The sequence below is a fragment of the Lathyrus oleraceus genome, chromosome 5, assembly GCF_024323335.1.
Source record: "Lathyrus oleraceus cultivar Zhongwan6 chromosome 5, CAAS_Psat_ZW6_1.0, whole genome shotgun sequence".
NCBI classification, from domain to species: Eukaryota; Viridiplantae; Streptophyta; class Magnoliopsida; order Fabales; family Fabaceae; genus Lathyrus; species Lathyrus oleraceus.
Window position 1 is genome coordinate 582,907,255 of NC_066583.1, and position 72,089 is coordinate 582,979,343.

Sequence of the window (72,089 nt, forward strand, 5' to 3'; positions counted from 1 at the left end):
ATTTTTGGAAAGAGGAGGAAAAATGTGGTTTGTAGGAAAAAACCCCACCAAATTTGGCCTTATGGTTTGAGAGATATGGCTCTTTGAAGTTCACAAATTTCTGAAATTGAATTGATCATATCTTGACAACCACACATGGGATTTGAGAGTTCTTGGACTTTTTGAAAATGGGAGAACAAGATCTTCAACTTTTATGTTGGGCAAAAATTCATTTGAAGCTTGTATCATGATGTAAGTTGAGGATCAAGAAGTTTCCATTTTTGGCAGTTGAAATTACAGGTCCACTTTCTATTTTGGGAAATTTCTGATTTTACTTCAAATTCTTCCATGATGAGGTTTGACATGATAGATGAGGCTTATACAATCATGAATGAGCTCCTTCAAATCAATTCTATCCATCAAATCACTGATTAAATCAACAGTTGACCAGGTTTGACTTTTCTAGGGTTTTGGATGGCTGAAGCATTTCTGATGAATTCCAAACCCTAATTCCTTGAGAACTTGACTTCCAATGATGTCCTAAGTCATATGAATTCTTGATTATTGATCATGATGCCCAAATTCCACAAGAATGGCCATCATCCATTGCTTTGACTGACTGTTGACCATCTTTGACCTAATTGCTGATGATTACTTTAACTGCAAGCAAAAAGGTTAGACTGACAATATTTTTGTACTTTTTGAATGATAAACATATGAAAGCAAAGATATACAAATGCAAGGCATGCTTGGTGATCAAGAAACAAACCACAAGGCAACCACCCACTAGGAGGGGACAAAGGTATGCAATGATCCTTGAGGTTATGATATGATATGATATGGGCCATGAGGGATCTTAGGGCCCAAAATTGGGGTCTTACAATATAAACCTACAGTTGGAAGAAGAACAGACACCTCAAACATGATGACTTTTGATGTTCGAGTGTTGATGAATGTCAACTGTTGGAAGAGTTTTTCTTGAGAGTTACGATGAAAACCACATAAGGTTTTTGTAAAGAGAATGACAATATGAAGTTAGAGCTTTGATAGTGTAATACCCCAAAATTTGCCCCCCCTCATTCATACATTCATTTTTAGGTCATTTAACATTTCATATTGCATTTCATCATATCAATCAGAATCAGATCCAAGAAGCTTGAATGTCATCCAAGACACTTTGTGGGTCCTATCTGGGTGATCAGTCAACACAAGGGAATGGCTTGAGATACTTTCAACATGTTCAAATGAGGTCTATTCATCAGTCAAAATGTTAATCTTGAAGGAGAAAAAGTTTGTTCATGAGCTGTCATGCTCGCTAGGCGAGCAGAATGGGTCGCCTAGCGAGTCCCAAGAAAAGCCACCAGAATCACCTACGCTCAGAGGAATTTCTTGAACTGTCATGCTCGCTAGGCGAAGCCCATGCATTTTGAAAAAAAAAACGAAAAAAAAACGAAAAACGAAAAACGAAAAAAAAAAAAAAAAAAATATATATATATATATATATATATATATATATATATATATATATATATATATATATATATATATATATATATATATATATATATATATATATATATATATATATATATATATATATATATATATAAATAAATAAATAAATAAATAAAATCTTGGACTTGGACCTCTCTCTTTTGAGCCCACAAAGTCACAAAAATCAGGTTATAAATTCTAGACTTCCATCTCCCAAAAAACATTGGGAAAAAGATAGTGAGAGAAGAGCTAACAGAATTCAGAGCAACCTCCAGAGACTGAAAGGAACTCATCTGCAAAGAGCCAATTCCATCTCATATAAACCCTCAGATTGCTTTGCAAACCCAATCGGGCAATTCAATTTCATTTGATCTCTCCAATCAGGTTTTCCCTATTTCCATTACTCTATGCTTTCAATTTGAATGCTCTGAATGTATGAGGTATTATGGGTGAATTTGGAAGAGTGGGTATCGTTAGGTTTTGCATGTGGGCACATGTTTTAGTATGTATATCATGTCTTGATGTGTGGATCCTTACCGCCTGACTTTGAATTTTGATACCCTTTTGATGCATGTGTTTGACAAGAGGTTTAGGCCTCCTACACTTGGTTGCTTTTTGTGAGCTCTTTTTGTGAATTTTAATGGCATGATTCATGTGGTTACATTTTGATTTGGGGCAACTCTTGATTGCGCCCCATCTTGTCACTCTAACCTGTTTGTTGAGCTTTTTGTGAGGGCTCACATGACTCTTGAAAGGATAGCTTGCTTGGCATTCCACTTTATTTGTGGGATACCATTTGGAGATTTATTCCGATTACCTGTATTGACTTGCTTTCTTTGATGGTGCCAGCTCGAGAGATATCTGGGTTTCTTATTTCTTTAGTTGTTATTACTTTGGATCTTTATCTGTGTGGTAGATCTCTTGATCCTTTATCTTTCCCGCATTTTACCGCTTTCTTAGCTGGAAGACCTCAATAGGAGGCAATGTTTTCTTTTGTTTGTTTACTTTTGTGCCCAAAGACCTCCAAGAAGAGGCATCAGTGCTAAAGACCTCCCTGAAGAGGCAATTGACGGATAAAAGGGATTGGTAGTCAATCCCCCGTTATTCAGTGCGTCGTTCTTTAAGATCACACTACGTGTCGATGCTTCCGAATAAAAGCCCAAGATCTTTTGTCCGGTCAGTCAGTGGAGAGGGTTCCACCTTTCTGAATCCCCACTTTTTGTCATGAGCTCACCCTGTCCAGGGTTAAGAGCCATGAGGTCATATCCTCATTACCCTTTTGATCTGCTCACCCTGACGTTCAATGTCAGTGGTTAAGAGCCCATTTGATTACCTTTTTCATGGCTTGTTTGTCGAGGTGGATATGACCCCTCTTGACTAAAGCCCTACCCATGTATGTTTGAGCCCCCTTGGTGGCATTTTACTTTATGCATGTTTGTTTTGTATGGTGTGATCGTCTCCCCATAGGATTGCTAGGCTTCGTATAGTCTCCCGTTTGCATGTCAATTAAGGTACCACTGTTCCTTCGTCTAGGACTTCCTTTTTGCATGAGCATTCCTAAAACACAACAAACTCATTGATTTTTCTTCTCCTAAGAACACGTTAACTCCTTCTACTACAGGCGAGTAAGTCTCCAAAGGTCGAGCATCCGGTAGATTGTGTAGTAACGTCATTCATCCAAACCCTTAACCCGTAGTTAGCCGAACTACGACTTGCTGTGATTCTCATTCCAGATGAGATACGTAGGCATAAGACGCGATGTCTTAGCGAGCACACTCCTTTTTAACCCCATAGGTAGCCGAGCTACGAAGACTCTTATTCTCATATTCAGATGAGATACGTATGCAGTGGATGCGACATCCATGCGAGTCATTTTATTTTGACCCTTTTTTAGTAAATAGTACATTAAATATACACACACCCTTTAGACAAGAACAACAAAAGTGGATCCCGTAGAGTACTACGGATGCGTAGGGGTGCTAATACCTTCCCTTCGTATAATCGGCTCTCGAACCCAAGATTTGGTTGCGAGACCTTGTCTTTTCCTTTCCCTTTTCCAGGTTTACTTCGAGCGTTTCCTTTCCCTTCTTTGGGATAAATAACGCACGGTGGCGACTCTTCTGTCATTTCTTTCTCGCCGGTTGTTTTTTCGCATCTCCTTTTTTCAGGTTGCGACAGCTGGCGACTCTGTTGGGGACGCATTTTCCCTAGTGGGCCTTTCCTAGCGTCTGTTTGGTTATTGTCTATGGTGTGTTATTTATTTATTGCTTTGCATACTTATCTGCTTGCATTGCATCCTATGTGCGCTTTACTGTTTCATGCATACTGTGTTGGCTGTGTATCTGTTTCACTGTTGGGTGGGAGTCACAAGAGGTAAAAGGCCCAATACACAGGCTATGAGTGAACTTTAGGACACCTAGGAATAGAGTGATTCATGGGAAGCGGGTGGTATGGCACTACGCCAAAAACTAGAATAGACAGCGCACCTTAGAGGGCGCTTTATTACAAAAGCGCACTCTAAAGTGAAGCGAAAAAATAAGGAGCGAACAACTGGAATAGACAGCTCACTTTAGAGGACGCTTTTGTAATAAAGCGCCCTCTAAGGTGAAGCGAAAAAATAAGGAGGAGATAGAGGGACAACAATACAGGGCGCTTTTTAGAAAGCGCCCTCTAAGGTTACCCTTAGAGGGCGCTTTTAAAAAAGCGCTCTATAAGTCCATGTGCATTTCCAGTTTATAAAGCGCTTTTGGAAAGCCTTAGAGAGCGCTTTCATAAGCTCCCTCTTAGGCCCCCTTTAGAGGGCGCTTTTTTTCCACAAGCGCCCTCTAAGATCCCCTTTAGTAAACATTAAAATTATAACATACTGCGCGTTTTGTTATTTCACTCTCTGTTATTTTCGTTCTTTTTCACGTTAGGGTTCTCAGTGCTACGATTTTCGCTACTTCTAAGGCGTTCTCCTTCCACCTCTGTTAGATCTACGACGTTTCCTCCTTCTATTAATTCGTTGTTAGCTGTTCGATTTTGACACCATAGGTATTTTTCTAATCTTCATATTACTTGGTTTCTCTTCTGACGTTCGCTATTATTCATTTTTGGTTTCATTTTTCTTGGTTCATACATTTATTGAGTATTCTCAACAATAGTTATTGTGTTGAAATGCTAGCAATGGAGACTAGGCATTATGGGTTAAATTTCACCAACTGTTCCATTTGTTTCTCGATGTAGAAAAAGGAGGCAGCAATATCTAAAACACCTTCTACCAATCAAAGGTACACTATGCAGCTTATGAGTGTATTTATTCTAGCATACATAGCGTAGCTAGTAACTTAAGAAGTTTAGGTATGGATGTTATTTGATAGAGTAAATTAGAGTCGACTATTCTTCTGTTAGCTTTCAGTTAGACCATTATACAATTCTACATATATATTTTCTAGTCAATGTTTATCTTTTGTAAAAACTATATGATGATATATAACTATGCTACAAATTAGTGCATACCACTAATGCTTAATGCATGGTTCATATATTCTCATGCTATTGAAGTCAGAGATATCTGAAAATGTTGAGAAACTAACTCAATAAACCAAAATTGTTTTGATTTTGGGTTGTTGTTGGAGACATGAATGCCCTGCACAGAGACTAACTCAATAAAGCGAAATTGTTTTGTCTCATCCCATTTTTGGTTTCTCTTCTGAAATTGTTTTTTGTTTATTCTAATTAGTAATGGATAATACATGGATGTCTTCCAATCGATTGTCGAGAGAGTACGAGAATGGGGTATCAGAATTCGTTAAGTTTGCCGTTGCGCACGCCGAAGACCCCAGTAGAATGATATGTCCTTGCTTGGGTTGTTGTTATGGGAAACGGGTTGACGCAGTTCAGTTGACATCGCATCTAATGAGGCATGGAATTGATCGAAGTTATACATGTTGGAATTTGCATGGTGAGAAAAATAATGAGAATGTTGAACCGGGGGATAGTACGACCTATGCCTCAAACTATAGTGGCGCAGATACATACGATTGTGATCGAGTTGAAGAGATTGTAGAAGCACTTGAAGGAGATCTTAAGGATTGTCCCGAAATGTTTGAGAGGTTGGTAAGTGATGCAGAGAAACCTTTGTATGATGGTTGCACTAAATTCACAAGATTGTCTGTGGTATTAAAGTTGTACAACTTAAAGGCGGGCAATGGATGGTCGGATAAAAGTTTCACAGAGTTATTAGCCCTTTTGAAAGATATGCTTCCTGAGGATAATGTTCTTCCCAATCGAACATATGAGACCAAAAAGATGTTGTGCTCTATTGGCATGAGCTATGATAAGATACATGCATGTCCAAACGATTGCGTTTTGTTTCGAAATGAGTATGCATCGTTAAATGAGTGTCCTAAATACGGTGTCTCGCGATATAAGAACAAGTTGTCTCCAGCAAAAGTCTTGTGGTATTTTCCTGTTATTCCGAGATTTAGACGCATGTTTCGTAGTGAAACCGATTCAAGACACTTGACCTGGCATGCAGATGAAAGAATTATAGATTGAAAGTATTGACATCCGGCAGATTCACCACAGTGGTTGAAAATTGATAATGATTATCCTGAATTTGGAGAAGAATCAAGAAACCTTCGCTTGGCATTATATACTGATGGAATGAACCCACACGGTATCCAGAGTATCTCACATAGTACATGGCCTGTGATTATTATGATTTATAACCTACCTCCATGGCTATGTATGAAGCGTAAGTACATGATGTTGTCTATGTTGATTTCTGGACCTAAACAACCAGGGAATGACATAGACGTGTACTTGAAGCCCTTAATCGAAGATTTAAAGATTTTGTGGGAGACCGGTGTGGAGGTTTATGATGGATATAGGAAAGAAAGTTTCAACTTGAGGGCGATGTTGTTTGGCACAATTAATGATTTTCCAGCATACGGAAATCTATCAGGGTATAGCATAAAAGGTCAATGTGCGTGTCCTATTTGTGAAGATAAAACAGATTGGAAGCGCTTGGAGTTTGGTCAGAAGAATGTCTTTCTCGGTCATCGGAGATTCTTAAATTCAAATCATCACTACCGTGGATGGAGAAAGGCGTTCAATGGAGAGACAGAACAAGGCAGAGCTCCACCTATATTGACGGGTGATCAAATTTTTGAAAAGGTGAAAGATTTGGATACTCAGTTTGGCAAGCCTTTTGCCCACACACTTGTCAAAAGTGGGTGGAAGAAGAGGTCAGTTTTTTTTGAACTGCCGTATTGGAAGTCCTTGTATGTGAGACATTTTCTTGATGTTATGCATATTGAAAAAAATGTATTTGAAAGTGTTATTGGCACGTTACTCAATATACAAGGAAAGTCTAAGGATGGCCTTAAGGCAAGAAAGGACTTGATAGCGATGGGAATAAGAACTGAATTAGGACCCTTGAAGAAAGGAAAACGAACATATCTACCGCCTGCTGCTTATACTCTATCTAGAAAGGAGAAAAAAACATTGTGTAAGTTTCTAAGTGAAGTTAAAGTTCCAGAAGGGTACTCTTCGGATATTAGAAGACTTGTGTCTATGAAAGACCTCAGGTTAAAGAGTTTAAAGACCCATGATTGCCATGTTATAATGGAACATTTTCTCCCAATAGGTATACGTTCTATTCTTCCAGAAAAAGTAAGAAGCTCTATAACTAAGTTGTGTTCTTTCTTCAAGTCAATTTGCAGTAAGGTGATCGATCCTGCGATCTTACCAATGTTGCAAAAAGAAATCGTTATTACTTTGTGTGAGCTTGAAATGTTTTTTCCTCCATCATTTTTTGACATAATGGTACATCTAGTTGTTCATCTTGTGAAAGAGACACAATTGTGTGGACCAGCTTATATGAGATGGATGTACCCTGTTGAACGTTATATGAAAATATTAAAAGGGTACGTGAAGAACCGAAGTCGACCAGAAGGTTGTATGGTTGAAAGATACATTGTTGAAGAAGCGATTGAGTTTTGTACTGAATATTTGTCTAATGTTCAGTCAATCGGACTCCCCAAGTCTCAGCTTGTCGAAAAGAAAGAAGGAAAAAATCTAATTGGAAATAAAATCGTGGCAGTATCAAGGGTCGAACGGGATCAAGTGCATTTGTATGTTCTGCACAATGAGAATGAGGTTGACCCGTATGTTGAAATTCACAAGGATGTTCTCCGAGGTTTAAATCCCAATAGAAATGAAAATTGGATAGTACGAGAGCACAATCGATGTTTTATACCTTGGTTTAAGGATCATATTTATTCAAAGTATTATTCAGATCCCGCTTTAATAACAGAAAGGTTGAGATGCTTAGCATATGGTCCAAGTTTCCATGTTTTTTCTTATAGCGCATACGCGATTAATGGATACACATTTTATACCAAAGAACAAGATGATAAAAGTACTATGCAGAATAGTGGTGTCACCGTGGTAGCTGAAGCAATGCACATATCAAGTGTGAAGGACTTAAACCCCAAATTTGCAAATCTGTCGTATTTTGGTGTTATCGAGCGCATTTGGGTGTTTGATTATGAGAAGTTTCAGATTCCTATATTTGGTTGCAAGTGGGTTGAAAATAATAACGGCATTCGAATGGATAAGTCAGGATTTTTGCAAGTGGATCTTAATAGGGTGGGATACAAAGATGAGTCTTTTATTCTAGCCTCTCAAGGTAGACAAGTGTTCTATGTCAATGATCCGAAAAGTACGAAATGGTCTATAGTTCTTTTTTCCAACAAAGTAATTGATGAAAACACTGGAGATCAAGGTGATATTGATGTTGAGATTGAATCGTTTACCAGAAATGATCAAGATGAGAATATTATATCAAATGATTCATATATTAGAAATGATCATAATGAGGGTATTTGGATCAATCCAACCGTCTGTGTTGTTAAGAGACATGTAGAACATATTCCAACCAAGAAAAGAAAGAGAACTTAGTGAAAAAGGTACAGGTCAAATGATTTTAATTGTTTGCTTTATTACAGGTAAAATGGCTTTTATTACAGCAAATCGAGTCAGTTGCATCAAAAAAAAAAGGTATAAACACAATTATATGATATTTATGCATAGAAAATGTTAATTCTTGATCTTATACTTCACCTAACTAATTTTATGATATTTTAGGTTCATGCTATTGATATTGAACAAAAAGAGGTTGTTGCTAAGAAGACTGCGGCTAGCAAAAAAAACATACATCTCAGAGATGCTTTTGCTACTTAGTTTTATTTCTTTTTAAGTTATGAATTGGTTGTATATTTAGAATCTTTAGAAGTTAAACGATTATATATCAGTGGATTGTTGTATATGTATGGATTGTTGTATATAAGGCTTGTTGAATGCAATGTGTGAAAAAGGGCTTCAAATTATACAGTTTTAGGTGTACTGCTTCAATATACAGGTTGTCTAAAATAAATAAAAAAATATAGCGCTTTTAAAAAAAATAAAAAATAACCACCCACTTTAGAGGGCGCTTTCCAAAATAAGCGCCCTCTAAACCCTTTAAATTTCCACTTTAGAGGGCGCTTTCCAGTAAAAGCGCCCTCTAAACCCTTAAAAGTTTCCACTTTAGAGGGCGCTTTCCAGTAAAAGCGTCCACTAAACCCTTAAAAGTTTCCACTTTAGAGGGCGCTTTCTTTAAAAAGCTCCCTCTAAAGTGGCCCTTAAAGGGCTTAATGAGCCACTTTAGAGAGCGCTTTCACCAGGAAAAAAAGCGCTGTCTTTACCTATGCCAGCGCCAGATTAGAGGGCGCTTTAAAGCGCTGTTATAGGCCAAAAAAAGCGCCCTCTTTTCCCTTATTTGGCGTAGTGTGGCGCCACTTAGCGGAACATGGTATCACGAGCAGTTCAGATTCTGATGGGGTATTATCGTTGCATACACCTGGTGTGCATATGATGATATTCTTGAAAGGATTGTTTATCCTACGTTTCTCTTGACCTTACCCTGGCCTAGATTACACCCGTGAGTGGGGCGGGAATGATCATTTACAGGTACTGATGGTGACTTGTTCTATTGGTGACCATGTCCTGTTGGTGACTTTTGTTTGGTTCTTGTTGGTGACCGTTGGTTCTGAAGTATGGGTTCTAAGTTGATGATTGTGTTCTATGGTTCCCGGTTCCGAATTCATGCTGAAGTTCTGATCCTGTGCCTCGTGATATACGACCAACCCGGTTTTCTGGAGCAGAGTTTTGATCTCGTATTACATTCCTCAGTGGGTTTCTCTTCAGACAATGCAACCCAACAGATATTCAAGCGGATACAGCAACCCTGATTCCCATGTCACTGCACTGCATCACATCGTTTTGCATTCACATCATTGCATCACATCATTTTTCATTCATATCATTTAATACATGTTCATCTATTCCCAGGGGTTTATATCTTCTTCTTGATCCTAGTCGGGGTTTTCTTCTTACACTGTTTATCAAATGTGAGACTGGAATCAAGGGGTTAGAATACCCTTTGGAATTGATAAACATGTCATTGCATTTGCATATCATGTCTTGCATAACAGGTACCGCCGCAGTGTCCTCACTTTGTTTGGTGCTCCACTAGGATAGATGACTCAGGAATTCACCGATATGGTACCCGAAGGAATCAATAAAGAAGATGGAGATAGTGATTGCGACATCGACAATTGGGTGCGTCCGAGGATCCCGGGTGAAGTCATCAACAATTGGTCTTCTGAGGAGATTGTCCAAGCCACTTTTCTGGAGGAGTAATTTTCTTTGTTTATTCATGCATATCCAAGTCTTACGTTCCGCCCAGGGCGTAATGACTCATTGTAGGGCTCGTCTATGTGGATACTTGCATTTTTTATCATCAATAAAGGACGTCTTTTTGCATTCAAATATTTCGTTCACTGTCTTTCTATTTTTGCAGTTTTCAAAAATTAAAAAATATTTGGCAATGTTTTGTTTAGTTTTCACTTCTTGTTCACACTCATAAGTGTAACACCTCAAAAGTTGCCCTCCTCTTCTTGAGACTAGTTTGGCACATTGCATTTCATATTTTTGAGCATTAGGCATTGCATTTTGCATCTCATATGAAAATAAGAAGGTCATCCTCCAAAGTCTTTTCTAAAGATGGAGAAGTTACATGATTCAAGCCTGAGGGTCTCTATGAATTGATCATCAACCATCTGAGGGTTTGCATTTCATTAGGGTTTATTGATTCTTCAAAGGTTTTGAGCACCATCTCATCTGCAAATATATGTCACCATCATCATGGTTCTATCATCATCAAGGGTTTCATAGTTCATTCTCAAGTTCCTTTGGATTAGGGCTGTGACCTCTGGTCAACCCTAATCAATGCCATTCTTCCAACTAGGGTTTCTCAAAGAGATGAGGTATTTTCTTGGGATGAGGATCACATGGTTATCATAAGGGGCTTACATGAGCTAGGGTTTCATTTTTGAGAAATTTCCCCATGTGGTAGAGGCTCAAGTGGATCGAGGCTTTTCAAGGTCATCTGAGGACCAAAAAGTCAACTGTGCAGTCAACTGAGGGCTATGAGGTGGGGAAATGAGTTGAGACACCTCAATCATGTTAAAATGGGGTTCATTCATCATTCTAAACATCCATCTTGAAGATTCAAAGGTCATGGCAAAAGTTAGCAAAAATGGAAAGTGACATATAATTCAAAGTTTCCAAATTTGGCAAGTTTTTGGTCCATATTCAACTTGACTTTGAAATATCAAAGATATTTCAAATGGATTTTTGGTGAACATGAAAGTTGTAGATCTTTGTCTCCCCTTTCCAAAAAGTCTTAATTCATGTCCATATGATGAATGGTTAAGGAGTTATGATCATTTGATCACAAGGTGTGCATGGAAATTCAAAATGGCATAACTTTTGATACAATGCTCCAAATTGGTTCATTCTTTTGGCAAAATGTTTCTCATGTTCAAGACATCTCAAATGTGCTTTTTCCATGCATGGGAAAAGTTTGTATGCTCATTATTTCACACATGTTCAAATTAAAGTGAATCTTCACCATTTATATTTGGCTTAAGATACAAGCAAAATAACACTTCAATCTTGACCCTTGGATGTCCATAAGTGAATTAGAAGCCTTGCATGAGAGAGTGTACGTGGATTATGGCCATAATAGCTCACTTTTCATTTTTTGCAAATGGTTTAATAATTCACTAATCATGTTTAGTAAAGGTCTAAATTGGTTTTCAGTGTAATTAGCATGAGATATAAATAATGAAACCCTAGCCATAACCACCATAACTAACTTTTCAGATCTAGAAATCAAGAACTGTCTCAATTTTCTCTCTCTTCGAATTTCCATTTTTTTTCCACATAACTCTCAAAATATTTTTGCATATTCATGATCCTCATGCTTCACTGATCAAGAATCATCATTGGTTTGGTGCAATTCATCAAGATTTCAAGCAGTTCAAGAGCTTTCTCATGAAGATGGAAGTTGGAAATTGAGGTAGATCCAAGGAGTTTCATCCAATTCTTTTTGCACAAAGCTTCAAGAGAAGTTCAAAGGAGTAGATCTGGAGCATATGAGCTTGAGAGGACGCGAATTCAGAGATCTCCATTTCAGGTGAGTTGAAATTCACTTCCTCCTTTTGCTGATTTTAAGTTATAGATTGGTAGATCGTTAGTGTAGGTCATGTACATATGCTTAGATTTGAATTTGGTTGAGTATTGAGGTTGTATGATGAACTAGAAGTTTGGATCTAGGAAATGTTTCTCTTCGATTTGAAAAATATAGGAAGAATTAGGAGAAATGGATTACATATTTGGAATCCTCGTGGAGAGACGGTTCGATTGGTATAGGCCTTGTAAAATTCTGGAAAAAGTTGTGGTGGCGCCGCCGTGGCAGCCACCGCGTGCTCATCGGAGAAGACGACCGGAGCATGGCTCCGGCGTCTGTAAGTTGTTAGGGTTTGGCCACGTGAGCGCCATGTGGAGTGAAGCATGGAACATTGATTGGTGGAGATGCGTTTGACCACATCCACGCGTGCGTTGAATGCTTACTAGGCATGATGACGCATTAATGAAACGTAACGTTTCATGATTTTGAACCTGAGCCATTGATCTCCAAGCGCGCCATATCTGATGGCTCAGGATTTTCTGGATTTAATTCAAATTATTATTTCCCTCCATTTCCATTTGTTAATCCAATTATTTTAGTCACTTTAGAAAATTCATAACAAATGCAAAAATAGTCCAATTTAATCCCAATTTTTTTTCATAGTTTTGTTTTGATCTCTACTATTTTTTGATGTTAATTTCATGAATTGTTGATGCCTGAATTTTTATGTGTGAATTTTTTAATCAACATTGTGCCAAATTGACCTATTGCATTCAATGCATTATAAAATTCTCTATGTTGAGCCATTTGATCTAATTTTTTGCATACATGATCTTCACACATGATATGAAGTTTTGGTCACTGGTTTGGAATTTTTCTCATATGCTATCATCATTTTTGACACATGGAAATAGATGTGACAATTTGTGTCACATTTTTGACATTGAATTGGTGCATTTTTATTCACATAGCATTTGTATCATTCTGGATTTGATTTTTTGCATGTTGAACATTCATGACATGATGAACTTATACAAAAATCTCAAAGTCATTGCATGCGTTTCTGATTTGATGTGAATTTTCTAATTTGGAAGTTCATTTTGTGCCTATTTTTGGTCATTGCATGGCATAGGCCATTTAAGGCATTTGATTATTTATTTGATACTGGTCCTTTGGAGGACATTTAGTGGAGTGTTTGAAGGTGTAATGTGCAAAAGGATAGGTTCTGTTTTGGCCATTTGATTTGGTTTTGAATCTAGTCTTTGCACTAGTGTTTTTATACATAAACTAACTGTGTCCTGTGTTTCAGGTTTGGACACTTATCAATGATGGTTGGATTTGTTCTCACTTGTGAGATGCAAAATGAATTGAGTACTAACCTATTTTGTGTTGTAGGGTTTTGATTGATGTGGAGATCTCATGGGTTCATTTGAGTGCTTGGGCATTATGCATTGAATTGTGTAACTGTTGGATAGTTTCACTGCTTGTTTTCTGGTTTTATGACTGAAGTACTGACTGTTTAGTCTTTGTACAGGTACCTTAGTTGCTCACTTGCTTTAGCTCTTGCTTGAGCTTTGGATTATGGTTGACACACCACTCAGGTAGTTAGCTTCTTACTTCATGTAGTCTGGAAGTCCTGTCACCTTTTTGGTAGGCATTTTGCTGGCAAGTCCTCCTTCAGAGGCTCTGTTTGTGTTTGTTTACAATTGTGCCCAAAGACCTCCAAGGAGAGGCATGTGATATTTGATAAGACCTCCAAGAGTAGAGGCAATTAACGGATAAAAGGGATTAGCAGCCAATCCCCCGTTATTCAGTGAGTCGTTCTTTATGCTCGCACTACGTGCTGATGCTTCTGAACATGTACCCCAGATCTTTGTTCAGAGTCTGTCAAGTGGAATAGGATCCCACTTTCTGGATCCCCACGCTTTCTTTGTCATGAGCTCACCCTGACCAAGGTTAAGAGCATGAGGTCTCACCCTCATTACCATTTTGATCAGCTTCACCCTGACGTTCAATGTCAGTGGTTAAGAGCTACTGATTACCCTTACAGTTTGGCTTGTTTGTCGAGGTTGATATGACCCCTCTTGACTAAAGCCCACACATTGTTTGAGCCTCTTGTATGGATATAGAGTGTGATGTTTGTTTATTTGTGGTGATGTGTTTATCTGCTCTCCTCTTCTCATCTCCATTTCTGTAGGAGTTGTATGATTGATTTCTGAGGAAGTTGAATGCATGATTAGAAACCTCAACTTAGGGATATTGATTGCATGACAACTATTAGGCTCGAGTCTTAGTCTCCCTATTAGTTTGTTGCTTCCCCGGTCTCTGGTTAGGAGAGTGTTTTACCCCTGTTAAGAGGAACTACGTCGCCCTGATTCTCATACCAGATGAGATACGTAGGTAGGAGGTTGTGAGCAGTCTCTCCGGGCACCCTTTTGTTTTTTTTTGTGTGTTCACCCTTTTCTTTGAGTCTTTGTTAGTTCACCCTTCTATTTGTTTGGTGTGAGTACTTGTTTGTCCAGTGTGAGCGTGTGTTGTATGTTCATACTTTTGGGGATTTCTTCTGATATCACTTGGGGTTCATATTGGGGTTCATATTCGGGGTTCACCTATATTCACTTCGGGGTTCATATTGGGGTTCATTTATGACGATTGTTACCTATTTGGGGTTCATATTGGGGTTCATTTATGACGATTGTCACTCATTCGGGGTTCATCTTTTGGGGTTCATTCTGATAACCTTTTTCTTTGGTGTTCGCTGGTTAGCGATTGTTATTATTGGGAGTCGGATGTAAGTCCATGTATTGGCATTATGTTTCCTTTTGTTTGGTTATTGTCAGGAGTCGGGTGTAAGTCCATGTATTGGCATTCTGTTTCCTTTTGTTTGGTTATTGTCAGGAGTCGGGTGTAAGTCCATGTATTGGCATTCTGTTTCCTTTTGTTTGGTTATTGTCAGGAGTCGGGTGTAAGTCCATGTATTGGCATTCTGTTTCCTGTTGAGTGTTTCTTTTAACGTCTCAGCGTCTCCTTTTTGGTGTCTTGTTTCGGCGTGCGTTAGCCGAGCTACGAGTGCTCTGATTCTCCTCTGGATAGAGAAGATACGTAGGCATACGATGCGATGTCCTAGCGAGCATGCCTCCTTTCCCCGAACTACGTCGACTCTGATGTCTGTTTCTGACAAACTACGTAGGCCCAGGATGCGACATCCTGCCGAGTCCTCTTCCTCCATTTTCTTTCCAGTTGGTGCAGTTTCTTTGAGCAATTTATTAGCAACCCTTTTCCTATTCTTTGAGCTACCTTTTGAGCGTGGATCCCATCGAGTACGACGGACGTGAGGGGTGCTAACACCTTCCCCTTGCGTAACCGACTCCCATACCTTGTAATCTCTGGTCGTAAGACCGTTCCTTTCCCTTTCTTAGGTTAGTCCTGCGCTCCCTTTCCGTCATAGGATGAATAACATCGGTGGCGGCTCTGTATTTTTTCCGCCGGTTGTTTTTCGCGTTGCGACAATAAGCACATACCATCTGCTATGGCTCGCTTCGACTTTGAAAATCCAATCTTTCAAGCTGAAGAAGAGGGTGATGAAGACTGTGAACTCCCGGAAGAACTTACCAGGTTATTAAAATAGGAGGAAAGGGTCATTCAACCGCATCAAGAGTCTGTTGAAGTGATTAATCTCGACACCGAGGATATCAAGAGAGAAATCAAGATAGGGGTTGCTTTGGAAGATAATGTGAAGAAAGGGCTGATTGAATTGCTGCAAGAATATGTTGACATCTTCGCTTGGTCTTATCAGGACATGCCAGGACTTGACACAGATATTGTGGTACACCATTTTCCTCTCAAAGAAAGTTGTCCTCCGGTCAAGCGGAAGCTCAGAAGAACAGGACCAGAGATGGCTGTCAAGATATAGGAAGAAGTGCAAAAACAGTTGGATGCAGGGTTTCTAGCAGTCACAAATTATCCGCCATGGGTTACAAATATCGTTCCAGTACCTAAGAAGGATGGAAAGGTACGGATGTGTGTTGACTACCGGGATCTGAACAGAGCTAGTCCTAAAGATGATTTCCCATTACCTCACACCGACGTTTTGGTGGATAACACAGCTCAGTTCTCGGTATTCTCCTTCATGGATGGCTTTTCTGGCTATAATCAAATCAAGATGGCACCAGAAGACATGGAGAAGACAGCATTCATAACCCCATGGGGCACCTTCTGCTACAAGGTGATGTCGTTTGGTCTGAAAAATGCTGGGGCAACATATCAACGAGCGATGGTGACTCTTTTCCATGATATGATTCATCATGAAATCGAGGTTTATGTTGATGATATGATTGCCAAATCTCAGACAGAAGAAGAACATCTGGTGAGTTTGCAGAAACTGTTTGAGCGTTTGAGAAAATTCAAGTTGAGGCTTAATCCGAACAAGTGTACTTTCGGGGTGGGATCTGGAAAACTGTTGGGTTTTATTGTTAGTGAAAAAGGGATTGAGGTGGATCCGGCCAAAGTGAAAGCGATACAGGAAATGCTTGAGCCAAGAACAGAGAAACAAGTCCGTGGTTTCTTAGGGAGGTTGAACTACATTGCAAGGTTCATCTCTCACCTAACAGCCACGTGTGAGCCAATATTCAAGTTGTTGAGGAAAAATCAGGCTATCAGGTGGAATGAAGATTGTCAAAAGGCTTTTGAGAAGATAAAGGAGTATTTGCAGAATCCTCCAATCCTTATGCCTCCAGTCCCAGGGAGACCGCTGATTATGTACTTGACAGTACTTGATAATTCCATGGGTTGTGTTCTCGGTCAACACGACGAGACAGGTAGGAAAGAGCATGCCATCTACTACCTGAGTAAGAAATTCACAGATTGCGAGTCGAGATACTCGATGCTTGAAAAGACATGTTGTGCACTTGCATGGGCTGCTAAGCGTTTGAGACAATACATGCTGACTCACACAACCTTATTGATCTCCAAAATGGATCCAGTCAAATACATATTTGAGAAGCCAACTCTCACCGGAAGGGTTTCTCGTTGGCAAATGGTACTGACAGAGTACGATATCCAGTATACATCCCAGAAAGCCATCAAAGGGAGTATTCTGTCAGACTATCTTGCTCAGCAGCCGATTGATGATTATGAGCCGATGAAATTTGATTTTCCAGATGAAGACATCATGTTCCTCAAGATGAAAGACTGTGAAGAGCCAGTTGTTGAGGAGGGACCTGATCCAGATGAAAAGTGGACTTTGTTGTTTGATGGGGCCGTCAATGCCAGAGGAAGTGGAATTGGTGCTGTCATCACTACTCCGAAAGGTGCCCACATGCCTTTCACCGCTCGTCTGACTTTTGAGTGCACCAATAATGAAGCTGAGTATGAGGCCTGTATCTTGGGTATTGAGCAAGCCATTGATTTGAGAATCAAGACTTTGGACATCTTCGGAGATTCAACTCTAGTGATCAATCAAGTGAATGGTGATTGGAACACTCTCCAGCCCAATCTGGTCCCTTACAGAGATTACACGAGAAGACTGTTGACTTTCTTCACAACAATAAAGTTGTATCATATACCTCGCGACGAGAACCAGATGGCAGATGCTCTTGCCACTCTATCCTCCATGATCAAGGTGATTCGGTGGAACCACGCTCCCAGGATTGATGTTATGCGCCTCGACAGGGTTGCGTATGTGTTTACTACTGAACTGGTAGTTGACGACAATCCCTGGTATCACGACATCAAATGTTTTCTAAAGAAGCAAGAGTACCCTGCAGGGGCATCCAACAATGATAGAAAGACTTTGAGAAGATTGGCAGGCAGTTTCTTCTTGAACATAGACGATGTTTTGTATAAGAGGAACTTCGACATGGTTTTGCTCAGATGCATGGATAGACACGAAGCAGACATGTTAATGCAGGAAGTTCATGAAGGCTCCTTCGGTACTCATGCCGGCAGACATGCAATGGCTAAGAAATTGTTGAGAGCGGGTTATTACTGGATGACCATGGGATCTGATTGTTTCAATTACGCTCGGAAGTGTCATAAATGCCAGATTTATGCTGATAAGGTACATGTGCTGCCAAATCCTTTGAATGTGATGTCTTTGCCGTGGCCTTTTGCTATGTGGGGCATTGATATGATTGGAAAGATTGAGCCGACCGCCTCCAATGGGCATCGCTTCATCCTTGTTGCCATCGACTATTTCACCAAGTGGGTCGAAGCAGCATCGTTCGCGAATGTCACCATACATGTGGTTGCCCGTTTCATCAAGAAAGAAATCATTTGTCGCTATGGGATTCCCGAAAGAATCATTACTGATAATGGTTGTAATCTCAACAACAAAATGATGAAGGAGTTGTGTCAGAACTTCAACATTCAGCATCACAATTCTTCCCCTTATCGTCCTAAGATGAACGGTGCTGTTGAGGCGGCAAATAAGAACATAAAGAAGATTGTGCAGAAGATGGTCGTTACGTACAGAGATTGGCATGAAATGCTACCCTTTGACTTGCATGGGTACCGTACTTCAGTACGTACATCGACCGGGGCAACCCCTTACTCCCTTGTGTATGGTATGGAAGCAGTCCTACCTGTTGAAGTGGAGATTCCTTCTCTAAGAGTCCTGTTGGATGTCAAGTTAGACGAAGTTGAATGGATTCGGACAAGGTTCAATGAGTTGAGTCTTATCGAAGAGAAGCGAATGGCAACCATTTATCATGGGAAGTTGTATCAGAGTCGGATGAAGAGAGCCTTTGATCAGAAAGTGCGTCCTCGATGCTTCCAGGTCAGAGATTTGGTGTTGAAAAGGATCCTTCCTCCTCAGACAGATCACAGGGGCAAGTGGACTCCTAACTATGATGGACCGTATATTGTCACCAAGGTTTTTGATGGTGGGGCCTTAATGCTTGAAACTATGGATGGTGAAAACTTCACTTCCCCTGTGAACTCAGACGCAGTTAAAAAATACTTCGCATAAAATAGACCCGCTGGACAGTAAAAAGAATAATCCAGGCAAAAATGGGCATCCCGACGAACCAAGAAAATGAAAAGGTTCGGGCAAAAATTAGGGATTAAAAATGAAAAGATCGTACACCCGGTAAGTTGAAAACCTGAAAAGGCAACTTAGGCAAAAATGGGTATCCCGGTGGATTGAAAACCCGAAAAGGGCGATCCAGGCAAAAGTTAGGGATTAAGCGAATGATTGCGTTCTGAGTAGTTCTGAATCTCATCTCGTGTCAATGACTGGAAACTTTTGAAGGATAGGAAACATTCCAATCACTCTTTTCAGAAAGTTGATCATCTGGAGGATCTTGAAGACGAGCGAGTCATAGCAGAGTTGGAACCCGATAGGAATCCATTTCACATTGCCATTAGATTAATTTCCGTTTTTATCTTTTGTACGATTCCCTCTTTCCAGGGATTGCTTCCTGATGTAAATGCCTATTCAGAGGCCATTTAATCAATAAAACCATGTTATTCAGTACATCTCTGTTTTCATTTTCATTTTACTGTTTTGTTTGCAAAAATGACGTCCGAATTTTTGATAAACATTGCATCATGAAACATAAGAGCTTTACAGGTACATGCTTAATAAACATTTAAAATTGCTGTAAATGTTAAGTGCTTTAGATCGTCTATTCAGAACAGGTACCCTCGGGGCATTTCCCTAAGGTTCCTAGCCGATGATCGTGAATGTTTTCCCCCAACAGTCGAAGTTGGTATCTTATCCCTACAGAGCTGATCAGAGCATTGGATTCTTCGATCCCTAACAGGCTCTCACTGCTGTACCTGCCCCAAGCGGTTATTTTAGAATATACACTCCCTAGTAGAGTTGACAGTGTCAGACTATATATCCCCAGCGGAGTTGACAGTGCCAGACTGTATCTTCCCAGCAGAAGCGGATGCTCCTCAGGGTTCGATGCCAGATCGATGATCTCGACGCCAGATCCATGGTCTCTTTCCTTGAAGCAGAATCTCGATACCGTATCGGTGTTAGCTTCCCCTGCTGAGTCGTCTCTCTCGCAGATTATGGTTGCCAAAACCACTATCGCTTTCCCCAACAACAGGTTTTTAGTGCCGTTCTCTCCCCAGTCAGAGTCTCGGTATTTCGTCATTGCTAGAACACCGTGTGACGGGTCATTTCCCCACAGAGTTCTTTGCGCTGTGCATCTCCAACAGCCTTGTCAGGGTCCAGAAGATGGTGATCATTTCCCCAGCAGATTCCCTTGCCTCGGCTTGGCATTCTACCCAGCATTTCGCATCCCTGCATGTAGAATCATATTGCATTGCATCCTCCCAAATCGCGTAGCATTTCCATTTTCATGGAGCATTACGCCATTGAAAAATTCAAACATACGCATGTAAGCATAAAACATTCTCGGTATCCCAAGTGATAAGTCAGAAGTTGTTTCCAGTACTCAGACTGAAGATTGTTCATGACTTACCTTTATTATCCCCAGCAAGTGTCATTGGCTCATGCGCCGCCTCTATTATCTTTCCCTATTTCTGCCGATGCTGACAGGCATGAAGTTTTTCCGATATTCAGACCGAAGTGGCATTCAGGCCAGTTTTCCGATGTTCAAATCGAAGAAGTTTCCGACATTCAGGTCGATGCAACTTGTGGCATTCAGGCCAGTTTCCGGTATTCAGCCCGAAGTGGCATTCAGGCCAATTTTCCGATGTTCAGATCGAAGAAGTTTTCGACGTTCAAGTCGATGCAACTTGTGGCATTCAGGTCAAGTTTCCGACGTTTAGGTCGATGCAACTTGTGGCATTCAGGCCAATTTTCCGATATTCAGATCGAAGTGGCATTCAGGCCAATTTTCCGATATTCAGATCGAAGTGGCATTCAGGCCAGTTTTCTGATGTTCAGATCGAAGAAGTTTCCGACATTCAGGTCGACGCAACTTGTGGCATTTAGGCCAGCCTCTCGGTGTTCAGACCGATATTAATAATCTCATATCTTCCGATGTTCATATCGAAGTCATTTCCAGTATTCAGAGTGATGAGCGGCATTCAGGCCATGGTTATTTCTGCGTTACCATTTATTTTGGTATCTAGGTTAACATTCTTTTTCCGTATTCAGACTAACTCTCACCGTACCAGACGGATTCTTCTTTCAAGACCATCTCTTTGCCGATTCTGACAGGCATTGTTACTTCGCTTCACTTCAGTGCACATTTTCAGGCTTTTATTGTATTCAATCCCTTGATACCCCGAAAGTGCGAAAGCCGCTGCTATCTTTTTTTCGGGTCTCCAGTTGATTGAATAGGGGCAGCTGTAATACCCCAAAATTTGCCCCCCTCATTCATACATTCATTTTTAGGTCATTTAACATTTCATATTGCATTTCATCATATCAATCAGAATCAGATCCAAGAAGCTTGAATGTCATCCAAGACACTTTGTGGGTCCTATCTGGGTGATCAGTCAACACAAGGGAATGGCTTGAGATACTTCCAACATGTTCAAATAAGGTCTATTCATCAGTCAAAACGTTAATCTTGAAGGAGCAAAAGTTTGTTCATGAGCTGTCATGCTCGCTAGGCGAGCAGAATGGGTCGCCTAGCGAGTCCCAAGAAAAGCCACCAGAATCACCTACGCTCAGAGGAATTTCTTGAACTGTCATGCTCGCTAGGCGAAGCCCACGCGTTTTGAAAAAAAAACGAAAAAAAAATATAAATAAATAAATAAATAAAATCTTGGACTTGGACCTCTCTCTTTTGAGCCCACAAAGTCAGAAAAATCAGGTTATAAATTCTAGACTTCCATCTCCCAAAAAACACTGGGAAAAAGATAGTGAGAGAAGAGCTAACAGAGTTCAGAGCAACCTCCAGAGACTGAAAGGAACTCATCTGCAAAGAGTCAATTCCATGTCATATAAACCCTCAGATTGCTTTGCTAACCCAACCGGGCAATTCAATTTCATTCGATCTCTCCAATCAGGTTTGCCATATTTCCATTACTCTATACATTCAATTTGAATGCTCTGAATGTATGAGGTATTATGGGTGAATTTGGAAGAGTGGGTATCGTTAGGTTTTGCATGTGGGCACATGTTTTAGTATGTATGTCATGTCTTGATGTGTGGATCCTTTCCCCCTGACTTTGAATTTTGATATCCTTTTGATGCATGTGTTTGACAAGAGGTTTAGGCCTCCTACACTTGGTTGCTTTTTGTAAGCTCTTTTTGTGAATTTTAATGGCATGATTCATGTGGTTACATTTTGATTTGGGGCAACTCTTGATTGCGCCCCATCTTGTCACTCTAACCTGTTTGTTGAGTTTTTTGTGAGGGCTCACATGACTCTTGAAAGGATAGCTTGCTTGGCATTCCACTTTATTTGTGGGATACCATTTGGAGATTTATTCCGATTACCTGTATTGACTTGCTTTCTTTGATGGTGCCAGCTCGAGAGATCTCTGGGTTTCTTATTTCTTTAGCTGTTATTACTTCGGATCTTTATCCGTGTGGTAGATCTCTTGATCCTTTATCTTTCCCGCATTTTACCGCTTTCTTAGCTGGAAGACCTCAATAGGAGGCAATGTTTTCTTTTGTTTGTTTACTTTTGTGCCCAAAGACCTCCAAGAAGAGGCATCAGTGCTAAAGACCTCCCTGAAGAGGCAATTGACGGATAAAAGGGATTAGTAGTCAATCCCCCATTATTCAGTGCGTCGTTCTTTAAGATCACACTACGTGTCGATGCTTCCGAACAAAAGCCCAATGTCTTTTGTCCGGTCAGTCAGTGGAGAGGGTTCCACCTTTCTGAATCCCCACTTTTTGTCATGAGCTCACCCTGTCCAGGGTTAAGATCTATGAGGTCGTATCCTCATTACCCTTTTGATCTGCTCACCCTGACGTTCAATGTCAGTGGTTAAGAGCCCATTTGATTACCTTTTTCATGGCTTGTTTGTCGAGGTTGATATGACCCCACTTGACTAAAGCCCTACCCATGTATGTTTGAGCCCCCTTGGTGGCATTTTACTTTATGCATGTTTGTTTTGTATGGTGTGATCGTCTTCCCATAGGATTGCTAGGCTTCGTATAGTCTCCCGTTTGCATGTCAATTAAGGTAGCATTGTTCCTTCGTCTAGGACTTCCTTTTTGCATGAACATTCCTAAAACACAACAAACTCATTGGTTTTTCTTCTCCTAAGAACACGTTAATTCCTTCTACTACAGGCGAGTAAGTCTCCAAAGGTCGAGCATCCGGTAGATTGCGTAGTAACGTCGTTCATCCAAACCCTTAACCCGTAGTTAGCCGAACTACGGCTTGCTCTGATTCTCATTCCAGATGAGATACGTAGGCATAAGACGCGATGTCTTAGTGAGCACACTCCTTTTTAACCCTATAGGTAGCCGAGCTACGAAGACTCTGATTCTCATATTCAGATGAGATACGTATGCAGTGGATGCGACATCCGTGCGAGTCATTTTCTTTTGACCCTTTTTTAGTAAATAGTACATTAAATATACACACACCCTTTAGACAAGAACAACAAAAGTGGATCCCGTAGAGTACTACGGATGCGTAGGGGTGCTAATACCTTCCCTTCGCATAATCGGCTCCCGAACCCAAGATTTGGTTGCGAGACCTTGTCTTTTCCTTTCCCTTTTCCAGGTTTACTTTGAGCTTTTCCTTTCCCTCCTTTGGGATAAATAACGCACGGTGGCGACTCTTCTGTCATTTCTTTCTCCCCGGTTGTTTTTTCGCATCTCCTTTTTCAGGTTGCAGCAGATAGGTAATAAAAAGTTAGAGTCTAGTTCTTTGAAGTATCACATGAAAAAGAAGAAATCACGTCAGTTTCCCAAAAAAATCGACGTGTATGTTTTAATTAAAAATATAAAATATAAAAAAAACCATAGCGTCATATTTTAGGAATACATTTGAAATATCTATTACGTCAGTTTTTTAGAAAAACAGAGGGATTTGAATATATAAAATTAAAAATTAAAAAGAGCTTTTGAAAAAATTGATTTGAAAATATTAATGCAAAATATATTACCTCTCAATTGGACCATGTAACCAATATTAATACTAATAAAAAATGAAGAAAAAAAAAGATTAACAAAGAAAAAAAATGAAGCTGGAAAGGCACTAACTGAAAAAAAGATTAAACCATTGAAAAAACATAAAATGTAATAACTGAGATTCGAAGCAAGCTCCCTTATAGCTATATTCCCTTGATTTTTAAAAAAACAGAGGGAATAAGTTGTATATATATATATTTAAATAGAACATGGCGCTCCTATGATATATCCCATCAATTTTTAAATGTTTTAGGTGAAAGTTTCGTCGTAAAATGTCTTATTTGTTGTAGTATCCGCTGTGCAATTTGGATTAGAGAAAATTGATGGAATAATTTTTTTGACTTGTGAAAAGTTAAAGTCAAAGATGTGTTGATACAATCAAGATTACACAAGGTTCAAGATTATGTCGGTGGTTGAAGAGCTTTCTGCCAACAAGGAAGTTGTACCACAAGTTTTCAACTTAGTTTTTGACATGTGAAGTCACTACGCCAAATAAGGGAAAAGAGAGCGCTTATTTTGGCCTATAACAGCGCTTTTAAGCGCCCTCTAATCTGGCGCTGGCATAGGTAAAGACAGCGCTTTGTTCTCCTGGAGAAAGCGCTGTCTAAAGTGGCCACATTATAGTGCGCTTTAAGAAAAAAGCGCCCTCTGGAGTGGTCCATACAGGGACACCTCCAGAGGGCGCTTTCTGGAAAAAGCGCCCTCTAAAGTTGTCAGTGTAAAGTGTTTAGAGGGCGCTTTCAGGAAAAAGCGCCCTCTAAAGTTGTCATTGTAAAGTGTTTAGAGGGCGCTTTCAGGAAAAAGCGCCCTCTAAAGTTGTCAATGTAAAGTGTTTAGAGGGCGCTTTCAGGAAAAAGCGCCCTCTAAAGTTGTCAATGTAAAGTGTTTAGAGGGCGCTTTCTGGACAAAGCGCTCTCTAAAGTGTTAGTTATTTTAAAAAAAATTGTTTGAAAAACAGTGGATATATATATTTAATTGGTAACCTGTTCGCATGCTGCAAAAGTGTAAAATTCATATTGATTTCATCCTTTAATCCAATGTTATACACCATTAATCCATTGATATATACAACATGAATCCATTTATATACAACATTAATCCTCCATATATACAACATTAATATATGATTCTTTGATCAACAATATACAACAACATATTCTCAAAGTACTACAATTAAGAGAATAAAACATAGCAACCAACACCCAGTGACCACTGTATCCAAAAGCTGTCTAGTAGTTCTAACCAATACTAAACAAAAACGTCCATCCACCCATGGTGGCAAACATGTTCTGTATATCCAAAAGCTGTCTAGTAGTTCTATCGCACATCCATACAAAATAAGGCTCAACCAAAACAACAGATGGCAGCATAAGTAGTCCCCTGCAAAAAGAACACGTCCAAATGCAAATAACACAGAACTGTCAAAAGGCGATTGAGCAACAAATAGTAAACAATGGCATAAAGTTAAATGACATAGCTAATATTACCTGAATTCCTGCATGGCTGTTAAGGTAAAAATCAAATTCCCTAGGGTGACAAATGTCGGTGTCTACCACGGTTCCTTTAACAATTTAGAACAACAAAATCAGCAAAAAGTGATAAATTCAAATGATAATATATACCAGCTGCGTTGAGAAATATATTGAAAAAACCTGGCATAATTTTTCCACTTCTATCGGTCTCTTTGGGGTTGACAGGAAAGAGACGGGTGTGATGTCTCTTTTGGACCACTACAAAAGTAACTTTAGGTAGATACCCATCCTCTATTGAGACACAAGCCTGATGAAAAAAAATTAAAAATTAAACGCAGAGAATTTAGTGGTGTATTTTATGAACGACAAAGTAACAAGAAATCAACTTTGAGAAGTCCTAAATTCTGCCTACAATACAGGGCTGCAAAGTTGATGCAACAAAAAACATATAACAATATATGGTAAGTACCTGTATCTCCGACCATATTTTTTCTTTTCCAACCTTCAAGTCCGGACTTCTCCAATTATCACATGTAATCGGAATATGTTGTCGAACAAGGAAACCAATGTAACTTGCCAACATTGAACCCTTATCTTTTGAAGATAGAATTGATATATGTTTAGATGGACATGTTCCATTGTCGTAGAGGGATACTTTCAAATATCCAGCATCATCATCTACGCGAATGAGGCTTGACGATAATAGAGCATCTCCATCTAAACAAATATCAATTGATACTTTCGAGCATCCCTTGCCCCTTGCACGAATGATTGACTTCATAATAGCCATTTTACCTGTAAAAAAGAAAACAATTAAAATCAGATGACAAATGTAAAAATAATTAAAATCATAAAAGTCATTTTACCTGTAATAAAGAAAACAATTAAAATCATTTGACCTGTACCTTTTTCACTAAGTTCTCTTTCTTTTCTTGGTTGGAATATGTTCTACATGTCTCTTAACAACACGGACGGTTGGATTGATCCAAATACCCTCATTATGATCATTTCTAATATATGAATCATTTGATATATTATTCTCATCTTGATCATTTCTGGTAAACGATTCAATCTCAACATCAATATCACCTTGATCTCCAGTGTTCTCAACATCAATATCACCTTGATCATTTCTGCATAGTACTTTTATCATCTTGTTCTTTGGTATAAAATGTGTATCCATTAATCGCGTATGCGCTATAAGAAAAAACATGGAAACTTGGACCATATGCTAAGCATCTCAACCTTTCTGTTATTGAAGCGGGATCTGAATAATACTTTGAATAAATATGATCCTTAAACCAAGGTATAAAACATCGATTGTGCTCTCGTACTATCCAATTTTCATTTCTATTGGGATTTAAACCTCGGAGAACATCCTTGTGAATTTCAACATACGGCTCAACCTCATTCTCATTGTGCAGAACATACAAATGCACTTGACCCCGCTCGACCCTTGATACTGCCACGATTTTATTTCCAATTAGATTTTTTCCTTCTTTCTTTTCGACAAGCTGAGACTTGGGGAGTCTGATTGACTGAACATTAGACAAATATTCAGTACAAAACTCAATCGCTTCTTCAACAATGTATCTTTCAACCATACAACCTTCTGGTCGACTTCGGTTCTTCACGTACCCTTTTAATATTTTCATATAACGTTCAACAGGGTACATCCATCTCATATAAGCTGGTCCACACAATTGTGTCTCTTTCACAAGATGAACAACTATATGTACCATTATGTCAAAAAATGATGGAGGAAAAAACATTTCAAGCTCACACAAAGTAATAACGATTTCTTTTTGCAACATTGGTAAGATCGCAGGATTGATCACCTTACTGCAAATTGACTTGAAGAAAGAACACAACTTAGTTATAGAGCTTCTTACTTTTTCTGGAAGAATAGAACGTATACCTATTGGGAGAAAATGTTCCATTATAACATGGCAATCATGGGTCTTTAAACTCTTTAACTTGAGGTCTTTCATAGACACAAGTCTTCTAATATCTGAAGAGTACCCTTCTGGAACTTTAACTTCACTTAGAAACTTACACAATGTTTTTTTCTCCTTTCTAGATAGAGTATAAGCAGCAGGCGGTAGATATGTTCGTTTTCCTTTCTTCAAGGGTCCTAATTCAGTTCTTATTCCCATCGCTATCAAGTCCTTTCTTGCCTTAAGGCCATCCTTAGACTTTCCTTGTATATTGAGTAACGTGCCAATAACACTTTCAAATACATTTTTTTCAATATGCATAACATCAAGAAAATGTCTCACATACAAGGACTTCCAATACGGCAATTCAAAAAAAACTGACCTCTTCTTCCACCCACTTTTGACAAGTGTGTGGGCAAAAGGCTTGCCAAACTGAGTATCCAAATCTTTCACCTTTTCAAAAATTTGATCACCCGTCAATATAGGTGGAGCTCTGCCTTGTTCTGTCTCTCCATTGAACCCCTTTCTCCATCCACGGTAGTGATGATTTGAATTTAAGAATCTCCGATGACCGAGAAAGACATTCATCTGACCAAACTCCAAGCGCTTCCAATCTGTTTTATCTTCACAAATAGGACACGCACATTGACCTTTTATGCTATACCCTGATAGATTTCCGTATGCTGGAAAATCATTAATTGTGCCAAACAACATCGCCCTCAAGTTGAAACTTTCTTTCCTATATCCATCATAAACCTCCACACCGGTCTCCCACAAAATCTTTAAATCTTCGATTAAGGGCTTCAAGTACACGTCTATGTCATTCCCTGGTTGTTTAGGTCCAGAAATCAACATAGACAACATCATGTACTTACGCTTCATACATAGCCATGGAGGTAGGTTATAAATCATAATAATCACAGGCCATGTACTGTGTGAGATACTCTGGATACCGTGTGGGTTCATTCCATCAGTAGATAATGCCAAGCGAAGGTTTCTTGATTCTTCTCCAAATTCAGGATAATCATTATCAATTTTCAACCACTGTGGTGAATCTGCCGGATGTCGATACTTTCCATCTATAATTCTTTCATCTGCATGCCAGGTCAAGTGTCTTGAATCGGTTTCACTACGAAACATGCGTCTAAATCTCGGAATAACAGGAAAATACCACAAGACCTTTGCTGGAGACAACTTGTTCTTATATCGCGAGACACCGCATTTAGGACACTCATTTAACGATGCATACTCATTTCGAAACAAAACGCAATCGTTTGGACATGCATGTATCTTATCATAGCTCATGCCAATAGAGCACAACATCTTTTTGGTCTCATATGTTCGATTGGGAAGAACATTATCCTCAGGAAGCATATCTTTCAAAAGGGCTAATAACTCTGTGAAACTTTTATCCGACCACCCATTGCCCGCCTTTAAGTTGTACAACTTTAATACCGCAGACAATCTTGTGAATTTAGTGCAACCATCATACAAAGGTTTCTCTGCATCACTTACCAACCTCTCAAACATTTCGGGACAATCCTTAAGATCTCCTTCAAGTGCTTCTACAATCTCTTCAACTCGATCACAATCGTATGTATCTGCGCCACTATAGTTTGAGGCATAGGTCGTACTATCCCCCGGTTCAACATTCTCGTTACTTTTCTCACCATGCAAATTCCAACATGTATAACTTCGATCAATTCCATGCCTCATTAGATGCGATGTCAACTGAACTGCGTCAACCCGTTTCCCATAACAACAACCCAAGCAAGGACATATCATTCTACTGGGGTCTTCGGCGTGCGCAACGGCAAACTTAACGAATTCTAATACCCCATTCTCGTACTCTCTCGACAATCGATTGGAAGACATCCATGTATTATCCATTACTAATTAGAATAAACAAAAAACAATTTCAGAAGAGTTCAAACACATTCGGACCTAGGTTTCTAATGATACTGGTGTTGACACAAAATCAGATATTCATAGGTCGTATAACCCTAACTACTGGGTAATGTAGTCCCATTGCATGCGCTATCATGGTCACTAAAAACCAACCGTCAATTGCCTAATAAACCCAAACAAACGTAGGGCTTGAAATTTAACGCATGCGCTATCAAATTTAAAATGACTATGAATATTGAAACTTTACAGGTTGAAACAAACGTAGCATAGACAACAATAACATAAAACTGAAATGGGGCAAAGCTAAAACAAAGCAAGAAATAGGGCAAAGCTAAAACGAAACAAACGTACCTTTGGTGCCAGAAGGAGGAAACGCCGTAGATCTAACAGAGGTGGAAGGAGAACGCCTTAGAACCCTAACGTGAAAAAGAACGAAAACAACAGAGAGTGAAATAACAAAACGCGCAGTATGTTATAATTTTAATGTTTACTAAAGGGGACCTTAGAGGGCGCTTGTGGAAAAAAAGCGCCCTCTAAGGTGCGCTGTCTATTGCTCATTATTTTTTCGCTTCATTTTAGAGGGCGCTTTTGTAATAAAGCGCCCTCTAAAGTGCGCTGTTGTACATGGACTTAGAGAGCGCTTTCTTAGAAGCGCCCTTTAAGGGTATCCTTAGAGGGCGCTTTCATAAACGCGCCCTCTATTGTTGTCCCTCCATTTCCTCATTATTTTTTTGCTTCACTTTAGAGGGCGCTTTGTTACAAAAGCGCTCTCTAAAGTGCGCTGTTGTACATGGACTTAGAGAGCGCTTTCTTAGAAGCGCCCTCTAAGGGTATCCTTAGAGGGCGCTTTCATAAACGCGCCCTCTATTGGTGTCCCTCCATTTCCTCATTATTTTTTTGCTTCACTTTAGAGGGCGCTTTGTTTCAAAAGCGCCCTCTAAAGTGCGCTGTCTATTCCTCCTTATTTTTCTCTTCACTTTAGAGTGCGCTTCTTTAAGAAAGCGCCCTCTAAGGTGCGCTGTCTATTCCAGTTTTTGGCGTAGTGAGTTCTTGGAGTGGTTTAACTTCAAGTGAAATTTATTCTTTATGATAAAGTATATGATTTTCGGTGATGACAATGTGAAATTCTTGAATTGGTTTATCTTCAAATAAATTATATTCTTCATGAGAGAGTATGATAGTTTTTAAAACTATGATTGTCGGTGAATACAATGTGAAAATTCTTGGACTGATGTAGCTTCAAGTGACTATACTTTTTATGGTGGAGTATGATTATCAATGAAGATAGTGAAAGCTAATATATTATTTCAAGATGAAGATTGTTGAGATTGGTTGAAAATATATATGTTGACACTCTTTATGGTGGAGTATGATTGTCAATGAAGACAACAAAAACTTATGTATTATTTTCAATCAAGGTGAAGATTGTTTGGATTGGTTGAAAATATATATATATGTTGAAGAAGTCTCACATCACTTAATTTTGTGAATGAAGAGAGAGTCAGAGGTTATATATATGATATAAGTTCTTTGAAGTTTCACATCGCTTAGTTTTGTGAAGGAAGAGAGAGTTCAAGACTATATATAGAATTCAGTTCTTCATTCCAAGATGCATAACTCAAAAACCCTTTAAACTTGTATTTGACTTTCTTTTTTCTCTTATACTCTTATATTAAAGTATTGTGAGATGTGATTAAATAATTGTTTTTGCAGGGTGTGAGGGTCTTGGTTAGTTAAAGGTATATTATATGTTATAATAATTTTCACATAGTATTATTCTCTGATTGTTTATTGACAACAATCGTAATTTTTTCCTCCAATTTTAAAATTTTCACATAATATTCTTTTGTTGTGATTATGTTACTTTTTTCCTCTATGCTTTTTTGTTTTATTTTTTTCAACATAGAAAAAATGTGTCAAAAAGTCTTACTTTTTGTGAAGTGCGGAAGTGTGTGCATTTTAGATAGATTTGAAAATGCTTTTTTTAGAATTAGAAAATAGTTTAAATTTTTTATAGTGGTAAACTAGCACTCTTAGGTACATATATTATTTTACCTACTCATAACCTAAACTATTATTATTTTTTAAATATTCTCACTAAAACACTAGAATTTTTCATATGAATTTTTATTTTTTTTCTTATTAGCATACTCGTATTACTTTTAAAAATATATTTCTTCTTTTTCTTTATATTCGATCATCTTTAAAATTGATGCCACCTTCTCCACTTTAAACGCACCACTAGATTACACTACCATCTAGAGATCTCTTATAAATTTCAATATTTTGGATTATTTAAGTCAATATTTAAATAATAAAAATAGAGTAACCATACATGTATTTTCAATAAAAACATAAAACAGTCTGATTCATCTCAATTATTGCTATCAATCTTCATCTCCGAAAAGATCAAGAAATACAGTAGTCTTACACTTGGGGCACTGTGGTTCATCCTCTGAGGACATAACATACATGTAGCATTTAGGACAACCAACAAGAACCATCTCTTTTGTAACTGCCTTTGCATACTCCTCCTCATTATCTTCTTCTTTAGTCGCCATTGAAGTTACCTCAGGAACAATCATCTTCGATGAATATGATTTTGAAGACGAAGATGAAGACGACGACAATAACTCCGGTAAATTGGGTGACGATGATTTGCCACTTTCTGGTGATGGAGGACTCCATTCCGAACCTCGACTCTTTCGCTTGCTCATTGTGTATTTATAGATGTTAATAAAACCCTTCACTTTCAAGCAAAGTATATGTTAAAAATTTGAATCTAATTAAAACAAAAGAAAAATTAAAGTTGGGTATACAGAATCAATTTTTCACACATATTTTCTTTACACAAAAACATTTATTTTTTAAAAAAGATTTATATTTTTTCAAACAAATATTTATTATTTTTTCAATTTTCAAATAAAATAAAAAAATTTAAATTATATATTTCCTAAATTTTTAATAGAAAAATCAATTCAGAGAAGAGAAATCTAAATATTTCAATCTGTTTTGATTCTAAAATAAAAATCTCAATGACATAGAGTTTTGAATCTCTTAATTAAACCCATTAAAAAAATAAGAAAATTAAGGATCCGAGTTAAAAAAAACTCATTCAATTTACACTTAAAAATAAAATGTTTAATAAATGAAATTTTGTATATATGAACATTTTTATTACAGTTATTTTTATTATAAAACGTATGCGCATTAAATACAAACACTTCTTTCAGCCTCTTCCATATTTAGTTATGAATACCTAAACTCTACTATTCATTTTAAGAATGGTCAAATCGTTAGACATGTAACCAACCTCGTTTTATCATACCGCATCTTACCGACATATTTGATGCCAAACAAAAATTGAACCACAGTAAATTGTAGTACATGTTTTATAACTGTGAACTTTTGTGTTCAAATGTGAGACAAATTTTTAATATATATATATATATATATATATATATATATATATATATATATATATATATATATATATATATATATATATATATATATATATATATATATATATATATATATATATATATATATATATATAAACGGAATTTTTATGTGAAAATAGATGAATAAATCTGAACCACAAAATCTAAGAAAATGGACGATAGAGAATTTTGATAATAAATTTTTTAATATTTTAATTTAAATCATTTATCTTAATAATGAATGAGAGAACAAATTGATTGAGAATAAAAATGATATATAATTTCAATCATTTATTTTAGATCTAAAAATTCTGATTTTTTCATGTTTTAAAATAAAATTATCATTTTTAAAATATACGATAAAGAGTTAAACTTTTATGAGATTAATTACTTTATACTTTAAGTATAAAAAATTTTACACTATCGATTCATAACCATTCGTTTATATTATTTTATAGATTTTTAAAATAAAGGTCAAACTTGTTTCAATATTCAACTGCTATGATTAAATCCAACTTAATTTAACTACTTTTGAAGTATATATTTTCAGCAAATGTTAAAACTTAATTTGTCTAAACTTTTTATTATAAAAAATTATAATCTCATTTAAAGTAAAACAAAAACCGTTTTATGTATTTTTCTAAACGGTGAACTTATAAATATCAGTTTAATTAACACGGACAAAATTCTTTTTAAAGTGAACAGAGTAATCTTTACTTTGAAAAAGCATATCATGTAAATTATATATGATTAAAATATTAATTTGAGCATTATGACTGAACAAGAATATTAAAATCTGAGTTATATAGAAAGCAGTAGAATGTATAAAGTAAGAATACCTTTCCTTAAAAAAGAAAGAAAGAATGAGAGTACCTTATGAAAAGAAGCACAGGTGAAGAAGACAGCACCAAAAATATCAAATAAATGAAAAGTTTAGGAATTGTTACGTATAAGATAAGAGCAGCATATAAACACCAATACTATATAGCATCTTTTTGGTATTCAAATGATACGTACATAGAAAAATGTAGGATTTAATTTTTCATGTATATCAACAAAAAAAAAGTAATAATAGAGGATTTGAAGAGTGAAATACGGAGAAGAGAATTTATTGCACTTAAATGTCGATACTAACTTTCAGTAAATTAAAAATGGTTGGTTGGCAGTACGTCATTACTTTATTATATATTAATAGAATGGCCCATTCCTGTCGTCAGATTAACGAGAGAGAAACAATAAAATATATAGTTTGTCACAATTTTTCTTTGTTTACATGATAAGGGAAAAACAAAAGAAACAGATATTACATTCATACAGTTTGCTAATAATATTGGAAAAAAGAGAAGACAATTGTTTATGCCCATAACAAGATATCGCTTATTGTTGACATATAATTTGACAAGATCGTCTACTAAAAAGAGTTTCCTTTTTTGTTTGTCACAAATTTGTTGGATATTCATCGAAGCTTTTACTGTCTTACCACACATTTCCATGTAAATTAATAAACTATTATATATGCTAAATTATCAATTTTCAGACAATTTTCTTTTAATATAAGGCGATTGTTGATTGTTTTGGAGGATCCTTTGAAAAATTTAGAGGAAGTGCCCAATAGTTTGCGGTTCTGTTGAAAAACTTATTGGAAGGCCCTGTATTTTGTTATTCTTTTAATCTAAGTGATTATAATAAATTTAATATTTATTATTTTTATTTAATTATAATTGACTATAAATTTTTTAGATAATAAAAAATATTTTTATTGTAGTTAAATAATTAATATTATATTTAATTAATAAATAAGCAATATTTTTTATTTATTTTAATGATAATAAAATCACATTAAACAAATATCTAGTGTTTATTTTGACCCAATCGTGGGAAGCAACATTCAGTTTCACATCGAGTCGCGTAAACCCACTAAGATGTATTTGGTTCTCATTATATTTGATGATCGAATAGAAGTCTCCATGTCATGTCATTGATCCATGAAATGAATGACCATGTCATCAGTTAAGTCCATCACCACATTGTCATAATTTAATCTGATTCCCTCCAGTTTGGTTGGGTAATAGTTGGTATTGAGTTGTGGATGTAACTGGAAAAAAGGATTTGTGGTTGATGTGTATGGAAGTTGTGTGTTCTTGAGGGGGTATGTTGTGTGAATGAGTATTGGTTATAGTGTGTTGATCAAGACATAGATAGGCATGTTGATCAGCCGAGTAACCTACAAAAACACACATAGCAGACTTGGGTGCAAGTTTATGGTTAGCATATGGTTTAATCCATGGAAAACACAAACATCCAAAACATTTTAACTTATGATAATCCGGACTAATGTTGAGCAATTTGGAATAGGGTGATTGATACCCAAGAATTGGAGTTGGGAGTCGATTTATGAGGTAGGCTGCGGTGGTCATGGCGTGAGGCCAATAAGTGAGGGGCAAGCCCGAGTGATGGAGAAGAGAGAGACCGGTTTCAGCGATGTGACGATTCCGGCGTTCTGAAATTCCATTGTGTTCAGGTGTATGAGGTGGGGTGGTGTGATGACTTATACCGTGATTGCTTAAAAAAGGACGAAGACCAAGATATTCGCCACCATTATCGGTGTATAAGATTTTTATTTTGTGGTGATAGAAATTTTCAATGAGTAATTTAAATTTGGGAAATATAGTTTGCACGTCAGATTTGCGTTTCATTGGATAGAGCCAAATATAGCGAGTAAAATGATCAACAAACATGCAATAGTATCTAAGACCATCAATTGATAAGACAGGAGAAGTCCATACATCCGAAAAAATTATTTCTAATGGATAAAAAGATTTAAGAGTAGATTCATGAAAGGGAAGCTTGTGACTTTTGCTAATTTGGCATGAGTTGCAATCTGATTGCTGGAATTTAGTAGAGCCCAAAGAAAAATGTTGTTGAATGAATTTGAAGATAGAAGATGAAGGATGCCCAAGCCTATGATGCCATGATGTAGCGGATTCCGTGCGGACGGTGTGGACAGATGGGGGAGTGGCGGGCCAGAGATAAAGTCCATCCACACACGAGCCTCTATGGGTTATTTGACCCGTCTGCAGATTCTTCACATGAAAAGAGTTTGGCATGAAGACAACAGCAGAGTTAGTTTGCGAGGTAAGTTTAGAAACAGAGATGATTTTTTGTTTCATGGAAGGAACGCACAAAACATTAAACAGGGATAAATCATTAAGTAAAAGTGTTCCAGAATGAGAGATGTTTAAACCTGAACCGTTACCCATAAACAGCGAGTCAGGACCAGTGTACGGATGATGAAGGGCCAAATTTTCAAGATCGTTGGTAACGTGATGCGTGGCTCCACTATCAACCAAATAATTCTGAGAATGACCAGCAGCTGCAGTATGGACCTGCTTCTGTCCAGGATGACCCATAGGATCCCGAAGGGGCGGTGGGACGCCGGGATGTTGCTGCTTGAAGGTGTGGCACTGAGATAGAACATGTCCTTTGACATTACACCACTGACATCGACCTAGGAACGGTTTGCGATTGCCATTGTGTTGATTTGATTGTGCAGAGAATTGCCCATATCGAGACTTGTTGTTGGAGTTAGGCCGAGCCTGAGCATTCAAGGCTGTAATTGGAGCATGAGTCTGTCTCTGAGCAGCAGTAATGGAGAGTTCCTGGATAAGTAGCTTCTCAAGGAGGTCATCAAAGGTAATTGGGGTGTCCCTTGCATTCACACCATCAATGACTGCTCTATAGCCGTCGTCGAGGCCGCGCAACACATGATCAGTCATGTCTTCAACAGAGATAGGAGATCCAAGGGATGCAAGTAGATCGGCTGTTTGCTTTAGCGAATGCATATAGGTGGTGATGGATTGAGTACCTTTGGAAGCCGTGCGGAGACGCTCCTTTAGTTGCTTCAGATGACTGCGGGATGCTTTTGCATAGGTGTTCTTGAGGAGGGTCCAGAGATCATGTGAGGTCTCTGTCTGAGATACTAAGGAGGCCACCTCGTTGGAGAGCGTAGTGAGAAGAGCACCATAGATGAGGCGGTCCTGTCGGCGCCATGTCTGATAGGCAGGATTTGGGGTTGTCACTGGAGGCGTGTCTGTGGTGGTGATCGATTTTGTCGACGCGGGAAAAGATCCATCCGGATATTTGAGGAGATCATAGCCATCAAGGAGAGCTTCAACTTGGAGTTTCCAATTAAGATAATTGGTAGGGAGAAGCTTGGTGACACTGATAAGAGTGATACTAGCAAAGGGTTTGGATGGCTCATAGGGGTTGGAGAAGAAGGAGCTGTTTTCACTGGCCATGGGAGGCAAGGGTGGGAACTAGGGTGAGGAACGACGTCCTGAATTAGAGGGAGGACGTTGGATCGTTTCCGGCTGATACCATATAGAGATATGATACTTGTTTGTGGAATTGATAATTTGTTATTAGTTTCTGTCAGTATAAATATACAAGCTGTTAGACCTAATTTAGGAGAGAATCAAGCTAACAAATCTCCTACTAATTCTCCTCTAATCCAGTTCTAAACTTTTACCTAAAGAATAGGAATTAAACTAATTAATATTGTTGATAGTTCGTTGTTGGGTGTATGATGTTGTGTGGGTAAATTGTGGATTTTGTTGTTGGGTGTTGTAAGGGGTGGGTTATATCGTGGGTATTGTTGTTGGTACCGTTGACTTGGGGTATAATGATTGTGTTTGGATTTAAAGGGTGTTGGGTGTTAAAGATAAGTTGTTAGGTGTTAAAGATATGTTGTGGGGTGTTTGTAGTGTGAGGTGATTGAGTTGGATGTAAGTGCTTGTTGATGGTCTGATGTGTTGGAAGTCCGAAGATTGAGGTTGGTTAATATATATATATATATATATATATATATATATATATATATAAAGCCAATTATTATTTACTCTCTTTATATTTTGTTGGCATGATATAGCCTTGTAAGATAATATTGCGATAGTTTTGGCACTGATGACGCTCTTCTCTATAATGGTCTTTTTAATTTCTAAATTTTCATTGGTCTGACGATGAGCTTGTGTGGTACTCCTCCATGCACCTAGGACCACACAAATTAAGTATTTATTTCTTCGTTAAATGTCGATTTTTGAATACAATCATCTTTCGTATTTAATATAGATAAGAAGATTCCAGTTAACAAAAAACAAAAAACATGTCTAAAAAACAACAACACATACGACATATAAAAACACTTAACATCATAATATTTCTAAGAGATTACAACAATCAAAATAATATCATCTACTACAGACATCATATCCCTAACATTATTGTCATCTTTAACTCACACCCACATATGGTGGATATCATTGTTGTCTTACGCAATAGAGATATAAAAAACAAGTATCTCAATATTTCTAATTTTTTCACCATTATCATTAATCTCCCAGCCTAACTAACAAATCAAGTTCCTCTCTAGTTGCTCAAAATTTGAATGTTCCAAAAATACATCTTCATCGGAGGCTTGACTCTCGAGTAAATAACATGTCTTTTATGATTCATGTTAGAACAGATGAACAATAAAAATTTAGAAGAAACTAAGAAGCGGCGTGAAAAAATAGATCGCATCATATCTTTATTTATATCGGATCCGCCACATGGATCTGACAAAATAATTGGCGGACCCATTATAGATAAATCAAACAAGAACCACAACCAACTGTAGTATCAGACATGTACTTAAATAATAAAAAATATAAAGCATCCATCAACTGCAGTTTTAATTCTATACTTAAATAATAAAAAATGAAAAATAACTATCAACTATAGTTTCAGACCTGTATTTAAATAATAAAAAATATAAAATAATCGGCAATTGCAGTTCCAATTCTGTATTTAAATAATAAAAATATAAAACAGCCGTCAATTATAGCTCCAGAACTGTATTTAAATAATAATAAATTATAAAGTATTTGCCAATTACAATTCTGATCTAATACTTAAATAATACAAAATTAATTAAATAATAAATAAATAAATTTATTATTATTTTATTATAATTTAATAAATAACTATATTTCAATTATATTATTTATTTTGAATTTATTATTTAATATGTATTTATTATTAATATTAAAACAAAATTAATAAATAAATTAACAAAAATAAATAAGAAGGGCCAGACATTCATTGTACGGTTGTTCTATAATTTTAAGTAGGGCAACTCTTTGCTTCCCCATGCCCACTAAAAGGTAAATTTTTTTGTTTTGAAAAGGTGGTACTTTAATTTATATTTATTTATATATATATATATATATATATATATATATATATATATATATATATATATATATGATAAAGTAAAACAGTAAAAATGTAATATTAGGAAGAAAAAAAAGTATTGCTAAATCAAATTTATTAAAATCTATTGACCTTAAATCAAGTCAAAAACGCAACTAGTAAAATATTTGAAAAAGCAAAACCCTTATCCAAGAAAGAAGGTTCTAGTTTCTTCACAGAAAAAAAAAAAAAGGTTTTACTCGAATCAAGAAGATAGAAAGAAGGTTTTATCCAGAAAGTGGTTATGAGAAAGATCGTCATGGATGAGAATGGTGAAAGATGTGTGATGTCGTTTGACGTGAACATCGCAACAAAACGTTCTAAAGTCAATGATTTCGTGAACTATAGTTTCAACACTGAGGATGATAATCAGAATGAGATGGAGCTTTGTTCTTTTGACAAACAGGAAGATGAAAGTGGTGATGAAAAGAATGAAAATCCTGATTCCGGTCAAAGTTCGAACCGTAAAAACCAGAAAAAAGGTATGTATTTCCTTAACCCTTGTAATGACTATATAGAAAATAGTTAAGTGAGTGGTTATGAGAAAGATCGTCATGGATAAGAATGGTGAAAGATGTGTGATGTCGTTTGACGTGAACATCGCAACAAAACGTTCTAAAGTCAATGATTCCGTGAACTATAGTTTCAACACTGAGGATGATAATCAGAATGAGATGGAGCTTTGTTCTTTTGACAAACAGGAAGATGAAAGTGGTGATGAAAAGAATGAAAATCCTGATTCCGGTCAAAGTTCGAACCGTAAAAACCAGAAAAAAGGTATGTATTATTAGATTTTATTAGATTTAATTCATATTTAAGTTTGTTAGATATTAGATTTAAATATTAGATTTGATTCATATTTAAGTTTGTTAGATATTAGATTTAAATATTAGATTTGATTCATATTTAAGTTTGTTAGAGGCTTATAAATAGGGTGTCAATCATTGTAACTTTTAATCATGTTTTGTAGCCATCATTCTTAATAGAATATTCATCTTTTATTCTACCTTTGCACCAACAATTGGTATCTAGAGCTCCGGTTCGGATTCATTGGGAAACACGGGAAACACGAGTGAACGTGAGGTCTTGTGTGTTTGGTTTTGATTCTTAGATTCGTGTTGAATCTTGAACAAAATCTGATCAGAATTTTAATTCTGTGGGTTGGGAAACACTGTGTGAGAAATCTGAGTGTACTGTGCAAGGTAGAAAGATGAACGGAAACGGCAACATGAACACCAAACTTCCAGTATTTGACGGTAAAAACTGGAATCGTTGGATGATCCAAATGCGTGTACTGTTCGGTGCTCAAGATGTTCTAGATCTTGTCACTGATGGTTATGTTCCGGTAGCAGCAGATGCGACGGATGAACAGAAAAACGCGCAGAAGGAAGTAAGGAAGAAGGATCAGAAAGCATTGTTCTTCATTCATCAATGTGTTGATGTAAATGTGTTTGAGAAGATTGCAGATTCAACGACAGCAAAGGCTGCGTGGGACACACTGGTTAGATGTTATGGTGGTGACGCATCAGTGAAGAAGGTGAAGCTTCAGTCCTTGAGAAAGCAATATGAGAATCTCAACATGAAGAATAATGAGAAAGTTTCTGAATACATCTCCAGAGTGATTCTGATCACTAATGAGATGAAAGCGTGTGGAGAAACTCTTTCTGAAGAAACAATCATGGAGAAGGTATTGAGATCCCTTACCTGTCAATTTGATTACATTGTGGTAGCAATAGAACATTCCAAAGATCTGAGCACCATGAGAATTGAAGAGCTGCAGAGCAGTCTAGAAGCACAAGAGTTGCGTTTAACTGAGAGAACTTCTGAAAGGGAAGTAGAGCAGCAGGCTCTGAAAGCAACTTCTGATAGGAGGTATCAGAAGCAGTCAGAAGCCAGGAGAAGATCTGATGGTAGTCAGAAGTCAGAAAGCTCAACCCTTGATAGACAAAAGAATGCTCAGAAGGGAAAAGAGAAGTATGACAAGAAGAAAATCCAATGTTACTGCTGTAAGAAGTTTGGTCACTTTGCTAGAGACTGTTGGTCAAACAAGGAGAGAAAATCAGAAGAAGCAAATATAGCCAGAAGTTCTGATGACGATATAGCCAGAAGTTCTGATGACGAATCTGTGCTATTGATGGCCTCTGAATCTGATGATATGGATCTGATAGACTGGTGGTATATGGACACTGGCTGTTCAAATCATCTTACTGGAAACAAGAAATGGCTGGTTGACTTTGACTCTGAAAAGAGGACAAAGATCAGATGTGCTGATGACAAATATCTTAATGCAGAAGGTATGGGAAATGTCAGAGTGATTCTGAACAATGGGAAAACAGCATTGATTCAGAACGTGTGGTATGTACCTGGCATCAGAAGCAATCTGATGAGTGTGGGACAATTAATTGAGAAAGGTTTTTCAGTTACCATGAAAGACAATCTTCTGAAGTTGTATGACTGCAATCAGAAGTTGATTATGGAGTCAGAACAGGGAAGGAATAGAACATTCAAGGTGAATGTCAGAACTGTAGACTCAGAATGTCTTAGTGCAACAAGTGCTGAGAAGGAGAGTGAGCTGTGGCACAGAAGATTTGGTCATTTGAATTTCAGAAGCTTAAAACATCTGAATTCAAAGAAGTTGGTACATGGAATTCCTGCAATTAAGAAGCCTGAAAAGTCATGCAAAGTTTGCATGGAAGGAAAACAACCACGATTGCCATTTGCGTCAGAAACTGCTCCAAGAGCAAAACATGCCTTGGGAGTTGTACATTCTGATGTGTGTGGTCCATTTCCAGTAGCATCGATTGGAGGGAATAAATACTTTGTGTTATTTGTTGATGAATTCACAAGAATGACATGGGTATCCCTTATTAAGTTTAAACACGAGGTGTTTGATGAATTCAAGAAGTTCAGAATGAAGGCTGAGAATCAGAGTGGTCAGAAGTTGAAGATTCTTAGAACTGACGGTGGAGGTGAGTATAACTCCAAAGAATTCCAGAAATTCTGTGAGGAGAATGGAATTGAGCATGAGGTTACTGCTCCTTATACCCCTCAACACAATGGTCTTGCTGAAAGAAGAAACCGCACTTTGCTTGATATGGTGAGAAGCATGCTAAAGGAGAAGAAACTTCCTCAGAAGCTCTGGGGAGAAGCTGTTGCCACTGCAACGTATGTACTCAACCGATGTCCTACGAAGAAGTTGAAGGAAATAGTTCCAATACAGAAGTGGACTGGAGATAAGCAAAGTGTTAGTCATCTGAAGGTGTTTGGTTCTGTTTGCTATAAACATGTTCCAGAAGCCAGAAGACAGAAGCTGGATGATAGAAGCAAAGTGATGATTCTGATAGGGTACCACAGTACAGGTGCATACAAGCTCTATTGTCCAGAAACCAATAAAATTGAATTCAGCAGAGATGTGATTGTGAAGGAATCAGAAGTTTGGAATTGGGATAAGTCTCAATCTGATTCTGATGTTAGAACTTCTGAAGAAAGGTCAGAGTTCAGAATTTCTGAGGTTGGAGTAAATTCTGACGTTGATTCTGACTCTGATAGTGATCCAGAATCTGATGTTCCAGACTCTGATGTTCCAGACTCTGATGTTGCAGACTCTGATGTTTCAGACTCTGATGATCCTGACTCTGATGGTAATCCAGATTCTGGTGGCAATTCAGACTTTGGAAATATGCCAGACCCTGAAGATGGTCAAAGCTCTGGAGGAAGTCAACCATCTGAAGGTAGAAACTCTGAAGTTGAAGACTCTGAACAAGTTCAGAGACCACAAAGAGTCAGAAACATCCCCAGAAGATATGCAGAATTTGACATGCTGCAAGACACTGAAGTAGACTCTGAAGGAGAAGTTATTCAGTGTGCCATGTTAGTAGACTCTAAACTCATAAGTACAGAAGAGGCTCTTAAGCAGAAGCTCTGGCTGAAGGCCATGAAAGAAGAACTTGATGCTATAGAGAGGAACAAGACTTGGAAGCTGACTGAACTTCCAAAAGACAAGAAAGCCATCAGCGTCAGATGGGTTTTCAAGCAGAAGTTAAAGCCAGATGGTTCAATTGGCAAACATAAAGCAAGGTTGGTAGCCAGAGGATTTCTACAGAAACCTGGGCTGGATTACTCTGAAGTGTTTGCACCTGTAGCAAGACATGAAACAATCAGAATGGTGATTGCAATAGCTGCTAACAGGAATTGGCCTCTGATGCATTTAAATGTAAAATCTGCATTTCTGAACGGTCCATTAGAAGAAGAAGTTTACGTGTCACAACCTTCTGGATTTGTGAAAAAGAATCAGGAAGGGATGGTGTACAGATTATACAAAGCTCTATATGGATTGAAACAAGCGCCCAGAGCTTGGAATAAGAAGATTGATTCTTTTTTCAAGAAGCAAGGCTTTCAGAAATGTGAGATGGAGTACGGTGTCTATGTTCAGCATACTTCTGAAGGAAATATGACTCTGGTATGCTTATATGTTGATGATATACTGCTGACTGGAAGTTCTGAACAGGAGATAGCCAAGTTCAAGAAAGTTCTGATGAATGAATTCGAAATGACTGATCTAGGCAAAATGACATACTTTCTAGGGATGGAATTCAGATACTCTGAGAAAGGTATTATTTTGCATCAGCTCAAGTATGAATTAGAACTTCTGAAGAGATTTGAACTGGAGAATTGTAAGATTGCTGTCACACCTTCTGATACAAATCAGAAACTGGATTCTGACTCTGATGGAAAGGATGTGGACGCTACAACCTTCAAACAGTTGGTTGGTTCTCTGAGGTATTTGTGCAATACCAGACCTGATATTTGCTATTCAGTTGGGATGGTTAGTAGGTTCATGAGTAAACCTAAGTGGTCCCATTACCAAGCTGCAGTCAGGATTCTGAGGTATATCAAGGGAACTCTGAAGTATGGAGTATTATTTCCTTCTGGAAGAAAGGATGAGTCAGAACTTCTGAGTTATTCAGATTCTGATTGGTGTGGAGACAGAGTTGACAGAAGAAGTACGTCTGGGTACTTATTCAAATTTCTGGGAGGTCCCATTTCTTGGTGTTCCAAGAAGCAACCTGTTGTGGCGTTGTCAACTTGTGAAGCTGAATATATTGCAGGTGCTGTTACTGCATGCCAAGCTGTGTGGATTCTGAATCTATTGCAGGATCTGAAGATTAAAGTAAACAAACCTCTGAAGCTGATGATTGACAACAAGTCTGCAATCAATCTTGCCAGAAACCCAGTGTTGCATGGGAGAAGCAAGCACATTGAGACCAAGTATCATTTTCTGAGACATCAAGTTCAGAGGGGAGTGTTAGAAGTTGTACACTGCAGCACTCAGAAGCAGTTGGCAGATGTTCTGACGAAAGCTATCAAGACTGACCAATTTCTCATATTAAGGGATGGAATTGGTGTTACAAGTTTTGATGGAATATGAATTAAGGGATGGTATTAGATTTTATTAGATTTAATTCATATTTAAGTTTGTTAGATATTAGATTTAAATATTAGATTTGATTCATATTTAAGTTTGTTAGATATTAGATTTAAATATTAGATTTGATTCATATTTAAGTTTGTTAGAGGCTTATAAATAGGGTGTCAATCATTGTAACTTTTAATCATGTTTTGTAGCCGTCATTCTTAATAGAATATTCATCTTTTATTCTACCTTTGCGCCAACATGTATTTCCTTAACCCTTGTAATGACTATATAGAAAATAGTTAAGTGATTAATTCAAGAAACAAATTATTGATGGAAACACTTTAATATATATATATATATATATATATATATATATATATATATATATATATATATATATATATATATATATATATATATATATAAAGAGAATGATATTTTAAATATTATATTGCAAAAACGTGGTCTAATGATAAGAAATTCGATAGGCATCTTCCAAATATGATCACTAAATCAACCCATCTATTTGATTTCTATGTACATTCCCGACACTTCAAGAATTAGCACATGAGAAGAAGACGAGGAGATCTAAGCACCATACCAACAAATCTCAGTCGATGACATGAATGTTACATTACTTTTATGAGTGATATATCATTTAATTCCACTCATTAACATTGATGCACATCGTTGGTTCTAGTAAAAGATTATCCAACCCTAAAAATTCAAACATCGCAGAGAGAACTATAAGTCAAACTCCATAAGAACCATCTCAAAATAAGCATAACCATTAGAATCATAACTCCCTTAATGGTGACTTAAAATATATGAACTCACCATCTTAGCGATGTTTTGATAGAGGCAGAAGTATTACTTCTTTACATTCTCAATCACTAAAAAGGAACAAAGAAGAAGAGTCCATATGGCATGACACTTTTCAACCCATAACACGACATGCAGATACTAGAGAACACTATAGATGTGATGGAAATTCATATCGAGTGGCTCCGAAAAAGTGGAATTGATCAAGAAAAATTGAAAACACTTCAACGACTCACCTTGAGAGAGAGCGTGTAACACCACAAATTCAATTAATTAATTTAATTTAATTATTTAAAACTTTATTTGATTAGTTGGTGTTTTAAATTATTTGTTGTGTGGTTGTGGGAGTAAGTATCCTTGGAGTAGAGGTATAAAGAGAGTAAGAGTTTGATATAGTTGTTTAGAACTAATTAGAATTTTAATTAATTATTAGAATAAAATATATTTTATTTGAATTAATTAAATAAAATAGTGAAATATGAGTCTTGGATCATTGTGAGAATTGGACAAAAATATGGTGAGAGTAGAAAAGTTAGTAATGAGTTGAGCAAAAAAAGGTAATTTACAAACACTATATTTTAAAAGTTGGGAGAGGAGGTAGATTTTTAGAGAAATCTGACGATACATAAAACAACAAACAAAGAGAAAACACATGTTTTTAGGAATGGGTTATCCGAACTTACACCTATGTAGGCATCAATATTTATACATGTACTCGTATCCTATAGATACTAAGTACTCATATTCATATTCACTTACACGTATTTCGAATAAAAATAATATATCATTTATAATTTATCATAGTATTTTAAAATTTTAACAATAATTAAAAAAATAAAAGATGATATTGTTGAGTTAAGAAATAAATAAATATTTATATTAAAATGCATACACGTTTAATAATGATGCATTTGATAAAATTGATAAATTAACTTATATACATAATAATAATAACAATAATAATAATAATAATAATAATAATAATAATAATAATAAAAGTAAAATTGTATAAATATATATTGTGCGGGTATGAGGCCGTTTATTTTCTTAGGTAATTGCTTGTGCCCATACCTGTATCCATTTTGTGAATTTTTACCCTACTATTATGGGTAACTTTTACATGTACTCATTGGGGATGAGTTCAATTAGGCGCGTACAATGGTTGGGTTGAACCGGGTTTGACCTAACCCTATACCTAACCCGTTCAAACTTCAATGGATTGAGTTCTTCGTTTAACCCGCAATTTTATTGTCAAAATCGACCAGTTCAATTATGAGTTTGGTTGGATTTGGTTCGCGGATTGTGTTTGAAATAAAAAATATTTCTTTTACGATTCTTTTTGTCGGTTTAAAAAAATAGCACAACTCAATAAAATCATACTCATTTATAACACTCAAATTCAATGAAACACATCATGTAATATCTAATAAAATTCGTCAACATGATATAACACTTGATAATAATATAAATTCAACAAGACATATTATTTCCTTAAATACATAAGTTGGAAATGATATAAAAGAAAATAAGAAACAATATTTAATCTTAGAATTACGTAAACTCATTGATCTATTATTTTTTGGAAAAATTATGATTATAGTGAGATTTTAATTTTATATTTTTATTTAAAATAATAATAAAAATAATAAGAAATAATTAAAGTCATATCACTGGGTTGGGTCAAGGGGTCCACGAGTTGTAAAACTCAAACCCGATACCCGAACCAAAACTCTACAAGTTGTTATGGGTTGAGTTGTATATATTTGTAAATGAATGAGTTCGAATAATTTATAGATTGGTTCGGTTTGAGTCCGTAGGTTCGTAGAGCGACCTGCACTCATGAACACCCTAATTTCAATTATCACTCCTAGATATTTTATTTATGGAAGCACCAGGCAAATGGATCACCCAAGTTCACTAAGGTGTATGTTAAAAACCGTTCTGAAACATTAAATGAGAAGCATTTATATGACCTCTTTTGCACGATAATTAACTAGTGCAACAATCATAAAGGACGCAATTAGAAAATTTAATGACTTTGGTTACACGAGTTCTTCTCAAACTCAGCTACTACTTTATGATGACTTGTGCAACCAACCGCGTGGTTCGCCACTAAAAGAATTAGATCAGAGATACATGTAGGGATGTCAATTGGACTCATCCTTAGTGGATACCTACAAAATTTATCCAAAATAGGTATGAGAAAAACCCGCAAAATGGACACGGGTACGAGTACGGATAATTATTCATTAAAATAAACGGATATGGGCACATGTACCTTAGTACCCACCCCGTCTCAGACTCGCACGCAAGTTAATTTATCGATTTTATTAAATACACAACTATTAAATTTGTATTCATTTTTATATAAATGTTTATTTATTTTTTAACTCAACAATAATATCCTTGAATTTTTTTAGTGTTATTAAAAACTTAAAATTATATCCTAAATCATAATTGACCAATTATTTTTCTTAGAAACGCGGATAAACGGGTATGAGTACGGATACTTAAGTACCAATAGAGTACGGGTATCGATACAAATATTAGTGTCAACACGAGTATGGATTCAGGTACGGAGATTTTTTTAAACAACAGGTATGAAAACAGGCACTATAATACGCTTCTTATACCTTATCAATTGTCATCCCTACAACAGTATAATCAACCACGACAAACATTCCAAATCTCTTAAAAAATAGTACGGTTTGAAATCATTAAATATGATTTATGAATAAATTTTTTCACAATAATTGATATAGCAGCTTCTCTATTAGATTTTTGCTTTGTCCAAAATTAAAAATCACTTTATCAATAAAATTTGTTCAAAATTATAAATTTTACAATTTAAATACAATATTAATGGCGTTTTTATCAATAGACCATCTATAATTTATTATTATTATTTTTTAATTTTTTTCATCTATAAAAAAAATATTAAAAAATCATGTATAATTTCTCTTTCTCATCCAACATTAATTATATTTCTTAATTCGCGTAAAATGTCAGAATAATTTAGGATGGAGGGAGTAATGAATAAAAATTTGATTTTTTTTACCACAAAACTAATGTTATTATATTATATTTTTATTACTAATGTTACATATTAATTAACACTATTATTTTATTTTTTATATTAGTCATCAATACCATCTCAGAGAGTTTTTTCTTTTGACACAATCTCATCTCACAGTTAAACTCAATTTGGGATACTCACTCACAGTAGTAAATGAATCTATTCTCAGATTTTATTATAAAAGTTTTATAATTAAAACCACTTTGAACTATTCTATCAGCAACCTATTAAAAGGTAAAATTTATTTTTGCATTTAACAACTTAAAGATACTAAGTCTAACCCAACAATCATACTCCTATCTTTTCTTTAACTTCATCAATGCATCCAAATTAAGTTTAAGTCAATTCCTGATGTTTGTCTGTTCACATCCACAATGAACTAGTTCAATGGCTTCTTATCTTACAAAATCTCTTAAAAAATGAAACTTAATATTTATATAAGTACTTTTTCGGTGGAGTCTAAACCAACACTCACATTCACATTTGCAAAAGTGAAGGGACAAAATAAATTATATTAAAGTTATAAAATAAAGACTAAAAAATTAAGTTTTAAAATAAAGAAATTAAAAAGTTAAAATTATTAAAATATGGGGATTAATACTGAATTTAAATATAAAAAAATTAATAAAAAAAATTGTAAGAGAGTTAGAAGAATAAATTCATATTGAACCATGATTCTTAAACTTATACCTTCTAGAAGAAGAACTTAGATTTTTATGTTGTTGGATTTATTGATCAATTTTTTATTATTCATAAGAGTTGCCTTTTATTTTTTTAATTATATAAACAAATTAAAATTAAATATACTACATGGTACAAGGATCAATTATAATATAATTAAAATTGTTGAAATTAAAAGAAAAGAATAATAAAAATAAAATAAAATGACATATGTTCCTATTTGCTGCCATAAACCAAACCATACCAAAACAGTTAAAACTAAAACTTAAAATATGAAATATTTAAAGAGCCGAGGTTGAAGGAGAAACTACTTGTAGTTGTTTAGAAAGAGATGGTTTATTAGAAAGAGATAGAGTTTTGGAAAAGAGAACAATTTTGTAACAACTCTTTTGCATCACATGCCATGTATCATTTTCTAAACATATATATATGTAAGTATCTCATGCATTAAATTCAACATAATCATAAATAAATCATTCATATTTGAAATAAAATCATGCATTAGCATTCATCAATATTCATGCAAAACTGCATCAATCACCTAAATCAACATTTATATCCACCACACGAAGCATATACAAATCATATAGTACATCGGTACATTTAATATTTTCCTTTTTCCTTTTCTATTTTATTAGTTTCCTTTTTTTCCTTCTATTTTATTGATTTGTCATTATTAGTTTAAGTTTAAGTAAATATACAAAGCTACAATATAGAAACAACATAACACAATATCTAAACAAAATTAAAAGAACTAATGACTTTGATCTATGTGCCTAAGTTTCAATGTGTGTGACTGTGTGATTAACTTACCTTTTACGGGTGTGCTATTCTTACACTTAATTTTTCATACACCCTATCTACACCGTTCATTATAACAAAGTAAAATATTGGTTGCACAGTAACCTAAGCAAAATAAAATAATAAAATAATAAAATAATAAAATTAGTATAATTGATGTACAGTATAGGGGTGACAATTGGATCCATTTAGAGAAAATCCATCTAATCCATCCATCAAAAAATTCATCCAATCCATCTACTACATAAAAAATTAAGTTAATGGATTGATCCAATCCATCCATTTATAAACATGGATTGATCCAATCCATCCAACACATTTTAATGATCCAATGGATTTTTTTATCTAATTTTAAAAAAATATTTTTTTTCAAATATTCTTATTTTTTTTTGAAAAATAAAAAATATTTTTTTTTAAAAAAAAAAATCTTTTTTTTGAAAAATAAAAATAAATTTATTTTTTTCAAAAAAAAATATTCTTTTTTGAAAATACAAAAAATCATTTTTTTTCCAAAAATTTAAAAATAATTTTGAAAGATACCAAATTTTGATTTTATTTTCGAAAAATTTATTTTTTTACGAATATAAAAAAAATATTTTTTTCGAAAAAAAAATAATTTTTAAATTATTTTTTTCGAAAATATAAAAATATATTTTTTTTGAAAAAAAATAATTTTTCTTGAAAAAAGCTGATATTGTTTTATTAAAAAAAAATTCAAAAAAAATTCAAAAAAATAAGTGATTTTTTTCAAAAAGAAAAATTTTAAAGGAAAAAGAAATGGATGGATGAATATCCATCCACTAAAAATATGATAATGGATCGATTGGATGGATTTTTATTCTTAATGGATGGATTGGATTGGATATTTTTAAAAAACTTTTAGTGGATTGTTTTGATCCATCCATTAACGATCCAATCTATATCCATCCAATCTATCCATTTTGCCACCCCTAGTATAGATAGGGTGTATGAAAAATAAAGGATAAAAATAGCACACCTGGTACCTTTAAATATGCATATGTATACAAACATCAACTCACTTACCAATCCAGCTAAAACATACTTATACACAATTAGATGAAAATAGATACATACCAAGAGATACACGTGTTGATAAAAATAAAAGTTAAATGAATAGTATAGTGATAGAATGTAAGTAAAATGTTAATTAATATAGTTATTTTATTATATTGTAGGATTCCAATTACATTATTGTTATAGGGTCACCACATTATAGTCTCTAGATAATGGCTTTCACCATGTTAAAGCCCAAAATTGATATTCCTAGAACTCAGAAAAGCATGAAGGGAACTTGATGGGGAAAAAAATGATTTGATGCTTGTGGAAGTGGGACGGTAGTAGGAAAGGGATGAGATGTAACTGCATCTGGTTTACTAACATGGTTTCACTATTCTAATATTCTTTAAAACAACAAAAATTTATATTTTGCACCTTTATTTCTAATATTTCAATGTTTCATCTCCAAACCCAAGACTAAGAACAAAGAAAAATAAAACTCACGTTTAAATAAATTGAAACTTAAATAAACCAAAACACACACTTACTAGAAGGTGATGCTCGTCGCTCCCACAATAGCTCGGGACAACATTTAGAACAGGTGGTTTTTCTTCGATTTTCCTCCGTTGCACAATAGCTTATCTCTCTGAGTTTTTTCATTCAAACTTTGTGGTTCGTTTAGTTTAGGTTTAGGATTGGTTTCAAGGGCAAAAGTGGATTTAGGTGTATTAGTTTGCGTGGAGCTTAAAAATTTATTGGGTTGGATTGGTCTAATTGCTAACTTTTTTTATCCTTTCTAATTTTTATCATAGTTATTGTTAATTTATTAATTTTTTTACCGGGTTACGGACTACCCATAACTCATGCGGATCGATCCGTATCTTTTAGGGTTTTTTGGGTCGGGCCAAAGAAGGTTTGGAATAATATGGACTTAAAATTTTCGGCTCAAGCCCTACTTTTTTTCGGGTTCGGTGGGTCGACCCATGAGTCCATATCCATTTTGACGGCTCTACCTGTCACTGAAGAAAAATTAATTTCCTCTCTAAACAAATTTGTCAACAAGCCTCATTTTACTGACATTTTTTATAAGTAACCTGCTACAGCTCGTGAAAGAGAAGTTAAGATTTTCAAGTACGGTCACAATTTAGGCCACGCCATTGTTGTATGTTTTAAGAAATATGAGTTGCCTCCCAACCTCAAAAGCTAACATGATTCATGCTTCTGCTTTAGAGAACACCACTGAAGGCAATTATTCTCAACAAACTAAAGAATTGGCTCCTAAATCATCCTCAATTGGTTTCACAATTGATCAACAAAAAGCCCTCTTATATCTTATTCAACAGAGCCCTACTCCTCAATAAACAAACATTCATAATCTTCACAATACTATAAACACGTCTTCAGGTAACAACTCATCACTTCCCACTTTTAGGATTTATAAAAATTTCATATGGATTTTGGATATTAGGGCCACTGATCACGTGTTCCATTCTAGTAATTTATTCATTTATATGCATGTTATCCCTCCCCTCCAAATAAGGCTCCCCAATGGAGACTTTATAACCACTAGCTTCTCTAGTATTGTTTACTTGAACAATAATTTCTATCTTCTTGATATGTTGTACATTCCTAGTTTTTACACCAACCTGGTTTATGTTCCCAAAATGACTAAAAGTCTTGACTGCCAAATTAATTTTATTTCCACCACTTGCTTTATGTAGTAGAATCGTACCCTAGTGAAGATTTTATTGAGAATGTATCAAGTGTGAGTAGTGTGGGTAATAATAGTCCCACATTGGTTGAAAATATGGAGACTTGAATATTTATAAGTAAGAGAATCCATCCATCTATTATCTTAAGGTTTTGGGTGAGTATGTAGTGTGTCTCTCACAAAAGTGTTGCTCTTAAAATAAGAATTTATACGATGTTCAATGCTCCCCAATGAAAAATCCTCCAACAAATGGTATCATGAGTCTTTGGTTCGAGAAAAGGGACCGACTTACTTGTATCGAAAGTCAACGACGCCACAAGGATGGTGAATAAGAAATATTATGTTGAAGAGTGTCAACGACGCCAGGGTGGTGAGTAAGAAATGTTCTGTGCAGTACAATAGTTTGTAGAAGTAAGAATAGCTTTCACTTGAGGGTGTAGCACCTCAAATTTGCACCTATCATTGTACATACCATCTCATATTAGGTCATGGCATATCATGATACATTGCATAGCATTTGCATTGTCCCCAGTTGCCTCAAGAGCAAGCAAGCAAGAATTAGGTCAAACCGATCAGGAGATCAGTCAACCAATCAAGCAAAGGTGTTTCTCGAGGGATCAAAGCCCTAGGGTTTGTCCAACAAGTTCACATGCCTTGGGGGTCTTTTTGAAGTGTTCAAGTCAAGGGTGGAAGGCTCAGAGGTCAGCAGTCAATGCATAGACAGGCAGAAAACCCTAAACAGTCAACAGTCAGTCAAAGCAGTGGATGGTGGCCATTCTTGTGGAATTTGGGCACCATGATCAATCATCAAGAGTTCATATGTCTTGGGACATCATTTGAAGTCAAAGTTCTCAAGAAATTAGGGTTTGGAATTCATCAGAAGAGGTCCAATCATCCAAAACCCTAGAAAAGTCAAACCTGGTCAACTGTGGATTTAATCAAGGATTTGATGGATAGAATTGATTTGAAGGAGCTCATTCATGCTTATATAAGCCTCATCTATCATGTCAAACCTCATCATGGAAGAAAATCAAGTCAATCAGAAATTTTCCAGAAATAGAAAGTGGACCTGTAATTTCAATTGCCAAAAATGGAAACTTCTTGATCCTCAACTTGCATCATGATACAAGCTCCAAATGAATTTTTTCCCAACATGAAAGTTGAAGGTCTTGTTCTCCCATTTTCAAAAAGTCCAAGAACTCTCAAATCCCATGTGTGGTTGTCAAGATATGATCAATTCATTTTCATCAATTTGTGAACTTCAAAGGACCATATCTCTCAAACCATAAGGCCAAATTTGGTGGGGTTTTTTCCTACAAACCACATTTTTCATCCTCTTTCCAAAAATATAAATTTCCTGACCTAAAACCTTACCATTCAAAATGGCATTTTTGGACCTTTTCCATTTAAAATTCAAAGTTTGACCAAACTTTGACTTTTTGATTCTTTGACTTTTTCTTGATTTGGCCAATTGGGAAATGTTCCATATATCATTTGTGATTTGCTCCAAGCTTAAAATCATAACCATACCACCATTGCACCATCATTTTGACCAAAATGCAAAACTTGAAAATTGGCAATTGGCTTCAAATAAATGAAAGCAGGTACAGCAGTCAAAAGCAACAACAAACAGCAGAGTTTTGGTCTGCTAGCAGCCTGTTTCCCAAGCCCACTCGACCAATTCACCCCTCCATTTCCATTTCTGCACCAACTTGGCATTTTTGCAAATTAGTTTCAAAGAGTAAGAAGCAAGTACAGTTCTGCAGCACACACAAAACAGCAATTGGCAAGGCCACTAGCAGCCTGTCCAAGCCCATTTTTGAGGCAGTCCATACCTCCCCTTGTTCATTTGTACCAACTTAGCAAAAAGGCAAATGAGTTCATTACAACTAAACAGGTTTAGCATTTGATTAGTAGAGGTAAAACAGTCACATATAAGCATTTCTTCTGGCCATTTGTAAACCCTAGACAACAGCAGCCAACACAAAAAACCAGAAACTCTCTCACTTGCAGTTTTCACGATTTTGCATTTCTGCCAAAAGATTCAAAAGACCCGAGCCTTTTCTTGTTCACCCCATCACCTGGACCATCTTTGGAAGTATTTCTCCTCATTAAAACTCAGCTGTATTGTATTTTCTGTTTCTGTTTTCCTCAAGCCATAACAATGGTGAATCGAGTTTTGAGAATTTCCAAACATAGCTGAGCTTACCTACTTCAAGTTCTCATCATTCCAAAGCATAAGGAAGGGCTGTTTCAGGCTGCAACATCAAAACAAGCACTGCATCTTGGTTTTCTTCACAACCAAGTAAAAAACTCGAATCCCTTTTTTCTCTTAACCATGCTATATTTTTGTAATCCTTGCCTTGCTGATTGTTGTAAGCTTTATATTATTTGATTTAGTTAACAATGTTGGAAGAAATCTGGAATTTCATTTTCATGAACAAGATTGTTTTCCTTCGATTTGGCTTGTCTAGGGTGATTTAATGAAAATGGATAGCACATTCATGTTGTATGTTGCATATTGATTCTATTGATGTGCTGGTTTGGTCATGCTGGGTGTTTTGAAAATCCAAGTTGCATAGTGATGATGAATGCTTGCTGCTGTTAAACCTTATCCCTGCCCATGAAAATCCTTTTGAATGGCTGTTTGTTATGTTTGGTTTGTTGTTAGTGATGTTGCATAAGGATGTTACTTCATGGCCATGCTTGATCATTGTTGCTTCTGTTATGTTTGGTTGTTCATGACTGGTTTTATGATGATGAAATTGATGATACCCTGTAGCTGCAACCTTGAACTGTCCAGAAGTTTGCCATGCTTGTGTTTATTAGTTGCTGGGTGATATTACCTGAACCAATACCATGTTGATTGTGTGCTGATTGAATTTTGTTTGGATGTTGATGAACACATGATGCCATGCTGATTAAACCCTGCTGCAGTTTTGAAACATGTTGTATGCTGTTGTTTGGTTGCATTATGAACATTACCAATGCCATGTTAGTTGTGTGTTGTTGAAATTTCGATTGCCATGACCTCAATGTTGATTACATGTTGAACCATGCTGTTGAACCCAGAAACTTGCTTGGTCTTACTGTTGTCTGTTTGTTGTGTGAACATCATCATGAATGCTATGCTGTTGTGTGTTTAATGTTTGGATTTGCTTGGATGTTGATTGAATGCGTATGAAAATGCCAAGCCATGCTGCTAAAACCCTGTTGCTGTTTTGAACTTGGCCCAGAAATCCATATGGTTTGTGGCTGTTGTGTGTGAGTTCGTGGCTATTTGTTTGCTGCATGTTTGTTATATTACATGTTGTTGTTCATTTGTTGTTGGTTTGATCGATTGTTTGAAGCAGAATTTGTTGCCAAACCATGTTTAAACCCTAGGGTTTTGTTAAACCCAGAATTTGAATGTTATTGGCCGGGTTACTGTTTGATTGGCTGAGAGCCAATCAAAACATTTCGTTTTGCAGGGCCAAAACGCAGTAGTTTAGATTAGTGAGGCCAATATTACAAGTCTGCCATCCGTTGACCCCATGTTGACCACTTTGCCATGCCTTTTGTTCATATTGCATCCAATTATTTCCTCATCTTCCACAATTCATTTCTCCTTCAATTTTCATCCAAAAATTCTGATTCTTTTTCCATCATGTTCATGGTTGAGTCTAGTATTTGATTTTGAATTTTAATAAATTTTCCATTGGCTGGATTTTAAATGATAATTGTTTTCCCAACATGTATGCATAAATGATACATTGTGCCATTCCTTTTGTGAAATACTCATGTCATATCCTTTGAGCCTGAAATTTTTTGTGGTGAAACTAGACACATTGACCTTTGTTTCCATGTAGAGTTTGTGCATTTCTCATTTGTGGTTTGATAGATATGAATTTTTGAACTAGGGTGTGACAATTTGTGTCACACCAATGATATGCAAATGTATGATTTTTGTTCACATGTCTCCTGGCCTCCAAATCACTTGAAATTTTGTGTGAATCATCTATCACATGTCTAGTTGGTACATGAATTTTCTTGGAATTAATCATGCTGTTTTCCATTTATTTGAGAATTTTCTTCCATGCTTAGTCATTTGTTGACTTTATGTGATACATGTTGCCAAATCCTTTGTGAAATTCTCAAATCTTATTGTATGACTATGAAATTTCATATGTGATAACTAGACATCTCAAGCTTTGCATTGGTGTTAATCTCATTCATTTCTCTTCTGTTTTCAAATTGATATGATTTTTTGAAGTTGACCCATGTTTGTTGACTTTCACCATGCTTACTTGAATTTGATTTGACTTCATGATTTTACTTGACTGCCTTCCTCTCATCCAAATGCCATGAAACTTTACATGCTTACCATGTTAGATGTTAGGATTGAGTGTGATTTATTTCATAATTTTTGAGATTGTTTGAGTTGACTTTTGAATGAAGTCTTTGCTGTTGACTTTTGTATGCTTCTCTTGCCATGCTTTGCATCCTTTTGCATATGAAATGACCATGATGCATGATATAATTATGAATCCAATTGAGAATGCTTCTTGAATGTTTAGACTTGGTTTGGGTTGACTTTTCCTTGCTGCCTTGACTTTTTCTTTCATCTTTGACCCTAGGCTAGTCCTAGTGGTCTTCTAAGCTTATGTTGAGTTCATCTGTTTCAGGTTAAGCACCAACGCCTTGAGGATCATTCAAATGTGTTTTAGTTTGATTGTTTAATGTGCTAACCCTTGTTTTGTAGGTTGACTCATGTACTTGAGTCTTTGTGCCTTGCACAATTGGTCCCTCTGTGGTTGACTATTGGTTCATTTTCTTTTGATTTTGATTGTTGACTTGTTTACTAATGAGTTTGACTTTTTCAGGTACTTTAGTTGCTTAAGTTCTTTGAACTTGCTTGCTTTGCTATTTAGCATTTGCTTTGAGGTATAATCTCTTTTACTACATGTAGTCTGGAGACCCGGTCTGTTATTTGACCGGGCAAACTGTCTGAAGTCCTCCTTAAGAGGCAATGCCTGTGTGTGTTTAAATTTGTCCTAAGCAGGAAAAGTCCTCATTTGAGGCAATTGGTGGAAGGTAGGGATAAGCAATCTATCCCCCACTACTCTTGTTGTGTCATCCCTCTGCTCACACTGCTGTGTGTTGATGCATTGGGATACAAACCCAAGATCTTGTACAAAGTGTACAGTGTCAGAGTCTTCGAGTATAGAAGGGTTCCCACTTTCTGGACCCATGCTCATTTGTCTATTAGCTCTCCCTGGCCAGGGATAAGAGCTGTGAGGTCTCATCCTCACTTCATCCTTTCATCTGCTTCACCTTAGCCTCTCAATGGCAAGGTTAAGAGCACACTTACCCTATTCCAGTTGGCCCTAGTGCCTAACCTTTGATGTTTGAGCCCCCTTGTTGGTGTGTTTATTTCATGCTGTATGTGTTTGTGATTGCTTTGTTTGCCTCTTTAGGCTTTAGTTTGTGCTTGCCCTTGTGCAATAGGTTTGTGCTTGACTTGCTTCCTGTGCAAGTCAAGTCTGTGTGGCTTAACCCTTGTGTGAGCCATACTTAGAGTTGTTTGGCCGAACTACGGCAACTCTGATTCTCATGTTCAGATGAGATACGTAGGCACGAGACGCGATGTCTTGCCGAGTTTTGACTAACCACTAACACTGATTTCTTTTCTCTCACCCCTGTTGTGATTGAGATATCCCCCTTCTCTTGCCCCAGTTGCAATCGAGACTTTGCTTTTTCCTGTGTCTGTTCAGGATAGGTTGGCCCTCGTGCCATTTAGCTAGAAACCTTAACTTAGGGTTGATTTTTGCATGACAACATCTAGGCTCGAGTCGTAGTCTCCCTAGAGTTGTGTCTCCCTCTGTTATCTGGTTAGGCTAGATCCTTTGTCCCTGCGTAGGGGAACTACATCGCCCTGATCTTCACACCAGATGAAGTATGTAGGCAGGAGATTGAGCTGATCTCTCCGGGCGCCCTTTTTCTTTTCCAACCCTTTGTGTCTTAACCACCCTTGTGTGTGTTCTGGTTGGAGTCCGACATAAGTCCAGCGATTGGCAGTTGGTTTCCTGCGTGTGTTTGTTGGTTCGGATGCTGATGTAAGTCCAGCGATTGGCATTCAGGCTCCACGTTTGCCTGTGTTTGTGTTTGTTTGTGTGCGTGTCAGCCGAGCTACGAATGCTCTGATTCTTCTCTCGTCCGAGAAGATACGTATGCATAGGATACGATATCCTAGCGAGCATGTGTCGTTTCCCCAGTCCGAACTACTTCGACTCTGATGTCTATGCCTGATAGACTAAGTAGGCCCAGGATACGATATCCTGCCGAGTCAGTTTCAGTCAGTCTCTTTTGTCTCTTTCAGCCAGTGTGTGTGTATTTGAGCAGTGTTTAGCAACCAACTTTCCTTCCTTCTGTGCGTGGATCCCGTAGAGTACTACGGATGCGTAGGGTGCCTAACACCTTCCCTTCGCATAACCGACTCCCGAACCCATTCTCTTTGGTCGCGAGACCATGTCTTTTCCCAGGTTTACTCTGAGCGTTTCCTTTCCCTCTTTTGGGATAAATAACGCACGGTGGCGGCTCTGTTGTTTCTTTCTTTTCCCGCCGGTTTTTCGCGCGATGCGACAGAGGGGAAGTATTGTGGACTCATACTTTAGGGGGAGTGTTGAGAATGTATGAAGTGTGAGTAGTGTGGGTAGTAGTCCCATATTGGTTGGAAATATGGAGACTTGGGTATTTATAAGTGAGATAACCCACCCACCTATTACCTTAAGGTTTTGGGTGAATATGTGGTATGTCTCTCACAAAAGTGTTACTCTAAAAAGAAAAATTTATACAATTTTCAATGCTTCCTAGTGAAAAACTCCTCCAATAGATTGGTGCAATTAATATCCATTATGGTCTTAACATTCTTAGGAATATCCTATGTCCAACAAATACACGTTTAAAAACTCTTCTAGTTTTAATCATTTTTACAATGAAATCTACAATTTATGGCATAATTGCCTTGACAACCCTTCTAAAGACACTATTGGGCACATTAATAAAAACATTACTTACCTCATTTTCATAAATATCCCTCTCCCCGTGATACTTTCTTCTTTGTTAAACAAAAGAAATCTTTTTCATAAAAGTTTCACATCTTCTTCACATTGTTTTGATATTATTCATATGGACCTATGCGGTCCTTTCTCTACTCAATTTATGTCTGGTCACATATATTTTTTAAAGCTATTGTTGGATGTATCTTATGAAATTCAAATATTAAACTTCTACTTTAGTTCAACTTTTGTTCAATTTTTACAAGCTCAATTTAATAAAAATATCAAAACATATTGATCTGATATTGATCCCGAATTTATTTTAAAATATTTTTACCTTAAACAAGGGATCCATCATCAGAAATCTTGTGTTGACACTCTCCAACAAACTGAGATTTCTTAAAGAAAGCACCAACACCTTCTTGAGATGACCCGTGCTCTCCTTTTTCGATATCATCTCCCTAACATTTTTTGGGCTTATGCCCTCTCTCATGCTACTTTCATCATAAATAGATTAACCTCAAAATTGTTACATTAAAAATCCCATTTTACTTTGCTTTTTTATGATACTCGTGATTATTCATATATGAAAGTATTTGGATGCATTATTTTTTCTTATAGTCCTAAGCATAACCATACTAAACTTGATAATGGATAAAGGAAATGTGTGTATCTAGGTTATAAACCATGTGTTAAACACCATATTTTATACGACCTTAAAAACAAATAAGTGTTTCTCTCTCATGACACCTATTTTGATGAAAACATTTTTTCTTACAACACCAACACATGTATGTTTGAAGCTATTTTTGTGTGATTAACCTAGAATGACATCCATTCAAATTTAACACAAGTTTGCACTTTCTCCTCAGTTTTATCCTCCTTTCATTTTACAAGTTTGCATACTATCGGTGTGGTTTACATTATCATTTGTCTTAATTTTCCACGAGTTTTTTCAATTAAAAGTATGTATGTTGTTATAAATGTTGTTGTTATTGTTGTTGTTTTGCGTTGTTTTTTAATAAATGATTTTTCATGTGCAACTACCAAGTGGTTATGGATCTTTCTTTATCACTGATGTAACTCATTGTGTGAACATGGATCTAAGAGATTTGCAAACTTGTGTTCACTGTGGAAATATTATATGAGTCTTTCATATAATATTCCCACATTGACCATATGTTTTCTACTCTGACTTTTACTTTATCCTCTTCATACCTTCCAGGAACGTTAGTTATCAAGTTCTCTCCGTCTATGTTAATTAATTTATGTTTTTGTTGATAAATATTGTTAGTAAGTTTGTTATCATATGTGATTGCTTATTTCACTAACCCCTAATTGAACTTGCATTCATTTAAATAGAGTTTTGAGATAATAATTAGAAAATTTTAATTATTCTTGAAAATTAAGTTAGATGGTCCAATGTTTAGCAAATTGCATGCATCTTGTAATTCATGATTTCATCTTTAGTCTATTGAATTTTATCCAATGCCATAAATTTTTCAAAGCAATGATGATAAATGGATGACATTTTGAATCTTTCACACGAAATTTAATGTTTGCAAAATAAACTAGAAAAAAAAAGGAAATCAAAATTTGTGTGATGGACTTAGAAGATACTCATTCATCATCATTACTTTGAAGAATTTGGGATTAGATCAAATTATATGGGTTAATAAGGAAATCATGAATTACAAGATGCATGCAATTCGAAAAACATTGGACCGTTTAAGTTTTTTTTCAAGAATAATATAATTTTTTTGATTATTATCTCAAAAATCTATTTGAAGGGTTGTATATGGTTAATGAGGGGCAGGAAAAACAAGCAATCTCATATTTTATAATAAACTTTTACACATACAGCCGTACTTGGAACATATAATCGTGGTGAAATGTTACTTTTTATGTGTTTTAATTTGGTTGCATCGTGCAGTTGGGTATGGAACTCGGATAAGCCGAGATAACAGTCAGACAAAGGGCCACCATCTGGAAACGGTCTCTGAAAATGAAACATCATAATGGCACCATAATGAAGCATGTGTTATAAGCCGTTAATAAATGAAATTAAATAATAAAGCGGCAACATTTTTCTAGGATTTGAATGCATGAAGGAAGAGGAAAGGGTTCTTCATGATTGTTAGGGGTGAGGAATGATCCTATATAAGGTACATCAATAAATGAGGAAAGACATACACTAACTACCTAAGAAAAACATTTACAGACACTTAACCAATCATTTGAGGCTCTCCCTGACTAGCATCGGGGAAGTCAACATTTTAGTGTTTTTAGCAAGAATAATATATATATTTATGGTACGCGAGATTGTAAGTCAATTAACCTCTCTAAGCTCTTAAGTTTGGTTGAATGGGAAATTCGACCATCAGATTCAACAAGTTTGATTCCCTTTGAAAGATTTTATGCTTATTTAGGTGAGAACTTTGGCCTTTAGATTCAATAGGCCATATCCCACTTCCAAGCTCTTGTGAAGACATAATAATCGAACTTGAGTCATCATCTATCTAACTCCATCAACTAAAGGTTTAGGTGGTGGGAATGTGGGAAATTATTTTGGACCAGACATTTGGCTGGCTGGAGCCAAATAACATGTCTTTTAGGCTATATAAGCCCCATGTCACCATACCTCAAAGTATGTTTCATTCTAAACCTAATTCCTGCCTCAAGTACATATTAATTTGAGACTGAGTTTTCGATCAAGCATCACCATATGAGAGTCTGACGAATTATCATCAACTAGTTTGTCCTTGTCTATGTGAACTTAGTTACTGGATCAGAACAAAGAATAATATTATTTTAAATAGGGGAAATGCTAACGAGTGTGTAGGGGCACTCTTTTAATAAATAAATAAATTAATTTTATTATTAATTAAAAATAAATAAAACAAATTCATTTTATTAGTTTTATAAATGATTTGTATTCAAATACGTTGAACAAAAACTAATACCAACTTATGAGAGGCAAACCATAAACATCAATGGAGCAGAAGCCAAAGCTTATGATTCGTGCCTCTAGAAGCAAATAGTGAGCTTGTTGCCTCTTCTAGAAGAGATGACCAAGTGGGAAGTGGGACATGGACATAAAATCAGAGTATGAGCTGATTGTTGGGTAGAATCAGGCATTAGGCTCAAGGACCATACGATTATACTACCTGATAATGCAAATAACAAAACCATGACAGATATCACCACATATGAAGTTTATTGGAATTGGACTTTGTTGAAGAACATGTTACCGGTTGATGTAGTGGAAATAATCAGAGCAATAGATGTTGGGTCGTCATGAGGAGCATCTGCATTGGGTCAAGAGCAACACACAAGTGAGGGTGACACCACATATTCATCCAAAACCTTAAGGTGATTGGTGCATGAGTCCTTTCACTTACAAAGTTCTGAACCTCCACTTTTCTAAGTAATATGAGACTTCCACTCACACTTGTACACAACAATCTCCCCCTCAAGTGTGAGTCCATCCACTATGCTCCTCCTCAAGTGGAACATATTTTGTTCACATACACTTGTACCGTTATTGCGGATACTACAATGGAACACGTCGTCTGACCACCGTATTGTCATGAAGACTTTCGATACAAGGATTTGGTCTCTTAATTGAACCATCGACTCTGATACCATAGTTGGCTCATCATGATGAACATCCATATTGGGTCAAGAGCTACACACAAGTGAGAGAGACGCCACATATTCATCAAAAATCTTAAGGTGATAGGTGTATGGATCCTTTCACTTATAAAATGCCCAATCTCCACTTTTCTAAGCAATATGGGACTTCCAACTCACACTTGTACACAACAATAGAGCCTCCAAGATTATTGAAAAGAAGTGAATCTGACAAGTGTATCTAGGGAGGAACTACCATAAGGTGTCTTATTATAATAAATTTTTTGATCAAATTGCAAGTACTAGATGTCGCACCTCGAAAAAATGCGATCCCTCGCGATAGAACGCGGAAAAATGTTGTTCGAACAGAGTCGCCACCGAACTTTATTCATTCCAATGAAGGAATAGGAAAATATCGAGAAAACCTTTAGAAAATAGAATAATGGTCGTCGCAACCATATTCGGGTTCAGGAGTCGATTACGCAAGGGGAATGTATTAGCACCCCTCACGTCCGTTGTACTCAATGGGAACCTTTTAGTCTGATTTTGCTATTTGAATGTTAGTTGACTGTTATTTGCTTGCTTCGAGTAATCAGAATTGATGATATATATGGATGAAGACCTCAGGAGGGAAATGGGAGGTTTTTTTATTAGTGTGCTCGCGAAGATACAACAATCTCCTGCCTACGTATCCTTATGGTGCAATAAGGAAATCAGAGCATTCGTAGTTCGGGCTACTACGTATATTTGGTGTGTTTTGTTTGATGAACGACTGTGTAGGTCGGCGTTCTAACGGCTAAACGCTGGCTTGTCTACTCTCGGCGGAGGCTCTAGCACTGGTTTATTGTGCGCATTAGAAAGGATTAACAATATTCTTTTGAAAATGGTTTTGGTCACACGGGGGTGACGAGTTGAATTGATGTGTTTGGGAGTTTTGGTTTGGTTTCGATAGCGCGGGGGCGAGAAGTTGAGTTTCACGTGTTTGAGATGTTTTGAAGAACGACGAAAGACTGAGCAATATGGTGCACACCAATCGTTCAATTCTTTCGAGGAATAACAAGGCGACCGCCTTCTACTCCCTTTTTCGTTTGAATTATTTTGAAAGTTTGTTTGTGGATGTTGAATATGCACGGTAGTGAGGCGTACGCCTTGTCATACCCCAATTTTGTCCGGACATATTTTAAATTTTCATAAATTCGATTTAATTTTCGATTTACATCATATGTACAGGATAACATGCATTTTATCATTAATAATAACTAAAATATCAGTCAGAGTAAATTTATTGAAAATACAGACAAATCGGTTGAATCATTTCTCAAGAACGTGGACAAATCAGCGGGTAAAAAGTTTCAAAATTAAAATTACAGACACCAGTATTATTAACCTACGGTTCACGTAATTTAACCTGGTGTGCTCGTTGTTTATTTTAGCGGCTGTTTCGGTTGCATTTTGACCCGCCTGAGCATTTTAACCGGTGCAAATTTATTTCAAAATTTAACGAAACACTGTATTTTTTCAATAAGTATATTTTGTGCTGATCATTTTAGTGTGCCCGATTTAATTTTTCGAGCAAATTTATATCCGGTCCCTATTTATAATCGGTCATTTTTTTGGTTTAGTTATTTAATTAAAGTAATTAGAATTATTTTTTTTAAAAAAAATTCAAATATTAATTAGAAGTTTTATATATTTCCTTAAATAAATAATAATTATTTGAAAATAAATAAATATCAACATTGGATTCTTATTTTTTTTACAGCTCATACTCTCCCTCACGTTTTCTATCTCCCTCACGTTTCCTCTCTCTCACACGGTACCCTCATTTTCCATGATCACACCCACGCTACCGTCCCTAAATAACACATCTCTCTTTCACTTTCGAAAAAGGAGAAAAGGTTAGAAAAGAAGAACAATAAAAAACTCTGTAGATTCAACACCACACACACTAGCCTAGGCTCTCCAACGGTATAAAATAAAAGAAGTAGAAAACAGAAAGGCAAAAGAGGAACATCTCTCTTTAGCTCTCTCTCTCTCAAATTGGACTCTCACTCTCTCTAAAAAAGAGAATTAAAAAAAAAAAAAAAGGAGAAAAAGGAGGAACTACTGTTCCTCTTCTTGAATCCATCCGCCGTCATAACCCCTTCCTTTCCCTCACACCACCAAATGCCGGCCATCCACCGCACCTTTTGCGTCCACCTCCGCCACTCCTTCATCTCCCTCTGGTGATCGCGTTCCAACCGCCGGAAACAACCTTCTTCCCTACCGCCACTCACCTCCAACGCCGATATTTTTCCTTCGTCCAAGCTTACGACTTCAAACCGCCTTCCTCAACTCTCCAGCCTCTGTGCCACTAAAAAACCTCTCACCGAATTGTTTGTTTTCTTCAAACTTTCTGTGAACACGCAGAAGCCACCGGATCTAATTCTTGAAAAGCTGTCAACAATCGGAAAGACGAGAAATTGATTTTTAGGTGGTTTGTGTTGCTGTTGTAATGTCTTTGAGTTGATTTAGGAAATGAGGCAAACCAACATCACGTTATCCCCTTTTTCCGTTTTGAATAAGCAGGAAGAGTACAAGAGACTTTATGGTTAAGAAGGAGAAAAATAGATCTGATCATACGCGCTCTGTCATAGAATTTGTTGGAATTTTGATTTTAAATTGCTGTTTATTTTTTCATTGTTTTTCCAAGATTTGGATTGTTTAATAGATTACTGCGAATGCACCGGTTCGGTAGATATTGTGGGGACACCAAGTTGTGGGCATCACTGAACTCAACTTTGCATTTCCGTATTCGGTAAATTCTGAACCAAAATTCTATTTTCTTACGGGATAATTTGTATTTGATTTGGGTAGGAAGTTGTTGCTTATGTAGAAGCAAGCTTCAATCCAAGAAGTATTTTGATGAAGACAACATGCATCAATGAAAAAAGAGAAGAGCTTCAAAGATAATTCAAGCATCAAAGTGATCAAGCCACATACGCATGAGGAACTTTTTGATCAAGCTTCTTTTTCAAGTCAACCGTTTGCAAGATTGTTGATTCACTTCTTAGGTATATCTAACTCACTCTTAGATTAGTATACAAGTGTTCAACAATCATGATCTGCATTTGCATTTTTAAAACATAACCATTTGTTAACACATTGAAATGCAAGACACAATTTTCTTAAAGTATTTTTCTGCATTTCAACAGTGTTAACCGGTTAACCATATGGGTTAACCGGTTAACAGCCCAGTTTTTTGAAATCCTGTGTTAACGTTGTATGCGTTAACCGGTTAACCCATTTGGTTAACCGGTTAACACTGTTCGTTGCAGTGAAAATGTTTTTGAAAAATTATATCTTTTCATCAATGTTTATGGAAAAATTGATACCTCTTTGAAAAGGTGTTTTGGCAATATAAGTTCTTAAATTTTCAAAAATGAATTTTCACCTCCAAGAATTTTCATACAAACTTAAGATAATCACTCTTTCATATTTCCTTCAATTTTTTTTTTAAAAGTGTTCATAATCAAAGTTTCATCTCATTCTAACTCTTGAACACTTGTATATTATTCATTGAGTGAATTATTTATCTAAGGAGAAGATCAATCAAGAGAAGATTGATAATACTACACTTTGTTAATATCATCAAAAAGAGTTATTTTCTGTTTGACTTGTGATCCAGGATTGTTGGACACAAGGGGTTGGTGTTGAAGAGGATTGTTCTTCATACACTTGTTTACCTATAGGTTAGATAGTAGGCATCACCGTTTGTGTGAATAGGCTGTACCATAATTCTAACTATAGTGAAATCTCTTTCGTGTGGAAAGGGGAGTGGATGTACCTTCGGATTGTGAAGGGAACCACTATAATTTCCGGTGTCTTTTTACTTTCCGCAATTTATTTTTCCGCACTAAAACGAAAAATAACCAAAAACCGGAATCAAGATCGAAGAGTTTTTAACCACCTAATTCACCCCCCCCTCTTAGGCGCATTTACAACTTACAATTGGCATCAGAGCAAGTTATAGGTAACTTGTTCCTAGAGATCCAGCATGGCTTCCGCAAGCATAAATCCGGTTTTCAAAGACGGTGGAAGTAGCAACAAGCCCCCACTCTTCTCCGGAGAATATTTCGATTTCTGGAAAATCAGAATGAAGGCACATCTTGAAGCCCAAGGGGAAGGTATATGGGAAGCAGTTGAAGAAGGTCCACACAAACCGGTAAATGTGGTGAATGGAGTTGGTACCCCAAAGTTGAAAAACACTTATGACGAAGATGATAAGAAAAGGATTCTGAATGAGAAGAAGGCAATCAACATACTCCAAAGCGCTCTTAGTATGGACGAGTTCTTCCGTATATCTCAATGTAAATCGGCAAAGGAGATTTGGGACACCTTGGTTGAAACACATGAAGGAACCACCGAAGTGAAGAGATCGAGGCTAAACACTCTAAGTCAAGAATATGAGATGTTCCGCATGCAGCCCGGTGAATCTATAGTTGCCTTACAAAAGAGATTCGTCCATCTAACAAATCACTTGATTGCTCTTGGTAAAACTTTCACTAATGATGATCTCAACCTGAAAGTCCTAAGATCTTTGACAAGAGAATGGCAACCGAAAGTGACCGCTATTTCCGAAAAGAAGAGCCTCTCAACGATGACATCCGCGTCTCTGTTTGGAAAACTTCAAGAACACGAATTGGAACTTGGAAGGCTCGAGAAGCACGAAAGTCAAGAAAAGAAGTCCAAGGGAATTGCCTTGAAGGTTGATTCAAAAAGGGACAAAGATGATGAGACGTCCGAAGATGAGAACTTTATGCTTCTTGTAAAGAAGCTTGGTAAGTTTTTTAATAAAAATAAAAATTCCTCTTATCCTAAAAAGAATAACCATTTCAGGAAAAAGGAAACATCCACATCAATGCAAGACGTCACGTGTTATGAATGCGGACAGCAAGGTCACATAAAGCCGGATTGCCCAAAACTTGCAAAGAAAGGAGGATTCAAAGGCAAGAAGGAATTCAAAAACAAAAAGGCTTACGTCGCTTGGGACGATAATGAAATCAGTTCATCTTCGGAATCGGAAAGCGATGAATGTGCAAACATGGCTCTTATGGCTTCACATCACTCCGATGAAGAAATCGATGAGGTTAGTAGCAATTTTTCAGTTTATGACAATGACGCACAAGATGTTATAAATGAACTCTTAAAAGAATGCAAGACATTGTATAAAAGTATTTCATCCCAAAAGAAACAAATTTCATCCTTAGAAGAAAAAAATATTGCTTTGGAAAAATATATTGAAAGTGGAAAACAAAAGTTGATGGATGAAAAACAAAGTCTTGCATGTAAGAATTGTGAATCTTTATCTTTTCAAATTGTTCAACTTAAAAGAGTGTTAGAAAGATATGAAAAAGGTCAAATTGGCTTGGAAGAAATTCTTAAGCACCAAAGGTATTCTAATGATAAAATTGGATTAGGATATTCTAAGTTTTCTAAACCAAGCACAAATAAGACCATTTTTGTTAAAGCAAGTGAACAAGTTGCTAAAGAAAAAATGAACAATTCTAAAACTATGCATCAAAATCATAAGAAGAAAATGATTGCTAAGAAGAAGAATTATGTTCCTAGATATAGAAGTGATTTTCAACCTACTTGCTTTTATTGTGGAATCAAAGGGCACACACCTAATGCTTGTTATGTGCGAAACTTTAGCGTTCCAAAAGGGCATTATGTGTGGGTTAAAAAGGGTACTAACTACCAAGGACCCAAAGCAATTTGGGTACCTAACAAAACTTGATTTTGTTTTGTAGGTATGCTTGAAGACAACCTCGAATCAATGGTATCTTGATAGCGGTTGTTCAAAGCATATGACGGGCGATATCGACAAATTTTCACATCTATCTTTAAAGGCCAAGGGATATGTTACATACGGTGATGACACTAAAGGAAAGATCCTTGGAGTAGGAACCATTGGAGCACCTCCTTTTACCATCATCGAAGATGTCCTTTTTGTTGAAGGCCTAAAGCACAACCTACTTAGCATAAGTCAATTGTGTGACAAAGGGTTCCGGATCAATTTCTCAAAAGATGAATGTGTGATAGAACATGAAGTCACCCATGACATTTTGCTAAAAGGTAAAAGGGTTAATAATATTTTTATGACTTCTTTTGATGACTCTTCCTTGAAGGTAAAATGCTTAATGACAAACAACAACGAGGCTTGGCTATGGCATAAAAGATTCGCTCATATACACATGGAGCACATGAACAAATAAATAAAGCATGATCTAGTTGTTGGTCTTCCAAAGATTAAATTCATCAAGGATAAGCTCTGTAACGCATGCCAAAAGGGAAAGCAAACCAAGACAACTTTCAAATCCAAGAATGTTGTATCTTCGTCGAGGCCACTTCAACTCTTGCACATGGATCTCTTCGGTCCATCAAGAACGAAAAGTTTCGGAGGTAATGTTTACGGTTTAGTAATTGTTGATGACTTCTCTAGATATACGTGGACTTTGTTTCTTGTGCAGAAAAGCGATGCTTTCAAGGCTTTCAAAAAATATGCGAAACAAATTCAGAATGAGAAGTCTCTCTCAATAACCTCCATAAGAAGTGACCACGGGGGAAAATTTCAAAACACATTCTTTGAAGAATTTTGCGAAAAGCACGGAATTTCCCACAACTTCTCCGCACCACGAACACCACAACAAAACGGTGTCGTAGAGAGAAAGAATAGATCCTTGGTGGAACTCGCAAGAACAATGCTCAGTGACTCCAACCTTCCTAAATATTTTTGGGCGGACGCAGTTAGCACAACATGCTTTGTTAGCAACCGTGTCAACATTCGGCCGATTCTCAAAAAGACTCCGTATGAGCTTTTCAAAGGAAGGAAGCCTAATATATCTTTCTTTCACATCTTTGGGTGCAAATGTTTTGTCCTCAACAATGGAAAGGACAACCTTGGTAAGTTTGATGAGAAATCCGACGAAGGTATCTTCCTTGGCTACTCCCTATCTAGTAAGGCATTTACAATTTTCAATAAAAGAACTCTTACTATTGAAGAATCAACGCATGTATGCTTTGATGAAACTAACCCCTCGAAAGAGGATAACTTTGTTGTTGATGACGATGATGATATAATAGATATGTCACAAAAGGAACCTTCAGGTATTCATTCAATACCACAAGAAGATGGATCACCAATCATTGAAGAACATCATGATCTACCGAAAGAATGGAAAACTCATAGAGATCACCCGATCGATAAGGTTATTGGTGATATTAGCCAAGGCGTTGCAACTCGGCTAAATCTCAAGGATGCTTGTCTCAACATGGCTTTTGTATCTCAAATAGAACCAACCAAAGTCGATGAAGCCTTAGGCGACGATCAATGGATAGTAGCAATGCAAGAAGAACTCAACCAATTCGAAAGAAATCAAGTTTGGAGTCTTGTACCAAGACCGGACAACAAGCACATCATAGGAACAAGATGGGTCTTCAAGAACAAACTTGATGAGAATGGGATCATAGTTCGTAACAAAGCAAGATTGGTCGCACAAGGATACAACCAACAGGAAGGAATTGATTTTGATGAAACGTTCGCTCCGGTAGCAAGGTTAGAAGCAATACGACTATTACTTGCTTATGCTTGTTCTATGAATTTTCAATTGTTTCAGATGGATGTCAAAAGCGCTTTCCAAAATGGCTATATCAATGAAGAAGTCTACGTCAAACAACCTCCGGGTTTTGAAGACTTCAAGAATCCCTCACATGTTTACAAGTTGAAGAAAGCACTATACGGCTTAAAGCAAGCACCAAGAGCGTGGTATGACCGCCTCAGCAACTTTCTATGTGAAAAGGGATTTGTAAAAGGAAAGGTTGACAAGACTTTATTCATAAAGAAGATCAAGGGTAACACCTTATTGGCTCAAGTCTATGTCGACGACATCATCTTCGGTTCAACAAACAAAGATCTTTGCGAAGAGTTTTCAATCATGATGCAAGGAGAATTCGAGATGTCCATGATGGGAAAATTGAACTATTTTCTTGGACTACAAATCAAGCAAACAAAGGATGGCATCTTCATCAACCAATCCAAGTATTGCAAGGAATTATTGAAAAGATTCGATATGGATAGTTGCAAAGTGATGTCCACTCCTATGGGATCCGGAACGTACGTTGATCAAGATGAATCCGGAATGTCAATAGATATTACAAAATATCGAGGTATGATTGGTTCATTACTATATTTGACGGCAAGCCGTCCTGACATTATGTTTAGTGTATGTTTGTGTGCACGCTTTCAAGCAAACCCGAAGGAATCGCATCTCACCGCCGTGAAGAGGATTATGAAATATCTCAAAGGAACAACGAACGTCGGACTATGGTATCGAAAAGGTAGTATATGCTCCTTGATTGGTTATTCTGACGCTGACTATGCAGGATGTAAGACCGATAGAAAAAGCACAAGTGGTACTTGTCACATTCTCGGGAATGCACTAGTGTCGTGGGCATGCAAGAAGCAAGCATGTGTCGCACTTAGCACGGCCGAAGCAGAGTACATTGCAGCAGGCAGTTGTTGTGCACAAATTTTATGGCTTAAGCAACAACTTCTGGATTTTGGTGTAGACCTCGGCTGCATTCCTCTTCGATGCGATAACACAAGTGCCATCAACATCACAAAGAACCCGGTCATGCATTCAAGGACGAAGCACATAGATATCCGACATCATTTCCTTCGAGATCACGTGCTTAACGGAGATGTAGATGTTACGTTCGTGGATACACATAACCAACTCGCTGACAT

At 36.6% G+C, this 72,089-nt stretch overlaps 1 long non-coding RNA gene across 1 annotated transcript; it reads right to left on the reverse strand.

The window, feature by feature from the left end:
• Positions 1-31,697: 31,697 nt before the first annotated feature.
• Positions 31,698-33,878, reverse strand: LOC127086662 (uncharacterized). Its single transcript, XR_007789542.1, has 2 exons — positions 33,693-33,878; positions 31,698-32,125 (listed from the first exon to the last, which is right to left on the reverse strand). It is a non-coding gene; the product is annotated as an uncharacterized LOC127086662 (long non-coding RNA).
• Between the last annotated feature and the right edge of the window lie 38,211 nt (positions 33,879-72,089).